The sequence below is a fragment of the Telopea speciosissima genome, chromosome 10, assembly GCF_018873765.1.
Source record: "Telopea speciosissima isolate NSW1024214 ecotype Mountain lineage chromosome 10, Tspe_v1, whole genome shotgun sequence".
NCBI lineage: Eukaryota > Viridiplantae > Streptophyta > Magnoliopsida > Proteales > Proteaceae > Telopea > Telopea speciosissima.
In genome coordinates, this window is record NC_057925.1 from 23789985 (window position 1) to 23848467 (window position 58483).

The 58483-nt window shown below is 38.5% G+C and overlaps 2 protein-coding genes across 2 annotated transcripts; one reads left to right on the plus strand and one right to left on the minus strand.

Moving 5' to 3' along the window:
* Positions 1-7268: 7268 nt before the first annotated feature.
* On the plus strand, positions 7269-9925 carry LOC122642765 (cytokinin dehydrogenase 9-like). Its single transcript, XM_043836344.1, has 5 exons — positions 7269-8324; positions 8424-8551; positions 8653-8913; positions 9036-9298; positions 9380-9925. The coding sequence occupies exons 1-5, from the start codon at positions 7703-7705 to the stop codon at positions 9774-9776; spliced, it is 1671 nt and encodes a 556-aa protein (XP_043692279.1). The 5' UTR covers positions 7269-7702; the 3' UTR covers positions 9777-9925.
* A 157-nt stretch (positions 9926-10082) lies between these two features.
* LOC122642766 lies at positions 10083-38016 on the minus strand. The gene is made up of 3 exons (XM_043836345.1): positions 37972-38016; positions 13551-13698; positions 10083-10639 (listed from the first exon to the last, which is right to left on the minus strand). The coding sequence occupies exons 2-3, from the start codon at positions 13579-13581 to the stop codon at positions 10242-10244; spliced, it is 429 nt and encodes a 142-aa protein (XP_043692280.1). The 5' UTR covers positions 13582-13698; positions 37972-38016; the 3' UTR covers positions 10083-10241.
* Between the last annotated feature and the right edge of the window lie 20467 nt (positions 38017-58483).

Genomic DNA, 58483 nt, shown 5'->3' on the forward strand with positions numbered 1-58483 from the left:
CTATACATGTGGAAATAGGACATTTATAAAGAGAGAATATTCGAAAACAAGCATCTAGTAGAAAGACCAGTTTACCCAGGCGAGGTCGATGCCTAACATTTTCCCACTCTCGTAACCTAAGCACTTACCCTGAATCTCTGACCAGACCAAACGAAGTCCCGTAGCCCTTCATAGGGCTACACCAATGGGTCCTAGGCCCTAATCCTAAGTGGTGACTCCATTTCATTTAATTGTATGACCCATGTCCCCTGATAAATTAACATACCCCTGAGAAGACGCATTCCTTCTCTCTCCAACCGAAGAGTGTAACCCAAACCCTCTGAACCAAGCGTTGGAACACGCGATTCCAGAACGGATCCTCATACCATGATCTCTCTCTCTCTCTCTCTCTCTCTCTCTCTCTCTCTCCTACTTTGGTGTGATGTATGCATGTTCAAGATATCTATTTGGGTCGTGCCTCACCTCTGAGCGAAACCGTCATTTTTTTTATAGGTCATATAAATTTATTCAAAAGAAAAGTAAAATTGTACAAAAGGACAAAGGGTCTACTATTGAAGAGTAGGAAACAACAACAAAATCCATAGCCCTACAACATGGGCAAAAAAAAAAAAACAAGAGCATGAGCCAAAGGTAATGGGCGAAACCGTCATGTTGTATCATCTTGGGACTTATCTTAAGATCTTCGTCAGATGCCTAGATCTTCTCTTTTATTTGGGTTTCGTTTCTTTCCCTATGTTTAGGCTTTTGCTTGTATTCCCGCGTCCATTCTTTTCATTTCTCCTTTTGGGGCTGGATGTTTTTTGTGCTTGTTGAATATATGCAATTCATCCAATAAAAGAAATATTTATTTGTTTGTTATAGAAAATCTACATGTTTTAGGCACAGGTAGCTTAATTTCTTAAATGTGAGGTGCATGTTGCAAATGAATTAGAGGCATAACAATCTGTAGTTTAAAACACTACCTGATGAGTCCAAGAATGAGAGCCTGAGTCCGAACTCACAAGTCAGGAAAGGACAGACCTTACAGGGTCAGAGGACATGCTGAATCCCAAGGTCAGTTCCCATCTGTCTGACAGGTAGTTATACGTATAAGTACATATAAGGACAAGGCTCAGCAAGGCCACAACGGTCCCCAGGTTTTATGTGGTCAAATGCGACCAGACTTAGCCAGAAGGACAGTTCAGACAAAGCAGATCACATGAGAATCAATGATCAATCCTGGTACACTCCGAGAAAAATGCACAGTCCCGTGATTCGTGTGCCACAATCCTATCCATAAGGGGTAACTAACGGGAACCTATCCGCACTACCGATAAAGGCGCCACCTCTCCTAATTACACAGGAGGACTCCAATCACTCCTAAAACTCCTACGTAGGAGTCCTTACCCAACTTAGACACTCTGCTACCTATTTATAACTATAAATACAAGGTAATATCATCCAGGGCATTCATTCTAATCTTTCTGAATTATTATTTGTTGCTAAGAGAGCTCACTTAAGCATCGGAGTGTTCGAGACCGGCACGGCTCGGTCACTTTTGTGCTAATCCTCTTTCTTGCAGGCCCTAGAGGTTGGCTCACCCAATTCTTGACGCAACACTACCCACATCAAGTTGATCCTTGTTTTGCATTATGTGCCTAATGGGGTTCGATCTTGTGTATGGGCACTAGATTGTGAAAGCCTAGTATGGAATAGATTACAAGGCTTGATTTAACGTTTTTCATCAGCTCTGAAGCTTTTGACGTATCAGCCAAATACCTAACATTTGGTATCAAAGTCGGGCACCACATCACGGGTTCGAATCACAAAAAGGGCTACCTAGAGCAGAGTGAAAGCCCGTCAAGAAAAGGGCTACCTGCCTCCAGGCAAAAACCTTAGAACAAAGTGAAACCACTTGGTGGTTTGTTATGTGCCTAATGGGGTTCGATCTAGTGTATGGGCACTAGACTGGGCCAGCCTAGTATAGGTTAGGTTAAAGGGCTTGATTTAACACATTCCATCAGCTCTGGAGCTTTTGAGTATCGGTCAAGTACCTAACACAGTCACATAAAGAAATGACACATACACACATGCACACACGCAAGTGCAAGTGTTCATGTTGGTTGAGTTTCTCTAGGCCTCTGCAACAACTAGCATGAGGTTAGGCATAGTAATTCCTCAACCTTCAAGCAAGAATCTGCATTTCTGTAGTATGATATAAATCTTTAACTAACATGATAGGGAAATAAAGAGTGTCAAACTAAAATTTTCACATCTTGATTATTTTTGCCTCGCAAAATGTGATTAATTCTTAACCAGAAGCAAAGACAAGGTGCATGATTTTTGTTGTATTTATTGTGGTGATGGCAGTCATCATCATCTTCTTAATTAAGAAATATTTTGATATACCCTTAATTAAGTATTCTCTTCTTGTTTTCATTTGAAGGAGAACCTAATTAGGCTTCAGGTTTAAGCAATTTGTACTCTTCTTGTCTCATTTGTTCAAACTTGAATTTGTCCCTCATTTTTTAATCTAAATTAACAAGAAGTATTCTAATAAATAGATTATTTTTTTTTGTTCAAAAGTCACAGATTCACACTAGGTTAAGTCCACAAGGCACTATATTAAATCTTTCTAGACTAAAGATTAATTTCAACTCACTTTCATGTCTGTCCCTATCACCTTCCAACATTTTTAGCTGGAACTCGGCCTAAATAATCTAAAGGCAGCACATGGTTTCCTGAATTAATCATATGTAGTATGACAATGATTGAAGATAAGATAAAGCCTGAGATCTAACTAGTTACCATTTTGACTAGTGAGAAAGCCATTTTTGCCCATTAATGGGTCAGCCAAGGTAGACTACTTGAAGTCTACCAAACCCTCCAAACCCATAAGTCTACAAACAATCCACAAAATTGCAAGAAAAAAAAGAAGTGTACCCAATGCATGAGGCTCTCACCACTACATGGTTTGAAAACCTCGTTTCTCGATTCAAATCCACGACTACTAGATCACAATGGAATAACCTTACCGTTGTGCCGACGTCCACCTCATAAACAATCCTTTAAATGTCATTATTTATTTGAGAATTATATCTAATAGAATGAGTTGCAAAGACTCAAAATACTCTTGATAGAGACTTGTGGGTAACCAGCCTTTTTCACCACCATCTTCTTTTTTTCTTTGTTCTTTGTATGGTCCTTAGAAAATGACATTTGAAGGTAGAACCACAGGTCTAAAAGAATATAGATTTTTATTTTCATTGATAACTTGCACGTAAATAGAAAGGTAAGAAGAATATTCTAGAAACATACATGCATATATAGTTTGCGTATTATAAATGATGAAGCTTTGCATGCTTTATTTACTAAAACTCCCTAATTTTATATCCTTTAGAATCCATAGGAAAATGATTTGAAAAGAATGAAGAAAGTATGGGTGGTATTGAGCTGTTGTTCACTCGACAATGCATGCTATTGTTGGGTCCAAATCAAATAATAAAAGGATATATAGATCGAACAAAACTATATAGTCAATAAAGACTTAATTTCAACATATACAAATGTGTACGTGGAGTACTTTTAATGGAAAAATTGATTGCGGAGATCACCTTTACCAGTGATACATTTCAAAAGGAATTATAATGCTATATGTCTTTATTAGAAAGAGTTTTCCAATAGGAAACAGCAGTGAGAGCTAAATTTCCTCGTGAAAAAATTGATGTTGGGGCTCACACCTCCTTTCCATTGCTTTCCTCATTAGTAACTCTCCTCTATGTTTCTTAATAATGGAGTTTTGTTGTTCTTTGCTAAAGATGACAGACTCATGAGAGCGACTTATCCAACTGATGAAACCCAATAATGTAAAAGAGATCCAAAGCAAAGTAATTGAAAAAACTGACATTTGAGTACATTGTGGTACTAGTACTAACAGTAGTAGGTTAGAATAGGTGGTACAGCCAGTGTTGGATCTTCTATGCTATTCAGTGATTACTGATACAAGAGTAACCAGGTGAAAGAAAGGTTCAATCCATCTTTTACACTAAAGAACATGACATAAGACATGATAAATGTTAATACAAACAACAAGAAACGAAAAAAACCAAAAAGGATTCAAGCAAAGATTACACAAAGATTTAATGTGATTCACACAACAATTTGATGTTCAATATTCACGGGCAAAGCTAAAGATGATTCACTATGTGATGGAAGAAAAAATATAAAAGAGATCTCTCAAGAACACCAAAGGTCGCAGCAAGAACTCTCCCTAGAAAACCCTAACACGAAAATCCCAAGCCCTCCACTTGTTAGGTACTTGACCGATACGCCAAAAGCTCCAGAGCTGGTGGAATGTGTTGAATCAAATCCTTTAACCTATCTCATACTAAGTTGGCTCAATTTAGCGCTCATACACTAGAGTGTGCTCCATTAGGCACATAACTGTGTTACTATCACAGACCTCACAAAATTTTCCTTTTCGCTCACCACCAAAAATGTCAAAACGGGGCAGACTTCGATATGGATACAAGAATTCAAGACACGCATATCAATAAACAATTAATAACATCAGGTTTCTTTAGTTTTGGAAGATCAGTATTCAACAGTAAGCAAAGGCTACTCCATCTATCTTAGAGACCATTTCCTTTAAATCCTTGAACCATTGTTAATTAAAAGTTATGATTATTAGCATTCATCATTAAAAGAAGAATGCATAGAGGATAGGTATAATTTGAAGTGGTCCTCCATGTTGTAGAATTGATACTCATCAGGTAAAAAAACTTGAAAATCAATGGGTCCCAGAAGCATAGTTGTTACGGCGTCTAGGCAAAGTACCAAGGCATTGGATTGGATGTAAGCGACCAAAACACCCACTTAGGCAATACTCATTGTCAAGGCACATGGATGCCAAACCGATCACCTAAGCGACACCTTGACAACTACACCCACAAACTAAAAATATATCTAAGCCATGTTTTTCTTTTAAAGATTTCCCAAGAGTAACTCTTCGAAGGAATGAAATTAACACCCCCCCCTGCGTTCACATCTTCTTAACCCAAAATGGCTGAGGAGAGGAAAGGTTCCTTTTTGAGGATACCCCCGGGAACAAATCCAGTGGAGACGGGGTGGGGCCTATAACTCAGAGGATTAGAGCACGTGGCTACGAACCACGGCATCGAAGGTTCAAATCCCTCCTCGCCCACAACCGGTCTCGTTGCTGGTCATATGTACATAGAACTAACTTCGGGATTGGGCACAGTATGAAAGATCTTTTAGAAGCACATATTCCTCCGGGGGCGATTGGGACGTGGACACAGGGGTCTTTGTAACCAAGCATCGTCCATTGGTTCTATACCTGATTCATAACTAGAAAGTTTCTCTGGTCCTTCGCTAATCGGGGCCAAAATTCCGGAAATTAGAAATGCCAAAATGGGAAGGAATGAAATTAACACCCCCCCCCTTTTTCAAATCTCCCTTGGTCTGAGCCATAGAACTCAGGCTCCCAGTCCAACTTTATTTTTTTGCCAGTTGTACTAAACAAGAGGAAGACATCATGAAGTTGTGATCCACAAAATGAGCATAACCTATATCCCGAAAGTGAAATTATATGCTAAAGATTAGTTCTAATTAACCTATGTATTATCAAAAAGAGAACCAGCAAAATCATTTCCCGGCAGGGTAATTGTGTCCAGTTGTTGTAATCCTCCAAAATGGCCGGCAAATGATGTCACTCTCTACATAAGACACCATCATTTGGGTTTAGATTCGGCTTAGAGTTTAATTTGGTTTAATTAATCCTTCTTATACATTCACACCGTCTTTTTCATAACCGTCCTAGCCTGTTAATACTTGATTTTCTATACTATAGATATGACTTCCTTTCGACTTTATTATTTCAAAATGGAGCCCGTTATTCTTCTTAATTATTAAATTTAAAAGTAAGAAGACAAAGCAAATTATTCTTCCAAGTACATGCATGAAAACAAATTTTTGACTCCTTTGGGATCAAACATTTGATAACTCAGACAATAACTTTTTTTTTGGGGGGGGGGGGGGGTTAGAGAGAGATTTACTAGTTAAGTTCCTACTAAATCTTGAAGAAGGAATGAAAGAATAGTTCTAAGAGAGTAGTAATGACAAGGGATGGTAAGACAAGCAAGCATGATTGGAGTGGAATGTAAGTGGTAGGGGGAACAAGATAAGATTAATGGGTTATTAATTAATCTGATAGGTTTTGAGTATCCTAGAGCAGTTTTGTGTCCTTACCAACCCCTCGACAGCCAAAATTTGTTTAGTATCTATGGCATGATGATGAGGCGGCCGGTGATTCGTGACGTGGCAGTTGCAGCAATCATCTCCAACCTAGTGGCACCACACCCACTTACTGTAACTCCGACCTATAGCCAATTGCTCAATGCTAGATGAGCTGCTGATTTGTTTCTCATGGTATCTGTTATTATGGCTTGTCTTGATTTTGCTTTTCTTGATCTTTTCATTATTAGTTGTCCCTAAAAGACAAGTAACCAAGCTTTAGATCTTCTTTACAAGATTCACAGCAAAATCTAAGTCGAATAATTTTAATCATGACTCTCTCTCTCTCTCTTCTCTCTCTCACACACACACACACACACACACACAGAAAAGCTGTAAAATCCAAATGTGATGCTCAGTAACAAAGACAAATTGTTGTAAATGTAATAAGTTCTAAACTTGTGACAAATATAACAAACAAAAAGTTTCCTGGCTTGATCTAGTGAAGGGGGGGGGGGGGAATCAAAGAACTAAAAGCTCCAAAGCCTATGAAGCAGATGGGTAGAGTAGCTCTTAGTGTTTCCACAACTCAAGCTGTCATCTCTTACAAGTGCACGTCTTCCCTCGGCTAGGCTAAGTCCTTGAAAAAGGCCTGGCAAAGGAAAGAACTGGGAAGTGGGTCTCTGAAGGCTCCCTCCACTCAAGGTTACCCCACTTTTTCTTCCATAGTCCATGTAGCAGATGGAGAGATTAACCTTCTTTGTGTTCCTTCCATTCAAAACTGTCATTTTTTACTGCCACTTCTCTCTCAGGCCCTGAAACAAACACCGACCCCTACTGAGAATCACATGCCACACTGACCCACCCTCTTCCTAAAAACACTAAACTCTCTTCCCATGTAACACAGAAGGGGGCCACCCTAACGATTACCCTCTTACTAGAAATTTGCTGCACTAATTACTCATTAGTGGAAGCATCTAATTAATGGACATACTTGTCATTCTTCAGGAAAACAGAATATCTTTTCTGAAAATGGCCAAAATATCCTTACATATACATGACTATTAAAGAAAAGATTCTGGAACATGTTGGTTATTGATGGAAAAGGTGAGAATTTGGTTGCAAATATGGGGAAAGTGTCAAGGATATGTAAAATCTTCCACTCTTAAAAGTTCTCTCAACTGGGCATGTATGTATTACTGTATATTTCCATAAATAAAAGTGCCCACAAAGAAGAACTAAAAGAAAATTCCTAAAACTCTCCCACCTAAGTAAGCAGTCTACATACGGAGTCTAACCACTGAAAGGGTTGACTAGCCGCCCAAACTCTCCTTTAAATTCTATCCTCTGCCTTCCAATTTCCCTGGCTCTTTACACCTCTCTTTTTGCCTTGCTTCAACAAGAAACAAAAAGAGAGAGGAACATTGAAGCTTTGAGCTTTATTCCTTGTAGTTTCCTTCCTTCAACCAACATGATATTCCTCAGATGTATTGGGTTGTTGTTCTTGAGCTGTCTAGCAGCCAGAATAAACACATTCTCCAACTTCCCTTCCATCATCCCTACTACATCAAATTTGGAGGAGTCCATCATCTGTTCTTCACTGAAGACACTGAATCTTGACGGACATTTTTCTTTTGATAATCTTCACGATGCAGCCAGGGACTTCGGGTACCTGTCCCATTCCCTCCCATTTGCAATCCTTCGTCCGGAGACAGTTTCAGATATTGCAATAACCATAAAGCATATCTTTCATATGGGTACCAGTTCAATGCTCACGGTTGCAGCTAGAGGCCACGGCCACTCACTTCAAGGCCAATCACAAGCCCATGGAGGAGTTGTCATCAACATGGAATCACTCCGGAAACCAGAACTGAAGGTTCATGCCGGGGAGCTCCCTTTCATAGATGTTTCTGGTGGTGAGTTGTTGATAAATATCCTGCATGAAAGCCTGAAATATGGACTTGCACCGAAATCTTGGACGGACTATCTCCATCTAACTATTGGTGGAACTCTGTCCAATGCTGGGATCAGTGGGCAAGCATTCCGGCACGGGCCACAGATCAGTAATGTCTACCAACTGGAGGTTGTCACAGGTCTGTTTGAACAATATAGAGCATGCAAATATATAGTTTTACTACCTAGAAAGAATCAATATTGACACCACAACGTGTGGACTAAACTGTGTGATGCAGGAAAAGGAGAAGTGATGAACTGTTCAGAGAAGCAAAATGCTGACCTCTTTTACAGTGTCCTTGGAGGACTGGGCCAATTTGGGATCATAACCCGTGCTAGAATCACTCTTGAACCAGCACCCAAGATGGTAAATGACCAATATTCTCCCTCTTGATCTGAAAGGATTTAATTGTAGTTCTCTTTTGTTTTTATTAATCATTAACACGGTTAACCCATCACTTCCAATAGGTGAAATGGATAAGAGTTCTATACTCAAATTTCTCCATATTTTCCAAGGACCAGGAGTATCTAATATCTGCTGAGAATACCTTTGACTACATTGAAGGACTTGTGATCATAAACAAGACAGGTTTACTCAATAACTGGAGATCTTCCTTCAATCCTCAAGACCCAGTTCAAGCCAGCCGGTTCAACTCAGACGGTAAGACTCTCTATTGCCTAGAAATGGCCAAAAACTTCAACCCAGACGAAAATGACATCAGAAACAAGGTAAGACATCGTCATGACCCAGTTATCTCTCTCACGTCATGTCTCCAGAAACATGTGCACAATGTTCACTTATTATTATCCTTATATCCCCTTTTTTTTTTTTTTTTTTTTTTTATTTGCAGGAAGTGGATAGCCTTTTGTCTCAACTAAGCTATATTCCATCAACGCTTTTCCAAACAGAAGTCGCATACCTGGACTTCCTGGACAGAGTGCACGAATCTGAGAAAAAGCTGCGGTCGAAAGGCCTGTGGGAAGTTCCACACCCATGGCTCAATCTTCTAATTCCAAGAACCAAAATCCATGAATTTGCTGAAGAGGTCTTTGGAAACATTCTCAGAGATACTAGCAATGGTCCAATCCTCATTTACCCACTCAACAAATCCAAGTAATAGTTGAAAAACTCAGTCAGTAGTTACGCATACCTTCAAATATTTGACATCTAATGCTTTTTTCTCCATTTTTGAAGGTGGGACAGCAGGACTTCTGTAGTAACTCCAGAGGAAGATATTTTCTACCTAGTGGCATTCCTGTCCTCAGCAGTACCTGCTTCCAAAGGAACCGATGGTTTGGAACACATTTTAACCCAGAACAAAAGAATTCTAAACTTCTGTGAAACAGCCCACCTTGGGATGAAGCAGTATCTACCTCATTACATCAACCAGGAAGAGTGGCAAACCCACTTCGGACCTCATTGGGAAATGTTTGTGCAGCGAAAATCTGTGTATGACCCTTTGGCTATCCTTGCTCCTGGCCAGAAGATTTTTCAAAGGCAATACCGTTCTCATAAAAGTGGCCTTTCATATAACCAATACTTACAAAAAGGGTCATTACAGCAGATAACCCAGAATGCCAGGGTATTGTAAGATCCTCACAACTAAATTAAACAATTTCTCGAGCCTCCACTAGAACTGTCACGGAAAAGGGGAGGCTGCGGGATGCTTCAATTTTGTTGATTAAGTTGGTCAATTCATCAATTATGTAATTAGTAAATTGAATTTTAGAAAAGATCCAATGACATCAATCCTGTAAAGGTTGCTCATAAGCAAGTAGGTAAGTGGACAAGAATTAGTCATCCCTCGTGATTCCTAGGACAAGATGTCGACATAATCCGTTGCATTGATAAATCCAATATTTTATATACCTTCTCTAGCTGAATTACCAAAAGGTTATATGCTACATCCGCTATAAGCATATCTCAAGGTTAAAAAAGCAATAAGTACAAAAGACCACAGACCACTTCAAAGTAATTAAAGAAATGTGAAAGCGATCTGGTTGTTTAGTATATGACAGTAGTAACTGGGGGAAACCTGAATGAAGATAAAGCAGCATCATTCATCTGACACTTTAGCATCAGTCCATCCAAGACCTGGCCTGGAGATTTCCCCCTGTGGTTCTTCATAGTCTCGGGCATCACGAAGAGAAGCTTCAAAGTCAGTAGAATCAATTGCAACAGGAAGCAAACTACTTATATCATCTCTAGCACCAAATCCACCAGCTTTTATAATATCGTCAGCTGTTACGAAAGCCTCCATGTTGACCTCTCCAGGCGTCTCCATATCAGCTGAAGCAGCTACTTGTTCTACATCATCCCCAAGATTGCTTCCTGCTCTGTTAATCTCTATAGTATCTTCTGTAGTATCTGAGTCCTTCACTGGAACATCTTTCACATTCATCTCTCGATTATCAGATTTTGCTACCCCATTTGTCATGCTGTCTTCATTCCCATCTGATGCAATCAATGCCCCAAAAACCTTAAAATTGGTGCAGCTTACAAATAAGATCATACAGAGGTTCAAATGCTGAACTACTTTTGAAAAAAAATGCAATAAAACAACCCACAGTATATTCTGCTGCTATGGAATGAACAAGCACAGGTTACCATAAAACAAGAGTTCATCCTACTCAAAATCAATCAGAGAAAATTTCATTAACAACTTCAACTTGGATAATATTAGAAACAAATATATCTTGAATATTTAAGTGACAAGAGGACCTAAGATGGGGATGTAGTATTACAATAATCTAGAATCTTTTTAAGTCGTGAATTTTACCATTTCCCTTTTCGTCATTTTAAGGAGTGTAGTCCATCTGAACTCTAACTTAGTGTATAGTTGGGAAGATGGGGCCTACCTATTAAAATTTGGGCCCCACTTGACATGCCATGTAGCATATTTTTCCAAAACTGTTTCTACTGAAAGAAAATTTGCCAGTGTTGCAACCACTACCCCATATCTAAGAAGTGAAAAAGAAATAATTATCCTTGGAATTTATTTCCACCTGAAACAAAAATTGATGGTATTTAACATGGTTTTTGAGAATATTTACTTGAAAGCAACGAAGCAGTTTGAATTTCGACTACTATAGTACAGTGACTTAGCTAAAGCAATCAAGTGCTAAAAAGGCCACAACTACATCAACCAGTATAGTATAAAAGCCGCAACTATACCAACCTAAGTACTAAAGATGCCATAATTATATTGCAATGGATCAGATTCTCCAATTCTTTTTCTTTTCCTATTAATATATGTGCTTTCTGGCCCTTATCTATCTTATCACGTCAATTTTTCTTCCTTTTTCAGTTATAAAACATAAAACAGAGAACAGAGCTTTCCTCAGTATAAAACCAAGCAATTTGCTGTTAGAGCTGTTTAGTCTATAACATCCAACACTTCACACCTTATTTTCTCAATAAAAACAAAATTAACACAGATTGTGCTGTATACCTTTTTCAGCATACTAAAGATAGGATGTTGCTTGTAATAATGGAAGCAGGAAAGTGATTTCCAAATATGATGGTTCCAGTGACAATTAATTATCTATTTTCTTCTGCCCACCATCTTCCTTGCAGCACTTTGGGAAAGTAAGGCCATGTTTGGTATAACTTCTAATTACCTGTGAGTTATTCTTTGACAAGCACTTCTGTGATCCATAGAGTGATTCTTACAAAAATTAACACTCACTGAAGCCTACATAACTGATTAATTGAGAGAGAAGAGTTGGTAGTACGGCTGCATGGTGTCATACGCAATGCCAATAAATTGAAGGGCATAAGAGGGGTTGAATGTATTAAGCAACTATAGATATAGCTATCTGCATATTTCCTCTTTATCGCAGTTCTACTCAGAACAAAACAGGTTGCCATGTGAATAGGATTAGAAAAGATCAAACAATATGGGCACTTGAAAGTAATGGAAGGTTCTTGGTTAAGTCTAAATAGCACTCTCTAGGATATGCTATTGCAGTCTTGCTGACATTCCCAGGAAGGCTATGTGGGTTTAACACATCAATACAACGATTCAGTGGACTGTTTACCTACAACATCAGATTGTATACTATTCTCACAGTTGATCATCCAATTGTGGAAGGTCTGTTCCTGACGTATGCATCTAGTGTCTAAGTTGAGGACGCATACCATTTCCTAGAAATGTGATGAATCTAATTGTATTTTGGGCATCTAAATTTTTCGTCTAAGGAATATAACACAAAGCCCCTCTTGCATATAATAATCATTTTGGCTCTGTACACTTCTGGGCTTAGTGGCATCTTCAAGTCCCCTTGATAAATTTTACTTGAATTACCAAAAGAATGTAACAAAAAGATTGAAATTTTTATGTAGGTATGCTTACATTGCTTTTAATGCCCATGGTTCCTTTATTCTCACAATATGTGCATGATGTTGCTTCTTAGTAACACAAACACAGAAGACAACTTGTTCCATGTTTCCTAACCTTATGATTGACATAGTTTTATGTCCAACACACACTGAATCATATGAAAATTCTCCAAACACAAATGATGTTTCCTGCTCCAATGTTGGTGGATCTGACACCATTGCAAAAACTCAATTTATTTTAGAACACCTATAATCAAGTCCTTCCATCAGCATTAAGCATACAAGTTCATAATATTATTTGTTGCAACTAAACTATTACAAGTTGGAGGCTCTCTTTCAAAGCAAAAGCACAAAATTGAATAAGCAAGTATGGCCCATGAATCATGTATGACTAGAATTGCCCACTAGATTAAAAACTGGCAAGTGTGTCGGGTATGTCATCTTGAGTTGTCCACAGGGTTTCAAAACAGGAATTGGTATCCGGATCAGTCCCAGTTGATTCTGATCCTGTAACGGAACAGAATCGGCCTGAATCAGTCCAGATCAGACTCGGAATCAGTATATTCCAAGTATAAAAGGAATTCCCGTACAGGATCAGCACGATCCAGATCAACCGGAATTGGCCGATCCAATCCGATTCTTAAAACCCTGGTTGTCCACCAGCCTGTCTTTTGTCCAACTTTGAATAAATGGATTCAATATTCACACCACCTAAGACAAAATAAAGGGCATACCCAGTGCACAAGGCTCCTGCCACTGCGGGGTCTGGGGAGGGTCATATGTACGCAGCCTTACCCCTGCTTTCGCAAAGATCTGAACCGTAATTGTAATTTTTTTGTAAACCAGCACATTCTTTGAAGTTGTTAGTTTTATCATCCCATTAGGAAAAATGAACTTTATACACATAGACAAAGAGATAGAGAAAGAGAGCATGTGATTCCTACACATTGCAAATTAAACAAGGCATAATTGATGTGAGTTGTCTTTGAACACATCATTACATCTGTGACATTTAAGATAGTACCTTGCATATGTTCAACTGCATCATATTCCATGGATGCACCAAAATTTGGATAAAATAGTCCTATTCTTATCTACTTTTTTTCTGCTCCCAAGCACCTCCTGAAATCTTCTAGATGAATCTCCAAAACCAATACTTACATCACGATTCTCTGAAAATAACCAAAAAGACATTAAGTTACACCAGGGTGATAATCAAACTCTTTAGGAAAATGTAACTTCAACATACAGAATATGGAGGTGAACTCCAGACATTAAGACCAACATGAACAGAACAGCAACAGAATTTTGAGCTGAAATAATATTTGGTTAAAATTAACAAATCATCAGTACATTAGTTACAAGTAAGTATCCTCTTTTCTGCATGTGATAAAACAAAAAAAAGGGTGTATCCAGTGCATGTGATAATAAGTAATATTGACATGGTACAATGTTTGGATCCAAAGTGAGGTATTCATAACTACTCTCTCTTGAAACCATTCTATACATACCACAAGACATCTAAGCATTCAGATAACCCAAAGAACAGATAAAGGGGCTCCCTAACATCTAATCTCTCTAGACAACCAGAGGTATTTAAGTCTACATAATTACTGTTAGAGTTACTAGAAGTTATGTTCTAAGGGTAGTTTGGGAACTAGCCTGTTGACTAGTTGCCCTAATATATAATTTCTATCTTTTTACCTTTTTACTCTTTACCTCCTTAGGGAGGTGTATGTAATTCTATTATTTCTATTAGTGAAGCAATATAGGTGTGGAGAGATCTCTCTCACACACAACACTTTACAACCGAATCATTCTCCTTCTCTTCCTCTTGTCTCCAAACTTCTCCTTCTCTCTTCTTCTTCCTTCTCCATCTTCTTCCTCTTCTATTACTTGTTTACCTAATCTAAAACTCAACTTGGTATCAGAGCAGGTTTGAGAGTCGTGTTTTAGCCCCTTTCTCCTATTCTTTTTCTTCTCTTTGAAATCCTAGGATACAAAGGGGTTCAAGGAGAAGATCCCTATGTAAAAGGATTGCTGAAAGAGCATGGAATAGGTTCGATTTGACCTATTTGTGAGGTTGAAGCTGCTGTTTGAACTCTGTTGCAGCTCCCTTATGGTTTTGTAGCTCTTACAGCCACAACAGAAATTTCCGCCAGCCAGAAGTTGCAGTCCTTGTTTCTCTCTCATTTCAGATGGGTTTCAGCCTTGGAATGGCTCTTTGGAATCGCCCTAGAGTGCTTATCAGGCCCCTTAAGTCCCTTCTTGCAGCTTGAAGGATCTATTGGAACTTTTTCAGTTTTTTATGGAATCTCTGTTCTGCCCAGGTAAACCGAGACTGCACTTCTTCTATGCTTTTAGTATTTGAGCTGCCCTATGCTGCTTTCTTGGTTGAAGAATGATAATGGCCATCTTGTTTGAGATCTTGGAGCTTTTTTATGTTTGTATTACCTCTTGGAAAGTGTTAAGGACCAGCCTATATCTGTGTTCTTCCTTGCTAGAATTTCTGTTTGGTATTGGACTCTTCTATTTGGGTTGAGTGTGTACTCCCCAACTGCTGTTTGTTATCTGTTTTATGGTCAAGTGCTCTTTCCCATATAATATGGTTGATACAGCCACATCTGAGCTTGGTTCGGCTGCTTCACAGCCCCTTCCCACAGCTCCTCCAATTGTTTATGAGAGCATACCTACACAAATCTCCTTTGTGAAGCTTGATGGTACCAATTACTTGGACTGGTCACACTCTGTGAGGCTGTCACTCAAGAGTAAAACAAAACTGGGATACATTACAGGCACCATTATAGCTCCAGACCCTGGTTCACCTACCTATGATCAATGGGAGGCCGACAATTCTACAGTCATGACATTATTAATCTTCTCCATGACTCCTGAGATTGGACGAAGGTTTATCAGAAAGGAAACTGCCAAGGCAATCTAGGACAGTGTCTCCCAGACTTTTGATAGAGTGGATGACTCTGCCAAGGTCTATCAGCTTCACCAAAAGATTAACTCCATGAGGAAGGGTGAGAGGACCATTTCTGAGTACTACAATGCCTTTCTTACCCTGTTGGAAGAATATGACCACTACAGGGATCTCCACTTGAAGGATCCAAAGAGGATGAAGCTACGGTATACTAGACTCTTGAAAAGGAGCATGTCTTCACTCTGCTTGGTGGTCTGAACCCTGACTATGAGCCCATCAGGCTTCAGATCTTAGGCCAGTCTCCGTTTCCATCTCTTACTGAGGTGTGTTGGGAGTAACCCAAAATGCCCTGCCCAGATCTCGGCTCAGGCGAGGGAGCGATGCGCGCTGGCTAGTGTGCAATAAAGAATTAAAGTTGCACCTTCCCTCACAAGGCGTCTTTTGGGGGATTGGCAAGCGCTTGGTTCTACAATTGGTATCAAAGCAGGTGGTCGTGAGTTCGAGTCTCCCCAGTGCCATAGGTGCTCTGTTATTGGGCGTGCATTAGTACCATGAGTGCTCTATTATTGGGCGTGCATTAGTGCCATGGGTGCTCTGTTATTGGGCGTGCATTTGGGGGGGGGATTGTTGGAAGTAACCCAAAATGCCCTACCCAGATCCCGGCTCGGGCGAGGGAGCGATGCGCGCTGGCTTGTGTGCAATAAGGAATTAAAGTTGCACCTTCCCTCACAAGGCATCTTCTGGGGGATTGGCAAGCGCTTGGTTCTACAACGATGACCAAATAAAGAGGTAGTAGGGGAAGGTCCCCAAACATCAGTATGCACAATATGGAAAGGAGCAGCAGTTCTATTACCATGATATGGATAAGAAGAACGGCAATGTTTGGCAAACATACACGGTTCACATTGAAAAACATGAGAAGCAGCAACAGAAGAAAATAAGTGAGGTAATTGTTTCCTCATTACAACAAAAGATGGATGGCCAAGCTGTGAGTCTGTGACATGACCCTGCGGACCACTGTATCCATATAGGTGGAGTCATCCTATGTAGTATCTGCCTCAGTCATCACTGAACGAGCCCGAGCTCCACCTCTACGACCATTACGACCACTACGACCACGTGTGCCAGGAGGACGGTCATGAAGAGACCAACACCTATCCTTGGTATATCCAGTTCTCCCATGATGATCACATTTAAACCTATCCCTACCAACTCAACTGGCACCAATTGTCTCCACTGTGTTGGCTACCTCACGGTTAGGCCCTGGGCCTCTACCACCTCCACGTGTATCTTTGGAAGAACTAGAGTTGAGAGCTGACCTCTCAAGAGAGGATGTTGGGGATGGTTCCAAAGCAACACGCCGAGTCTCCTCACTCTGTAAGTAACTACACACCTTGTTGGGGTAATTCTACACATCACCCATTATGGTTTTGATGATAACAAATAAGTTAGTTGTACTAACTCTTTTCTAAAAGATGCATACAGAAGAGCAAAGCATCAAGTGAGGGGGAGCACTCAATTCAAGAGATTAATGCTCAAAGCAAATTGAACTTGTCCAATCTTTCAAGACATCAAAGAATCAAGAAGAATGGAGAACAACTTTTAAAGTCAAAGATCAAGACAAGTTAGAGGAACTCACTTTGAAGATACTCATGTAAAGAAGTGAAATTCAAGACTTGAAAAAGTTTGAAGACTTAGAATTGTACTAAGTTGTAAATTCATTTGTTAAAGTCCATATGTAATGCACACACTCACGCATGCATACATGTAGTGTGACCCTAGGAGGTTGTTTTAGACACTTCTCACTTGCACTAAGACCAAAGAAATTGGCCCGGACTTGTCCAATGAAATCGACCCAAGTAAGTCCAATAAAGGACTTAATAATGTCAGCAGAAATTTTATGATCCAGCATACCGGATCATGAAACGGTATACCGGATCAGCTGTTGATCTCAGGAAAATGCTCATAGTAGCCTTCCGGAGTACGCCGGATTGTAATCCTGCATACCGGATCCTGAACCGGCATACCGGATCAATGTATTACTATTATGATATAACCGTTACTCCTGTGTTTTAAATGGAAGTTAGGTGATCCGGCATACCGGATTCCCATCCAGCATACTGGATTATTTATAGACTGTGGAATCCGAATGTTAATTGGATTCTTAATTGATCCTAGGCCTCTAGCCTATAAATACCCTCTTGATTAGTGTTCTAAACACAACAATTATCTACAATCAAGAGCTCTAAAAGATCAATTGCTCCCTAGTGAGATTATACACTCAAGCTCAAAGAGGATCAAAGAAGTTCAATCTCACTCTTGCTCCCTTCATACACATTTGCATTCAAGCTGCATAGATTGAAAGGTAGCACCTATTCTACTAAAGTTTGAGGTAATCCTAAACTAATTAGTAATTCATTTCACTTTGTTTAAAGTTGTTGTTGAGTCCTCTTGCTCGAAATCAAGAGAAGGAGTCCTCTTGCTCGGAATCAAGATTGGTTGAGTCCTCTTGCTCGGAATCAAGAGTAGTTGAGTTCTCTTGCTCTTAATCAAGATTTGTACGAGTCCTCTTGCTCTTACTCAAGATTCGATTTAGTGGAATTCTCTCTAAGGTGAGAAGAGTGGACGTAGGTAAGTATTGGCCGAACCGCTATAAATTCTCTTGTGTTATCCTTGTTGTTTGTTTATTTTCATCGATAACTTGTTTATTTCCGCATTAAGTTTTTATTTCCACAACCTTCACCTATTCACCCCCCCTCTAGGTGAATTCACATTTGGTATCAGAGCGGGAGCTCAAGACCGTGATTGTTTTTCAATCCAATTAAGAGTTAAAAATCATGGGATCCTCTAGCAATCGAAGGATTGAGGGATACACCTTTACTAGACCTCCCTTCTTTGAAGGTGAAGGATTCTCCTATTGGAAGAATCGCTTCAAGAACTTCGTGTGTGCCAATAACATTAACGCATGGGAAGTTATAGAGAATGGACCTAATACCATAGATAAGCCCAAAGAAGAATGGACCCCAGCTGAAAAGGCTAAAATGCAACTCAACTATGTTGCTATAAGCTATCTCCAATGTGCCTTAGGAGAAAAGGAGTATAATAGGACATGCATGTGTGACTTCGCCAAAGAGATGTTTGATAAACTTTTAGTAACCTATGAAGGTACCTCTGAAGTTAAGCAATCTAAGATTGAAATGTTAGTGAATGAATATGAATTGTTTAAAATGAAAAATGATGAAGATATATATGCCATGTTTACTCAATTTACTAACATCGTGAACAAGTTGAAAGGATTAGGTAAGGTTTACTCCAATGGTGAGAACGTTCGAAAGATTCTAAGATCTCTCTCAAAGGAATGGAGACCCAAGACTACAGCAATCAAATAATCCAAGGACATCGACAAGCTAAGCTTGGATGAACTGTTGGGATCACTCCAAACTCATGAGATGGAGCTCAAACAAGACACCAAGGAGATTGAACCAAAAGAACCAAAGAAGAAGGTTGTAGCGTTCAAATCATACCATGAAGTAAGTGATGATGAAGAAGAACTATCTGATGACGAGATTGAATATCTCTCCAAGAAGTTCTCAAAGTTTCTGAAGAACAAAGGCAAAGCCACACTCAACAAGAGAAGACTCTCAGGAGACCAAAAAGGTAAAAATCCTCTTAAAGAAAATAATGATTCTTCTTCAAAAGACATTGTTTGCTATGAGTGTAGGAAACCAGGACATTTTAGGGGAGATTGTCCGAAGATAAAGAAATACAATAAAGTATTCAAAGCCGAACACTCCGTCAATTCAAGCGATGAAGAAGAGGAAGACGAAGAATCTCAAGAAGAAGAGCAAATCAACCTTGTTTTTGTGGCTATTGAAGATGAAGAAAATGAAAATGAGGTAACCCTCACTTCTTCATCTCATAAGAATAAAGACTTTCTATAATTAAAAGAAGCCTTTGAAAATCTTTATCAAAGTAGCATGGAATTAGCTACTACTAAGAAAAATCTCTTAAAAGAGATAAACATCCTCAAAGACCAAAACACAACTCTAACTTCTCAAGTAAATATCTTGGAAGAAGAAAAAGAGAAATTGTGTAAAGCCTTGGAGTCCTTTACAAATGGCAAAAAGACCCTTGATATCTTACTTGGAAATGCCTCCAAAGCATCCTTCAACAAGGAAGGAGTAGGCTATGATATGAACAAAGAGGCAAGTTCAAGTAAAATAACAAATAAGAAAGGAAAGAAGAAATTTTGCAACTATTGTAGTAAGAAAGGACACTCAATTGAGGAATGTTATGCTAGAAAGAAAACTCCTCAATTTAGCAAACCAAATCCCAAAGGGAAGACTCCGTATAACCCTCAAATTGTTGTATGCAACAATTGCAACAAGAAGGGACACACTGTTTGGGAATGTCATTATATGAATCAACCCTTTCACCATCCTAGAAGACCTTACAATGGTCAAAACAGGAGGAGTCATCCCAAAGTGAAAAGAGCACATAAGATACCCCAAAACCAAAGACCTTGGAACCCCCAACCATACCCAAATTGGTATGCTAATCAAATGGTTTGGAAACCAAGAGAAAGGTATGATACCAACATTGACGGACCCAACACACAATGGGAACCCACATTCTATTAAGTTTTATTTTTCTTTATCCCCTCTTTTTGATAATGCCAAAGGGGGAGAGAAATGAGGAGAAAAAGTTGTTATGTAGTTTATCTTTTAAACATAAATTGTCTTCATATTGTCTCTTTATATCACTTGATATTATTTATTTGTCATCATAAAAAAGGGGGAGATTGTTGGGGTAAATTCCACACATCACCCATTATGGTTTTGATGATACCAAATAAGTTAGTTGTACTAACTCTTTTCTAAAAGATGCATAGAGAAGAGCAGAGCATCAAGTGAGGAGGAGCACTCAATTCAAAAGATTGATGCTCAAAGCAAATTAAACTTGTCTAATCTTTCAAGACATCAAAGAATCATGAAGAATGGAGAACAACTTTTGAAGTCAAAGATCAAGACAAGTTAGAGGAACTCACTTTGAAGATACTCATGTAAAGAAGTGAAGTTCAAGACTTGAAGAAGTTTGAAGACTTAGAATTGTACTAAATTGTAAATTCATTTGTTAAAGTCCATATGTAATGCACACACTCACACATGCATACATGTAGTGTGACCCTAGGAGGTTGTTTTAGACACTTCTCACTTGTACTAAGACCAAAGAAATTGGCCCGGACTTGTCCAATGGAAGCGACCCAAGTAAGTCCAATAAAGGACTTAATAATGTCAACAGAAATTTTATGATCCAGCATACCGGATCATGAAACGGTATACCGGATCAGCTGTTGATCTCAAGAAAATGCTCACAGTAGCCTTCCGGAGTACGCCGGATTGTAATCCAGCATACCGGATCCTGAACCGGCATACCGGATCAGTGTATTACTGTTATGATATAACCGTTACTCCTGTGTTTTAAATGGAAGTTAGGTGATCCGGCATACCGGATTCTCATCCAGCATACTGGATTATTTATAAACTGTGGAATCCGAATGTTAATTGGATTCTTAGTTGGTCCTAGGCCTCTAGCCTATAAATACCCTCTTGATCAGTGTTCTAAACACAACAATTATCTACAATCAAGAGCTCTAAAAGATCAATTACTCCCTAGTGAGATTATACACTCAAGATCAAAGAGGATCAAAGAAGTTCAATCTCACTCTTGCTCCCTTCATACACATTTGCATTCAAGCTGCAAAGATTGAAAGGTAACACCTATTCTACTAAAGTTTGAGGTAATCCTAAACTAATTAGTAGTTCATTTCACTTTGTTTAAAGTTGTTGTTGAGTCCTCTTGCTCGAAATCAAGAGAAGGAGTCATCTTGCTCGGAATCAAGAGTAGTGAGTCCTCTTGCTCGGAATCAAGAGTAGTTGAGTTCTTTTGCTCTTAATCAAGATTTGTACGAGTCCTCTTGCTCTTACTCAAGATTCGATTTAGTGGAATTCTCTCTAAGGTGAGAGGAGTGGACGTAGGCAAGTATTGGCCGAACCACTATAAATTCTCTTGTGTTATCCTTGTTGTTTGTTTATTTTCATCGATAACTTGTTTATTTCCGCATTAAGTTTTTATTTCCACAACCTTCACCTATTCACCCCCCCCTCTAGGTGAATTCACAATCGATACTTTGTGTCATTCGTTGATGATTTTTCTCGCGCTACTTGGACTATTCTTATGAAGCATAAAAGTGCTGTTTGTGATGCATTTAAGACCTTTTATCAGATGATTCTTACTCAGTTTGACACCCAGATCAAAATTGTTCGGTATGATAAAGGGGGAGAATACATGTTTGGTAGCCTCCAAATCTTCTTTGCTAATAATGCCATTATCCATCAACACGCACTAAACTTGATCCCAAAGCCCTCAAATGTCTATTCCTTGGGTATTCTTCTACTACCAAGGGTTACAAGTGCTATCACCCTTCTTCCCGTCGGTGTCTTATTTCTAAGGATGTCACCTTCCTTGAATCTGTTCCTTTCTTTGCCCCTTCTCAGCATCCTCTTCAGGGGGAGAAGTGTGGAAGCGAACAGGCTGCTGAGTTCCTTCATTCTCCTCTCCCTATCTCTCCTTTTCTGTTTGACATTGGAACACAGACTGTGGATGTGGTAAATACTGGTGATCAATTAGGTGTGAATACAGAATTGGTGGTTGGAAGTGGTTCTAGTAAGGAGAAAGATTACCACATTACATACAAAAAAGGTGAAGGCTTGCATGACCAAGGAAAGCAGACCTACCAAGAGTCCTCTTTGGATCCAGATCCACATCTTGAGATTCATTCTTCTCAATCAGGTGACATCCCTTCAAGGTTCGAGAACTCGCGAGATCTCGCCGAGTTTCTCGGTTTTGGGCAATACCGAGTCGAGTTACTAGTCGGTTCCTAAAAGTGCAATTTCTCGGCCGAGATCTCGATGATATCTCGAAGGTTAAAATCAAGATATTTTCAATACAAAAAAAACAATATCTCGCCGAGATCTCGGCGAGATATCGAGATCTCAGCGATATCTCGGTTGGGCCCAAAGGTGCTATTTACTTGTATTCAGCCCAATTTTCACCCAAAAACCCATTTCCAACATAAGAGAGAGCAGGAACAGAACTCGATAGGCTCTAAACCAAGGGGAAAAACACCTCTCCTTCAAATTTCTCTCTCTTTCTTTCGATTGTTGGATGGAATGCACTGTTTGAAGTTAGATTGAAGTGCCAAAGTGAAGATTCAAGTGCCAATTTGGAGCATCATCACCTATTTGCAAGATTTCAAAGGTGTTTTCTATTTCTTCCCCAAATCTATTTTTTCCAAAAAAAAATTTTGTAATCCTTATTAGATTCATGTGGTTTTAATATATGTTGAACATCTTTGCCCGATCTATCACTTCATGGAGTCGGATTTTTTTTTCAGTTAATAAATTATTTATTATAATTTCTGAAAAAATAAATGATTTATTTGAAAAAAGAAAATGAAAAAAATAGGATGAATAGTGATTGTTTGAAAATGATTTTGATATATGTTAAACTACTTGGGATGCTCTACAGCCCCATGGATTAATTTTTTATTTTCACCCATTAAAAAAATTATTTTATTTTTCAGATTTAATAAATATATTATAAAAATTAAATATATATATATATAATATTAAGGAAAAATATTTATTGTCTATGGAAAATTATGTACAACATATGTACATAATATTCAACTTCAAAAGGTGTCAAATTCATCATTACATTATATTTTTCTTATACTTTAAGGTATAAATAGTTTTAAAAAAAATTCAAAATATTATTTTTAATTAACAAATAAATACTAGGGTTAGGGGATAAATAAGAGATAGTTATTTCATAGTTCTAGTAGCTTGACATTACGTTTAAGAGTTATGAATAGCATACTTTAAGTCTTGAATACCTTACTTTAAGTGATCCATGGTTATTAATACATGCTTTTTATGTAATAGTGTAAAACATAAGACATTTTGTATACAATGTCTGATATAGCATGGCAACATGGAGTTCCCATGTCCGCAGACAAAAAGAAGTCCAAATGCAATTATTGTGGGAAGTTGCTATCTGGAGGAGCCACCAGGTTAAAGCAACACTTGTCTGGTACAGGCAAGGATGTTTCATCATGCCCAAATGTTCCTATCCAAGTGAAAGTGGCAATGACACAACATTTGAAAGGAGGAAGATTAAAAAAATCTGAGAAGGAAAGAATGCAACAAGAGTTTAATGAGGCAATACTAGAGAGGGTTGGTGCAGAGGTCCGTGGCGGAGATGATACTGACATTGGGCCTCCACCTGGTGAGTTTCAATCAAAGGCTGAATGGAGAATTTACCAGCAGACTTTGGCTGAGAGTAGACAAAGTTTTCATTTTGATAATATAAGAGCATATGAGCAAGCAAGAGGAGCTGGTGGATCTGGCTCAGCTGCACTAGTACAAGAAGATGAGAGGAGGAGAAGCACTGGGATAAGAAATATACCACAACCCCAAACCCGACCACGAGTACAAGGTCCAGAACCCATTTTTGATCAGGATCCCACCACTTTTAGGTAACAAGATGCCTACCAGCCAACCATCCCACAAGTATTTGGTGGTAAACAAGAGAAAGCACAAAAAGCCTTCAGCAAGTTCATGCTTTACCATGGCATTCCAGCCAATGTAGCACAAGGAACATACTATAATGAATTCATTGATGCTGCAGGGAGGGCTGGTGTAGAATGGAAGGGACTTTCACCATTTGAATTATACAATGTATATTTGCCTCAGGAGGTAGAGGAGCTAAAAGAATACATTGATGGTTTGAAGCCAATGTGGGAGACATATGGGGTTACTCTTATGGCTGATGGTTGGACTGGACCTACTAGGCTGTCCATCATAAATTTCATGGTGAGTTGCAATGGAAAGACTATATTCTTGAAATCTATCGATGCATCAAAGCATATAAAGGATGCATCATACTTGTATAAGGAGTTGAAGCAAGTGGTGTAGGAGGTAGGACCAAGGAACGTTATCCAAATTGTGACGGATAACGGTTCCAACTATAAAAAGGCTGGAGAGAAGTTGATGAATAAGAGAGTAAGAGGATCTGGCTCTTTTGGACCCCATGTGCAGCCCATTCTATTGATTTAATGCTGAAGGACATGGGGAAAAAGACTTTGGTGGCGGGTGTGGTAAATAGGGCAAGACAAGTGACAACTTTTGTATACAACCATTCTTATGCTTTAGCCTTGATGAGGGAGAAATGCAATGGAGATTTAGTGAGGCCTGGTGTCACTCGATTTGCCACCAATTACATTGCATTGAAGAGCTTTCAGAGTAAGGAGATAGGTCTAAGGTATATGTTTGCAAGTCATGAATGGTTTGGTTGGCAAGGTTCTAAGTCAGAAGAAGCAAAGGTAGCACAACAGACCATTGCAAATGATGGATTTTGGAAGGACTTGGGGAAAGTGGTTAGCATATTAGAGCCAGTGGTGGCAATACTAAGGATGGTTGATACAGAGAAGAAGCCTACTTTGGGCCACATTTATGCTGCCATCCAAAAAATGAAGGAAATGGTTAGAGCTGCTATACCTCGAAGTGCAAAGTCCTACACTAACATCATTGATGAGCGGTGGGAGAAGCACTTGAGTCATCCATTGCATAAGGCTGGTGAGTTCAACATACTTTATACTTTAAATGTTATAACTTTTTAAAATTTACATATTCAAAACCCTAAAGGCATTAAAGCGATTAAGTCACTAACAAATCATATTTGTGGTGTTTACTTTACCAGCATACTATTTGAATCCAAAGTATCACTACTCCCATGATCTTGGGCTAGACATAGAATTGTTAGAGGCAGTTCAAGCTGTTACTCAGAAGTTGGAGCCACATCCAAAGACACAAGCTACTTGCAATGATGAGGTGAGAGTATGGGACTTTGGCACTTTGGTAGTTAGTTTATGAATGTAATTACTAAATAGGAAATACTAATGCCTCAAATTGAAAATAGATCAAATACTTCAGAGAGGCCTCAGCAAGTTTCGGTCGACTAGCTGCAATGGAGGGTAGACAAAAGTCAGACCCTGGTAGGTGGCATGATATTACATTTATGAATTATAATTTTATCTCTTTAGAATGTACATATTCTTACTATTCTTTATTTGTAATGCAGCCGACTGGTGGGTGCTTTATGGTACAAGTTCACCCAACCTGAGGAAGGTAGTAGTGAGAGTGCTCTCACAAACTTGTTCATCCTCCGGATGTGAGCGCAACTGGAGTACATTCTCATTGATACATTCAAAGAGGCGGAACAGGTTGGGTAGCGAATGACTGGAGCAGCTTGTGTATGTGCACTATAATATGAGATTAAGGATGAGGCACATACGTGAAGGAATTGAGGCCAATGATAAAGAACCCATTGAACTGTCCAACATTTTTCAAGAGGACTCTGATGACGATGAGGATCCCCTATTCCAGTGAGTGAGGGATCGTGGTACACCTGATATGGATCAATCTGGGGGTAGGCCCGACCCCACCATTGCGTCTGTAACCGGCACTAATGTTGATGAATATATGTCGACGCAAGAGGGGCGTGCACATGCAGAGTCATCGAAACCTTTTGAGCCTGCTGTAGGAAGTCCTGCTGATGATGATGATGGTGGTGGTGATGACACTGGTGATGCTAGTGATGGTGATGGTGATGCTGGTGGTGGTGGTGGTGAAGCTGCTGCTGCTAGTGGCATGCGGAGTGGCGATTAGTATGATGATCGTCATGAGGGGATGCGCGAGCAGTACGAGCAAGAAGTTGGAACGCAGGACCCTGTGCGTTTCACCGGTGAGTCTCAGTTTACGCATGCCACTCAAGATCAAGACCATGGTGGCCACCCTAAAACATACAACAGAAAGAAGGGTCACAAACACTCACATCAATCATATGCTCAGGAGGAGGACAACAGCAGTATGAACACCATGCTTACAAGTTTCGGAAGCATGAGTATAGATACTACTAGTGAGCATCAGTCATGGCAATCATCTCAGCATCATCATGGCTATGACTATGGCCAGCAGAGCACCGGTTCTAATTATAGTGCCTATGGTCGGTATGGGCCGTCGGCTGAGTATGACGATCAGCTCTGCGTCGGTGTTGGGTACACATTCTTAGTCCCAAACCAGCCATACATGCCTCAAACTCAATATGACGATGGCAGTGGATCTTACACCTCATACCAAGACCTCCCATATACCCTAAGATAGGGAAATTGGTATATGTTGATCAGAAGACTTATATGGAAACTGTGTCATGCTATTTACAACACTATAGCAATTCCATGACATGGGAATTCTATGTGGATCGATATGGGGATGAATTTCTTGTTCAATCTCATTTTCTGTAACAAATTAAGTGAACATTGATGTAATGTACATTTTATTTCAATGTTTTGATTGATGTGTACTAATTAGAATGTTTTGATTGCTAATTTGCTATGTTTTACTAAATTATATGTAGATTAGGTTGTTTTAATACGACTCGTCGCCTACCAACTTATGGTCCAAAGTAAAACTCATATTTGGACTTGTTTTTTGGCAAATCTGGGCATGCCATTGTGTTTAAATGGCCTGAAATATGCTGGATACCAAGTTTCAGACCCAAAATATGTGTACAACCCACCGAGTTGGGGGTCCGAGTCTAAAAAAAAAAAATTGCAGCAACTCGGCGAGATCTCGGCTCAACTCGGTTTCTGACCTGGCCGAGATGCCACCGAGACCCGAGTTCTCGAACCTTGCATCCCTTCTCCTCCATCTGATTTAGATCTTCCTATTGCTGTTAGAAAGGGGAAAAGAGCTTGTTCTAATCCCATAGCCCAGTTTGTCTCCTATGATGAGACAAGCTATGTCTGAGGAGATGATGGCCCTTGAGAAGAATGGTACTTGGCAATTGGTGGACGTTCCCAAGGGACGTGTCCCAGTTGGATGCAGATGGGTCTATACAATCAAGTATAAATCTGATGGCAGTGTTGAAAGATACAAAGCAAGGTTGGTTACCAAGGAGTACAGTCAAGTATATAGGATTGACTATCAGGAGACATTTGCTCTTGTGGCCAAACACAATTCTATAAGAGTCCTCTTATCTTTGGCTGCCAATAATGATTGGCCATTATATCATAGTTGTCATGGCGTCGCCATGGCGTCCTGGCGCTGGGGGAAGTCACATATCGAGCTACGCCATGGTGAATGTAAAAATATCGTCCGATATGGCTTCCATGGCGTCGCCATGGACGCCATACCATGATATATTGGCGTATCGATCGATATTTGTACATTTGAATGTAACTTGAATTTATTTTTTTTTAAACCATTTAATAGCTTAGATGCTTTTTTGTTAATGTCTATTGGAGGTGTAACTTGAAAATATACAACTGCAATACACATTATCAATTTATCATAAAAATTAAAAACATCAAACATATTACCCTAATTGGGGGGAAATAGAAATCGCAAAAGGCAAAAAAAGTTCGAGAGGAGAGAGGAGAGAGGAGAGAGTCGAGACAGAGGATCGAGATTCTGACAAGCGGCGACTTTGGCTTTAGTTCCTGGCTTCCTGCAACTCTCGGCAGAGAGAGTTCTTCACTCCTTCGAAGTTCGAAGTTGCGAACACCTCCGGCAACCTCAAGGACTCCAGGCAAGTAAGTTTTTATTATTTTGTTTAATTTGGTTCTTCTTCCTCCTCCCAGTCCTCCTGCAACTCGATCTTTCAATTCAGTTCTTCGTTCTTTTCCTCCCAGGCAGTCCTCTTCTTCTTCTTAACTTCTTCTTCTTGATTCTTCTCCTCCCGCCTCCGGTAATGATTAGTGATTACAGTACTAGTAGTATCGGTTTTTTTTTTTTTTTCTTCTTGTCTTGCACAGCCACACATACGGAGCTTGCACACACAGAGACAGGGAGAGAGTCGAGAGACAAAAGGGGGGATTTATTTGAGTTAGTAGTCCTCTCGGTTTTTTTTTTTTTTTTCTCTTTTCTTCTTCGCACGCTGTATGATCACAGAGAGGGAGATAGTCGAGAGAGAGGGGGCCTCTCGGTTTTTTTTTTTCTTCTTCGCAGCGCGTGTACGATCACAGAGACAGGGAGATAGTCGAGAGACAGAGGAGAGCCTCTCGGCTTCTTTTTTCTTCTTCGAATCGCTTGTACGATCGCAGAGACAGGGAGATAGTCGAGAGACAAAGGGGGAGGGATTTATTCCGATTACAGCCATAGTACTCTGTCTTTTTTCTTTTTCTTCTTCTTGCCTTGCGATTGCGAGGCTTGCTTACGATCGCAGAGACCTCTCGTTTTTTTTTTTTCCTTTTTCTTCTTGTTGCCTTCACTTGCAGCCTTGCAGGCTTGCACACAACCTCTCGGTTTTTGTTTCTGCTTCTTGCCTTGCAGTTGCAGGCTTCCACATAGACAGAGAAGGTGTTTTATTTTTTTCTTCTTCTTGCCCTGCACACAGCCACACACAGCAGCAACACATATTCAACTCCATTAGTCCATAATTTCAGTTTTTTTTTTTTTTCCCTTCAACTTAATGTTATAGCAGAAAAACCAGTACTTTGATAGTTTGATTTTGTGTTTTCCATCCTAGTTGGCTAGTTCAGCTTAATGTTAATCTGCTAAAAACCAGTTTGATTGTTAATTTGTTATTTTTGTTTTGTGACTTTTGTAGTCTCTTTCACTCAACTAATGGATGGTTCTACACAAATTAGTAGTGGGGGTGAAAATATTGCAAGTACTGGAGCTACTCCATGATATGATCCAAGCAAAGACCCAGCAAGGAAGGCCAAATCAAATGACCCTGGGTGGAAGTATGGGTATTGGCCAGATCTAACAAACAAGAATGTTGTTAAATGCACCCTTTGTGGCAAAGAAATGAGCTGTGCGATTAAAAGATTGAAGCAACATTTGGTGGATGGATATGGAGACGTTACTAAGTGTACCACGACAAATGATGCTATTTACAAATGATGAGGGAAGCTCTAAATAAAAAAAAGAAGAAACAGATTACAGAAGTGTTGGATGATGATGCTGTAGCAGTTGGAGGGCAAGTACAATCAAATGATACACTAGAAGGACAATCCCAGACTCCTTCAGCTGCTAGGGTGGCTCCTAGCTCTGGGACAATTGCTAAGAAAAGAAAGGTTACTCAGCCTCAAGTAAGGGGTCCCATGGATGCTCATGTCAGACAAACTCCTGAGCAAGTAGTCAATGAGAGGCATAATAGTAGTTCTACTCAGACTACTATAGAGAACCGTTTTAGGACACTAGAACAAAAAGCCAGAGTTGATTATCACATTGCTAAGTGGATGTATCAACAAGGTATCCCATTCAATGCTATTAAGGCAAGGACCTTTGAGGTCATGTGTGAGTCTATTGCACAATATGGTTCTGGATATATTCCAACTTCATATCATCAAGTGAGAGTGCCATTGTTAAGAAATGCTGTGAATGAAACTGCAGAGATGAAGAAAAAATATGAAGAGTATTGGAAGCAGTATGGGTGCACTCTTATGTCTGATGGATGGACGGATAAATGGGGAAGGCACTTAATTAATTTTCTCGTTAACTGTGCAGAGGGGACTTATTTCATGGGATCTGTTGATGCATCTAATGTGGTTCAAAGTGCACAAATGCTATTTGAATTGCTTGATCACAAAATTGATGAGATTGGTGAGGACTATGTCATTCAAGTTGTAACTGACAATGCTTCAAATTATAAGTTGGCTGGTAAAATGCTAATGGAAAAGAGAAGAAGGCTATACTGGACTCCTTGTGCAGCCCATTGCCTAGACCTAATGTTGGAGGATATAGGTAGTTTGAAAGACTTTAAGAATGTGATAGGTAAGGCAAAAAAAATAACCACCTTCATCTACAGGTACAGACGTCTTCTTGATGCAATGAGGAAAAGAATTGGACAAAAGGATCTTGTTAGAGCTGCAGTTACTAGATTTGCAACTGCTTGTTTGACATGTCAGAGCTTAGTTAAGCATAAGGATGCATTAAAGCATTTGTTTATTTCTGATGAGTGGAAGGGTTCTAGTTTGTCAAAGACAGAGGCTGGAAAAAAAGTGGAAGAAACGGTGTTTGCTGTACCATTTTGGAACACTGTGGAGGATTTTATTAGAGCATCGAAGCCACTTATTGTTGTTTTGAGGATTGTTGATGGTGATGAGCATAGTTGTCACGGCGTTACGGCAATCCAAGTCGGTGGAGGGGTGTCACGTCGATATATCGACATGTCGCCCGCCATGGCGTTGCCATGGCGAGCATGTCGACCATGTTTTATTTTTTATTTTCTCTATTTTTAATGTCATTTAGTATGATATAATATATATCCTATAACATCAAAATCAACATGAAAGTGTACTACTAATATACTATGGTTTAATTCATGAAAGTGCAATATCCATTAGTATATATGAAAGTATGAAAACATAGATTAGTGACTGTGCAAGCCTGCTGCAAGGCAAGAAGAACGGGAAAAAAAAAAAAAAACCAGAGAGAACTACTTGCTGTAAATCTATAATAAATCCATGCCCCCACCTTCTGTCTCTCGATTCTTTCCCTGTCTCTGTGTGTGTAATTGTATATGTGTGGCTGTGTGCAGGGCAAGAAGAAGGGGAAAAAAACACCTTCTCTGTCTATGTGCAAGCCTGCAACTGCAAGGCAAGAAGGAGAAACAAAAAACCGAGAGGTCCATGATTGTGTGCAAGCCTGCAACTGCAAGGCAAGAAGAAGAAAAAATGAAAAAATGAAAAAAAAAAAAAAAAAAAACAGCGACTGTAAGCAAGCCTGCAACTGCAAGGCAAGAAGAAGAAGTTAAGAAGACGAAGAAGTGAGAAGAAGAAGAAGAACTGACGGAGAGAGTTGCCGGAACTGAAGAAGACGAAGAAGTGAGAAGAAGATGAACTGAAGACGAAGAAGAAGAAGAAGAAGAAGACGAGTCGCCGGAGGACGAAGGAGATTGGAGAAGAAGAAGAAGAACCAAATAAATAAAAAATAAAAAATTACTTACCTGGAGGTTGCCTGAGGGGTTCGAACTTGCCGAAAGTTGTAGCTTCAGTTCTTCTTCTTCTTCTTCTCACTTCTTCGTCTTCTTGACTCCGTCAGTCTCAGTCTCAGTCTCTGTGTCTCTGTCTCACGAAGTCTCTCCTCTGTCTCGACAAATCACTTTGTGATTTCTAAAATCTCCCAAATTCCAATTCCAATTCCAATTAGGGATTTAGGGTATAGTAGTAAAGTGTACTGTTTAATGTTTAATGGTTTTAATTTTGTATGTTAATGTGACCAATACAAATCAAGGAAAAACCATTTAAGCTTTTAAATGGTTTTAAAAAAAATAATATTAAAACCTAAGTTTTTTACACAAATATCGACTGATATGCCCATATATCGTGGTATGGCGTCCATGGCGGCGCCATGACGACGCCATATCGGGCGATATTTATACATAAGCCATGTCAAAGCTCGATATGCCATCTTCTCCAGCACCAGGACGCCATGACAACTATGGTGATGAGAGGCCTGCTATGCCTGAAGTTTATGTTGCTATGGAAGAGGCAAAAAAGAAAATACGTGAACATTTAGCACATAAAGAACGGTTGTGGAAGAAAATTATAAATATTATTGGCAAGCGTTGGGAGTGTCAAATGGAGCGTCCATTGTATGGAGCCGCACTATTTCTTAATCCCGGAAAATTTTCCATGTTCAAGGAAAGTAAAGATGGCGAACTGATTGCCAATCTACACATCTCATTGATTGATGTCATGACCAGATTGGTGGCTGACCCTGCTATACAAGACAAGATAACTTTGCAAATTGATGATTATAGATATTCAAAAGGTTCTTTCGGGAGGGATATGGCGATTAGACAACGGACAACCATAAATCCTAGTAAGTAACTTAGTATTTTTAGTTTGTACCTACTTTGTATGCTACTATGTCTATGATGTATTACTATTAATTCAGTTTTTTTATTATATTTTTATAGTTACTTGGTGGAGTACAAATGGAGGTCGTGCTTTTGAGCTTTCAAAGCTTGCACAACGTATACTAGGCCTTTGTTGCTCTTCTTCTAGTTGCGAGCACAATTGGAGCACATTTGAGTTTGTAAGTATTAACTTACATGATTACATTTACATTTAATTTATTTTTTAGACCTTTTTTTTTCACTTTTGTTATGTCTTTTATTGAAAAATGACTTTTGTTTTCTCTTGTTTATGAATTCAGATTCATACCAAAAAGAGGAATAGACTGGAACATTCTCGTTTAAATGATCTAGTCTATGTTCAATACAATAGCCACCTCCATGAAAGGTTTCAACAAAGACATGAGCTGGAAGGCAAAAACAAAACATATGATCCACTAATTCTTGATGAGCTGGATTGGTCTAGTGAGTGGATGGTTACCCAGTCAGGGGAAGATTTAGTCCATCCCAATGATGATCTCACGTGGGACGATGTTGGTAGAGCAATGGGGGCATTGATTGAAGCCCCCATCCGACTAAGGAGAACTCAAGCATCAACCTCTAGAGCCGATGTGACATATTCACGCCGTGGACGTGGTAAAGGGAGAGGTAGGTCAAAGATGACTCTGAACCAGATGAAGACGAGGAAGAAGAGGAAGATGATGTGAATGACGACGAGAATGTCGTAGATGACTATCTTGGTGTCGAAGAGCCACGATAAGAAAATCTGCCAAATGCAGATCTTTTAGATGAATATGATAATTAATTAGTTTTGGTCCTTTTGGATATTATGGATTGTTTAAACTTTGAAGTTTGAACTTTAAACTTTGATTTTTGAAGATTAGTTAAGGACTTAAGGTTATCTATATTTGGTTGATTACTTGACTTTAATATTTTGATCTTTGATTACTATATTCAGTTATCTATCTTCAATTATTTTTTTGCTTTTGAATACATAATTTCCTCTCCTCTTTCATCAAATTCATATATATTAATATATACCTATTACTTTATTCAGGTTGCTTTGCTCCAAATCACACACACTGAAGAAAGACTATTGCTATCAAGCTTCAGTAAACAGGTTAGCCAATCATTTGATTTTTACTATTGCTTTCAATTATTTGATAGGCTAATCTATATTTTCATGCTTTCATATACACTAATGGATATTACATTTTCATGAATTAAACCATAGTATATTAGTAGTACACTTTCATGTTGATTTTTTATGTTATAGGACATATATTATAGCATACTAAATGACATTAAAAATAGAAAAAATAAAAAATAAAACATGGTCGACATGCTCGCCATGGCGGCGACATGTCAATATATCGACGTGACACCCCTCCACCGACTTGGATCGCCATGACAACTATGCATTATATCAGTTAGATGTGAAGAATGCTTTTCTTCATGGTGACTTGGAAGAAGAAGTGTACATGCAAACCTCTCCAGGCTTCAAAATGCCTTCAGCTGAAGGGAAAGTGTGCCTCCTCAAGAAGGCACTATATGGGCTCAAATAGTCACCAAAGGCCTGGTTTCAGCGCTTCCAATAGGCTATTCTGAAGAAGGGGTATTCCCATAGTCAAGATAATCACACTCTCTTTACCAAGCGGGGCAATGGTACCATCACAGCCCTCATTGTCTATGTTTGATGATATTATGGTCACAGGGGATGATATAACTGAGATAGGTAAACGGAAAAGCTACCTAGCACAGCAGTTTGAGATCAAAGATCTGGGCCCCTTGAGGTACTTCTTAGGAATTGAAGTATCAAGGACCAAGAAAGGAATCAACATATGTCAACGGAAGTTTGTTCTTGATTTGTTGACAGAGACGAGGATGTTAGGCTGCAAACCAGTAAATTCTCCCATTGAGCAGAATCATAAATTGGGAGAAGATTTTGGTTCTCCTCTGGTTGATGCGGGAAAGTACCAAAGGCTAGTGGGAAAGCTTATCTATCTTACTATGACACACCCAGATATCTCCTACGCAGTGGGAGTGGTGAGCCAATTCATGCATGCTCCCAAAAGTGGCCACTTGGATGTTGTGTATCGCGTTCTTAGGTATTTGAAGTCTTCTTCAAGGAAAGGACTGTTGTATGCCAGACACAATCACTTGAGAGTGGAAGGCTTCACTGATGCTGATTGGGCTGGCTCCATAACAGACAGGAGATCTACCTCCAGCTATTGTACCTTTATGGGAGTTAATTTGGTTACATGGAGAAGCAAAAAACAACATGATGTAGCCAGATCCAATGCAGAGGCAGAATTTCGAGCTATGGCTCATGGTGTTTGTGAACTCATATGGTTGAAAAGACTTGTTCAGGAACTAGGATTTGATACTGAAGGCCCTATGAGACTCTACTGTGACAACAAAGCTGCCATCAATATTGCCCACAATCCAGTCTAACATGACCGAACTAAGCACATTGAGGTTGATAAGCACTTCATCAAGGAGAAGATAGACTCTGGCTACATTTGTACTCCTTTTGTGCAGACTGGTGATCAGCTGGCAGACATCTTCACCAAGGCTCTTGCTTTTCCTCAGTTTAGTACTCTCTTAAGCAAGCTGGGAATGCATAATATATATTCTCCAGCTTGAAGGGGAGTGTTAGAGTTACTAGAAGTTATGTTCTAAGGGTAGTTTGGGAACTAGCCTGTTAACTAGTTGCCCTAATATGTAATTTCTATTTTTTTACCTTTTTACTCTTTACCTCCTTAGGGAGGTGTATGTAATTCTATTATTTCTATTAGTGAAGCAATATAGGTGCGGAGAGATCTCTCTCACACACAACACATTACAACCGAATCATTCTCCTTGTCTTCCTCTTGTCTCCAAACTTCTCCTTCTCTCTTCTTCTTCCTTCTCCATCTTCTTCCTCTTCTATTACTTGTTTACCTAATCTAAAACTCAACTATTACTCCTGTCCGGAAGTTATCGCAAAGAGAATAAAATAAGATGCCTCCCTTGCAAACCAAGAGAGATACTCTCTCTCTCTCTGTACTGCACGTGCATGCCTCTACCATGATTTAATAGAACTGGAGCATTTTCCAAATACTTTTGAGTTCTTATCAGCACAAACTCATTATCAACATATTACAAATGAAAAGGCAGTATTCTTTTCAGATCCTTGTGAACCAAATAGAGTATAGGACAAGGATAATGAAAACAACAATGTCAAGGTGGAGATTTAGAGTGAAATTTTGACAGATAAAATGGTTCAGCATGAAAAATAAAAAAGGGTATTTTGCGCTAATATATCCTTGAACTGTGAGTCTATATTTCTCCAAGTAACAGACATTAATAGGCAGTAAGTAAATTAATTTACATTCTAATACCATGAGATCGGGCCACGATGCAGCTGTCAAGGTCATGCCGACCCTGGCCCACAATCCCTAAGGATGTCCAATCCCAATACCACCAAGGCCCATCATGGCCCAAGACAGGAGAAGGAAACCTTCCTCGATACAGGTAATTCAGCTGGCTTATCAGGGTATGTTCAGGCTTGGGCTTTCTGTTAGGGGTCCCATAGGGTAGACCGGCCCATGTGTACCCTAAAATAGCAACCACCATTAAGTAACTCAATTCCATGGAAGCAGTTCACATATTCTCAAATCTTCAAAAAAAATTGGTAAAGGGTTCCGATAGTTCACTTATGAATCCCCTCAACCATCAAATTCTATTTATACCATGTAAGTCTTGTGGTAAACAACTCAAGGCATTAATGTTTCTGTAACCTAAACCCAACTCATGTTAACACCCCATCCTTAGTCTTACTGTATCTGCTAAGTCGCAACAGGTTTGGGTGGTAAACCCTTGTCATTCCTACTCCAATGCAAGATACCAAAGAATGCCTCTGTTGATAAGGTGCAAGTTGAAGGATCCAAATGGGGAAGGCAAGGCCATAAAAAAAGGACATAGGTTGAGCTGAAAAGTAATGGTCTTGGAGATTCATGATAAATGGATGATTCAGGCATAGAAAGAGTAGAAAGAATGAAATCGACAAATAGGATTTGTCCCCAAGCAGTTGGGACTTGGCTTCATTAAGTTCAGTTATCAAAGAATAGGAATCTTGCAGGCAACCCAAGTAGTTGGGACATGGCTTCATTGAGTTAAGTTGTGCTAGCAAAAGAATCTAAACAGATAGATGAAAAGAAGGAACTGTTAATGTCTTCAGTAGCTCCAATATAAGTTTTGTTTCTAACAGCATCTCAAATGTCAATTTCATATGTGATGTAGTCACAATTTGTACATACAATGAAATAATCAGAAAATGATGACTACATTTGATTTTATATCTTCCTGTCAGTATTTCTAGTTTCTCAAGAGCAAATTTTTGAAACTTCATTCCTTAGAGTCCAAGTCCCAAGACTAAATTGCAAAAAGGTTATCCATTTCCAGTGCTACAACCACGCAATCCATCTCTGGTCCCCCAACCCACTTTTTCTAACAACGATGCATCAAATGATACACTTTTGTGAGCATCTTTTCACAAGATTGGGCATCAGTGACCAAAGTTCTGGATATTATGCCTGTTGACACTACCTTTTGTATGTACTTGCAAAATATGTGTATGGAGTTACAAATACCTAAATAGTTTTGCTTATAGATGATAATAAAAACTTCCAAGGTTGCCGAGAGAGAGCACTGTCAACTATCTCATGAACTGCATCCATCTTATTTTAATTATCTATGAAACATTATCCTCTATGTCACCTTCTTTATTTATGGTTGAGCTAAGATACCTCAAAGAATCACTTTGCAGAATCTCCCTCTATGATTGAGCCAAGATACCAAAAAGGAAAGGGAGGAAAGGAAATGGATTGACAATCAATTTCAGTAACAGAAGTTGAGAAACTAAATGAGTCCTATCATCAGTTAATTGTGCCGCTTGTTTGTTGTGATCCTTTCCAATAGAGGTGGGAACATGATTCTTGAAGTGAATCCTATCACTTTTGATTTGAGGTAAGGTTTTCCATATATGGCACTTTTTTTTTGGTGAATCAAATATGGGACTTTTAACACATGGGGAAAGGAGTTTTCTAAAGGGATTGACTGATAATCTACAACTGCTATTTGGGGGGGGGGGGGACTTGGTGCGATTGAGACCGAAATGGGAAATTTACCCTAAAAAAATAGAGACAGAAATTACTTGGTAAGGAGAAAAGTCAGTAAAGGAAAGCATACACTCGTAAAACCCAAACTTCCTGATGTCCAATTGATACAGGAAACTAAAAGAATATTAACAAATCAATCACTAAATAGTTACTACCACAGTAGTAACAATTACCCAGCTCCTTAAATTGAAGAAAAATTAAACTCTTAAACAGAATATATTCAAGCCAATCTAAATGATTCTATAACCAAAAAACCATAGAACTCATAAACAATTGCAGCTCTTTTGTAGTAATTACATATAAATGAAATAAAAATAGAAGAACCCATTACGGGTTATCATCGTTGGAGTTAACAAGAGTACTGGTACCTTAGTAACAGTCTTGAACTGAGTCTCTGGCCGAAGATGGTAAGCGGTAGTCTTTTAATATTCCGTTCTCTCTTTTCTCTCCTTTATTCTTTTTTATTTTAAAAGCTTCCTGTATCAGTTATCGAGTGTTGTATATTTATAGTGCGTGATTGCGTGTACGTGGAAGAGCAGGGAGTCGACGCGTGAATAAGCTGTAACTTGTGTGTATGCAACGCCGGCGAGTATTGGATCAGGATGAAAAAAAGAGTGAAAAATCACGGAAACACAATCGGAATGAAAATACGAAAAGGGTAAGTGTTTGAAAAAAAAAAAATTCCTCTGAAGTGCCCTAATCTGGTTGTGCACTGCAATGCAGGTCTGAGAACTTAATATGTGAAAGATGAGACATCCAACGGTGCCGAGCTTGAGAAGAAAGAAAAGAAAAAAAAAATTTATCTGGCATCGTGCTCGCACCGTTGGATGAAACTTCTTCTACGTGTCAAGCTCTCAAGGTCGCACTATAGTGCACCGCCAGATGCACTCACTGTAGAGGATTTTAATTTGAAGTGTTTTAGTGGGGAGCGTGGCTCGTGCATGGGCATCCACAAGGGTATCATTTTCGTACTTCATGGGGGTGGGGTGATCATTTCATCCCATGTGTCCACGTGCAGACACAGGCACCACGCTCCCCTTCAGATGTCATCAACTCTAATAATTGGACTGAGTTTCACTTCAACCATGGTGATGGGGAAGGGAGTGTAATGATGATTGATCTAAGATTCTAATTAGAGGGTCACTTCATCAAGTGAAGGAAAACTTTCAGCTTAATAATTTGAAAAGTATTATTAAGGCAACCGCTTCTAAAGGCGCAATCCAACATTACTGGAGTTGTCAAAAGGTATTAAGGTTGGTTCAATTATGTTCAGTATTTATAGAAGCTAAAGACTAACTAACATGATTTAAAATCTTGGAATAAATTTGAATTTGGTTATGTTGAAGATCATATTAGGATTTAGGAAGTTAAAATCTAAGCTCGCGCTCCTTCAAGGCAATCCACTAGATCCTTCTTCTCAAAAAAGAGCAAGATTGAATGAATTAGACTTGAACCTTTTTGTTTACCTAAAAAAACCAAAAGATTTTAACCTTTAAAGGATGGAAAGTAAATTGAATTAACGTGTTAAAGTGAACTAGCTTAAATTTGGTGATAAAAAACACTAAATTCTTCCATGCTTCTGCTATTCAAAGAAGAGACAAAAATTACATTGGTAAGTTGAAAACTAGGGATAGATGGGTATCTAAGTCCCAAAATATTCATGACCATATTGTCAGCTATTATTCTGATTTTTACTCCCCCTCAAACCCTATAAATTTTGATAATTTAATTGGGCTTTTCCAAATCGCCTCATTGACCATTCCTAGTCCTTCTTAGATAAACCCTTCCTTAGGGGATGATGTGAAACGTGCTATTTTTCAAATGGAAAACTCAAAGACTCCTGGTGGTCCAGACGGAGTCCCCTCAATTTTCTTCAAAAAATATATTGGAATTTAGTTGGTGAAGAAATCGTTGACATTAAATTCTTCCATGCTTCTGCTATTCAAAGAAGAGACAAAAATCACATTGCTGAGTTGAAAACTAGGGATAAATGGGTATGGGTAGCTAAGCCCCCAAAGACTCATGACCATATTTGTCACGCCCCCATCCCAATAAGGAATATACTCATGATAATGGGGTGACTAGGACCACACGTGTGGACATAGCCAACCTTTGGGTAGAATGAGACTCTGAAGCGGTGGTTTCTACAATACTTTCTCGCAAGATCCCCTGGAGATTTAGAAGAGAATGGATGAAGATTGCCAATTATCTAGACTCTATTGAATGGCGCATCACGCATTGCTATAGAGAGGGAAACTTGGTGGCGGTGGTTTCTACAATACTTTCTCGCAAGATCCCCTGGAGATTTAGAAGAGAATGGATGAAGATTGCCAATTATCTAGACTCTATTGAATGGCGCATCATGCATTGCTATAGAGAGGGAAACTCGGTGGTGGATGCACTAGCAAACTATGCAGCGAAAAGGAAGGCAACCGTAGTTGGACTACCCCCCCGGACTTTATTTCTCATAAAGTGTTCTGGGAAGCGCATGAAAAGCCTTCCTATAGATTTACGTAGCTAAATTGTATTATTTACATTTCTTTTATTAATACACATTTTGCTGACCTTTAGCCAACAAAAAAGGACGACACGTGTCATCCCAATAAGCTACCAGGATCACGAATACAGTTGTCCCAATACATAGTCTTAGACTAATAGGAAAACACATTAATGTCAGAGTACAAAAAGTAAGGAATATTACATTTTCAATGATCAGAAAATAAGCAGAAGCGTTTACAGTAATTACCTCATGTTCATACGGCTAAGTGATACATAAATAGTTCTGACAGGTATCCCGAATGACCATAGTATAACTACTTAAAATACATGTATAACAATGACTGTTTATGTTAAACCTGCCCCCAATCTGACTAAGACTTTACTTAAAGAATAGGAATCTGCAATCACCCACTTCAATGATCTGTGGTGTGTCAGCCCAATGGGTACAATCAGTAGGGAGCCCCCGCAAATGACATCCACCATACCTATAAGAAGGTGGATTGCAACACCCTGCAGCTGCTCAGCCCATCACCTGTTGTACAACATAGAGTACAGGTATTTTCTCTCTCTTGGGCACCAAGGGGCCATGCCCTTAAAAATGTTCTTTTTGTATTAGTAGTAGGGTGTAGGGAAGGGACCTTGTGGAAGAACCAACCCCTGTGGAAGCCACAACAAAAAATGAGCAGTGTTGCATTCTCTAAACGATGCACTAAACGATTGGTCCAAAGATCCAGTGCAAGCTCCAGAGAAGCTGAAACCTGTATTTTTCCATTCCAAACTTATGGGAACTATGTACATTGCTTGTAAACACTCCCTATATGTACCTTGAAATTTTAGGAACCATCCCCTATCTTTGGAATCCATGTGGGCCCCACCTATATAGCTAAACTGGGCAAGAATCAAGTTAAAAATGCATTTTGGGTTATGAGACTGCCAAGCCAAACAGGCCCTAGTTCCATGAAAATTATAAATAGGGGGCCCAGCTTCAGAATTAGAACCCCTACTGTTCCTAATGTTGGAAAGTAAGAGAGGAAGAAAGAAAGAGAAGGAGAAGGAGGAGAAAAGCTGGATTTGGATGGTAAGCCATGATCAGACCTAACCAAAGCCTAAAGGTAATCATCTAGTTAGAAGCCTAGGCAACCTTTCTCACTTTAGTTGTATGATGTTCTTGGTGTTTGAGTTCAAATCCATAAGCCATTTAGCCTTGTGTTTATGTGCATGTTGTAAAACCATCAACTAGAAGCCTAGGATAGCTTTAGATCATCCATGCATGTTTGTTTGGACATGATCTACTTGGTCTAATACTGTTTATAACCTGTCAAAGCCTATAAATTTAGCTTACAGCCATGTTGTGTGGATAATCAACACTAGGACCATGTGCATGCTACTGTAATCATGTTCCAGAGCTATGTATCTTAACATGCATGAGTTGTTTCATGTGAATCAACCTAGGTACACTACTGTAATAGGCTAGGATGCTCCAACGTCATACTGATGCCATGCATACTTGCTATTTTGAGACTGACTATAGCCATTAGATGCTTAACCATGGTTGATTTGAATCCAAACCAACACCCCCATGGATAACCATGTTTAGAACCCCCTAATCTCATCCCATTTATCTCAATTTTTGAATTACAACCCTTTAGGAATCATCCCTGGTCGAATTGAGGCCAACCCAGAAGCCAAAATCAGATTTGGAATCCAAAATCCCGTGTCCAATAAGGACTGGACGATTGACCCAAACGTCTAGTGAAACGCCCAGTGAGGCTATTTGAGGTTTGATTTGATTCCAGCTCTTGGGATCATCACCCACAGGTCTAGGGCAGTTTGAGGAACCTTGTCATTGTCTCCAAAGTTTGTGGAGACCATACATGTGTAAGCCATTTGATGGAATTCATGAGATATAATGTTTTATATCTTTGGGTGATGCACTGGGCGTTTGACCCAAAGACCCAGTGCAAGTCCCAAAGAATTGCAACTCAATGTTGGATACTCAGATCTGTTTCCAACCTATCCTAGGCCCACTCTTTAGGACTCCAACCATTTTTAAACAATAATTGACATGTTCTAATGGTCCCGTTAACATAGGTTATAGCTCTAGGTATGATGTGTTGTGTCAATTTCCAACTGGGACCGAGCTAACTAAAGAGCAAGCAAGATTTGCACAAGGTGAGTGGAATTACACCATAAGTGTAGGTGTAATATAACTAATGAGTTATGATAATAATAACAATTTATTTTTCTGTCTTTATATTTATATTCTCATGTTCTTATTGGAATTATGTTGAGAACTATTGATAGAATGCTTGCATATAGATTGTTAGCCTAAATAGAAATGAGGCCGATGGTAGCCCATAGAATGGGATGCGATTGACACCACCAGACTCGTACTGTCACACCCCAAACTACCCCCTAGGAGGATTAGGTAGGTGACCCGAATTGCACGGTAGCAATCCGTTAAACCCCAAGGATCCAGAAGCTGTTAATATCATTCACAAATCCACACACCCATAACAATGGATAAAATAGAAACATAGAGTGTTGCAGAAACTAATAATTACAAACACTGTTTTTGTTCTTGTTCTTGTTCTCTCACATCTCACACTTGGCAGTCCCAATACTTCCAACCAGTAGCTTTACAAAAGAAGAAAAAAGGGGTATGACGACATACGCCCCAAATAAAGCTACACAAAAAGAGAAAAAGTTAGTAGATTCCTATCTACATCAAAAGAATCCCTAGGTTAGAAGAAATCAGCTGTCCACCCTTCAAGGGCCATCTTCAACAGTCACCGAGATCACCTGTACCTAAGGGATAGCCTCCGTCTGGGTCCACACCCACACTATCATAATCAAAAGCACCTTCCTGCTCATGATGAGCCTCCCAGCCAACATCATGTCCACCTGTAAGATCATCTAAAGAGGAAAAAAAAAAAGAAAAAGGGATATACAAGAGTGTGAGCTCCACCGAGCCCGTGAAAGAAATATAACCATGCAAGTATAATCAAATGAGTCCTACATGAGATGAGGTTCTTTTTATTATTAAGCCACTTAGCATCACAACTAAGGCAGGTAAAAGTGGTACTACAATCTCCAATACATGTATCCCTGGTGCGGGCTTCTAACCCCTTCCCGCGATACACCCATTGAGTTGTCGGAGAGGACCAGTCGGCTCCAGCATGCTCTCCATGGTCAGCCCGACCAGCCCTCTGGGATTAGACTGTGAAATCATCTTTCACCATTTCGGTATAACATTTTTCTTTCTCTGGCATTCAGCCAAGTAATTACCTTTTTGGTGTAACATAATTCTTTTCCTTTTTCTTTTAATATAGGTTCTTCCATAGACATCCAATACAATGTGGTAGAAGAACATATAAATGCATATGACTTTGTTTATTTAATATGGGAGAGAGATCCATACAATAGTGTTGTATATTATTATCATATATGTTAGGGAAGGAAACAGCATTTTCAATGTTGTCGAAATGTACAATAAGAGTGCACATGCACTAATGATGAGAAAGGAGATAGAATGTGTGAGAAGGCGTATATATGAGATGTCGCATATATTTTTTTTTTTTATTTAATTTTTACCTAAATATTATTTGGGACCTGGGGAAGCCCCTAAGATTTATTAAGATAATAAAGCTAATAATTACAAGGGGGGGGGGACATAGCCCGCCTTACCCCAACCCAAGGAAAAAAAGTAACTCTCAACTCTAAACAAAAAAAAAAAAAAAACCCCACCCTTTTCCGTCATGAAAATAAACACAAGGAATACATACGAAAAAACTGGAAGACCAGTTTTGTCCTCCTGAATGATACGACAAAGATCCTAAGGAATGCCCTTATCTGCAAAAAAGGTAGACGAGATCAAAGAGACACAAGCAGAGTTAGCCAATAAACCAGCTGCCTAGTTTCTTTCTCGAAACAAAAAGAAAAGGTTTGCGCCAAAGTAGTCAATCAAGTAGAGATCCTTTGGAACCAGTAACAACACCTCCATAAAGGGCAAAACCTTTGAATGACAAAACACACAATGGTCTAGGAGTAAGAGATGATATGACAAATTGTATAAACCAATTTGACACACATACGAAGGCCATTTAGAAGCGCCCTCATTTTCACTTCAGAGTTGGTACAACAACAACAAACTCAACCATATCCCAACTTAATGGGGTCGGCTACATGGATCTAACAAAACAGAGTTCTAACAAAAACGGAAAACAAAGATAGGAATAGAGGGATGGGGAAAGAGATGGGAAATGAAAAAAATATATATGGGTTGACAAAAGTCTTGACAAAGTACCTATCCTAATTCTGAATGCCTCCTCCTCCATAATTCCAGGATTACCTTTATTCATCCCATCGACATTAAGATTTATCGCATTAAATGGGGGGCACCAATAAATTGGGCGGGTGAGCGATGCTTGATAAAAGGCTATACATTAAGGATCTTCAAAATCAACTCATCCTTTAAGGAAGGATTTTTTCTAAAATCAGATGGGTATGGGATTTCACTAATCCATGATTTAGTTTTTTCAATAATTGTTGCAGTCTTGCACATACCATTACTATGCTTGCGATTATTTCTTTCCTTCCAAATCTCCCACACCATCAATGAAGGGACAATACCTTTAATGTATTCACAAATACCATGAGAAGCCGCCTGAGAATGCCAAAATAGAATTCTATTGTTCAGTTCTTAAGATGGAAAAAATGCCACATCAGAAAGCCTACTAAAAAATTATCACATTTTTGATACATTCCCTCCCATTGCCAAAATGTGGGATGTAGTCTCCCACCAAGGATTTCTACAACAGACGCATTTTGAGGCCAAATGAACCCTTACCTTTATTATCAGATCATCTGTAGCAATATTTCCATTAAGGAGCTGCCAAGTTAAAAAAAAAAAAAATCGATTTTAATAGGTACCGATGAATTCCAAAGCATTCTGCATTGGGAACCAATGGGGACCATGTACAAACTACATTGTAGGCTGATTTTATAGATAATAAGTCATTACTAGCTGGAATCCAAACAAAACGGTATACCATATCCGTGTTTTCACAAAACTATTGAAAATTCTTTCCTGAACAGCATCATTATCATAGTTTCCAACATAGTATGATCCCATGATCCATCTGGGTTGATAACATCTTTAACTCAAGTATCTAGCTATACATGATGCGCACCATCAACATGATCAATCAGGGGACCTTCTCCACTCCAATCGCCTAGACAAAACCGAACATTAACCTTTCCAATCAACCATTTCGAATTAGAGAGAACAATATTTTTTAGCCCTAGTAATCGCCTTTAGGTTTTAGAACCAAGACTATTTGGCCTTGCAAAAATGAGATGATCCTCCTTAAGGAATTTAACCTTGAAAAAGGAGGTCCAAAGAAAGCACTCAAAAAAATTTATCCATAGACCTTTGATTCTCATAGATAAATTAATGTCCTCCAACGTTTTAATATCTAAACTACCCTCCATAAGTGGCCTACAAAGTTTCTGCCAACTAACCAATGACGCTGCTTACCAACATCCGAGTCTCACCATAAGAAATTAGAGCAAATGGAATAAAAATATGTCATAACCACTCAAGGAATATCAAGGCAAGCTAAAATATGGATAGGCTTGGAAGACAAAACATACTTAAGATGGATTAATCTTCCCCTGAGGATAGAAGTTTTCCTTTCCATCCCGCTACTCTTTTCCCCACTTTTACCAAAATATCATCAAAATAAGAAACTTTTAGTCTACCAGAATAAAGGGGAGCACCCAGGTAGGTTATAGGTAGATTTTTCCAAGAAAACCCTGTTATATCACCAACCATTCTACAATGATGGTTTGAGGCTTTTTGACTCATTACAAAACAATTTTTTTGCCTATTAATAAGCTGACCAGAGTTGCTTTCATAATATGAAATAAAACCCATAATTTGTTTCATAGATGATTTAAGACCTTTGGTAAAAAGTATGGTATCATCAGCACATAGGCTATGAGAAATGCCTGGACATCCATGTGGGAGACGAAAAATCTAGTTCAACCCTCTACAAAAAGATTTGCCAAGCCCTTACTCAGAACCTCTTTAGCCAGAATAAATAAACTAGATGATAACGGGTCCCCTTGACACAACCCCCTTGTATATTTAAAAAAGCCTGTTAGGCCAAAATTCATTACTATTGAAAACCTACAATTTTGAAGAGTTTTCTCAATCAGACCAATCTAGGTCTGGCAAAATCAATCTGAATTTCTTTAATACCTCAACCAAAAAATTCCACTCTAGGCATTCATAAGTTTTGGCCATGTCAAACTTTAACATGACATTTCCACCTCTAGTCTTCCTATTAAGATCCTGGATAAGCTCCTACACTAGAGCAATATTGTCATGGATACATCGGCCTTTGACAAACACATCCTGTTCTTCTGAAATCAATCTAGGGAGAAAGACTATCAGTTTATTGAAAATGATTTTAGCAATAATTTTGTATGAGAAATTACATAGATTGATTTGTCTGAAATTTAACATAAATTCAGGAGACTCCTTTTTTGGAATAAGGACAAGGAGAAAAGTGAAACTCCAAAGCAAAGCTCCTCTTGCAAAAAAAAAATTTCACCACCACCCAATGTCGTCGCTAATAATATCTCATCATGATGTAACAAAATAACTAGAGATACCATCAAGCCCTGGGACACTATCCTTAGGTAATGAAAAAACCGCCTCCCTAACCTCCTCTAACGTTGGGGTTGAAATGAGATAAGCATTGTCTTCTGCATTAATAACTGTGGGAATGCCTCAAGTAAGGACAGGTCAGAAGAGGTAGGCCCAAAAGAGAAAATTTTGTAAAGTACTTCACCGCTTCAAAATTAACACCATCCACCCCTAAAATCCAATCACCTTGGGCGTTCTTAATTTTGTCTATACCATTCTTCAGCTTGACATTAACCACAACATGGAAAAATTTATTATTTCTCTCCCCTTCTTGAAGCCATTTGATTATGGATTTTTCCTTCCAAAAATTTCCTCTTGAACAAGAGTATGCTGCAAATGGTCACGAGCAAATCAAAGGTGATTAAAAGAGCTCTCAAAGGATCCAAGTCATACTCCACTTCAGCATAGGTAACCTTATCTTCAGCATCTTTGACATTTTGGTGGATGTTCCGAAAGATCTCTTTATTCCAAAACTTGAGCCTCACCGAAGATGTTTTAATTTTAAAAAGAGAATCTGGAGAGAGGTTCCCACAAAGGACATAGACCAAGCTTTTGAAACAAAATCTTTGAAATCAGGGTGGGAGAGCCACATCTATTGAAATTTGAATGACAATGGTTTTTTTGGGAATGGAATTGGCGGATTTTAACCAGATAGAGTGATCTGAACAAGATCTATTTAAGTGGTGAGCCTTGGTCATTTGAAATGTGGACAACCAAAAGTAACTTAAGAAAAACCTATCTAGTCTAGCCCTTACCATTACTCTCCCATTGTCCATTAGACCAGGTGACTAGACTCCAACGAGAGCAGCCCTATTAACAAAATTACTAAACTCCTTCGTTGATGTCGCACATAGAGATCTTCCACCAGTCTTTTTCTAAAGGATAAGATAGCATTGAAGTCTCCACAAATGGCCCAGGGAGAAACCATAGTGGTAGAGAAAAAGCAAGCCTTTTCGATCAAATACGCCTCTTTGAAACCGTACAAAAAACGTCAACAAATGTGACAATAAAGTCATTACATGAATCCACCATCCTATAAGAAAGAGTAATGAACTACGAATGGTTCTCCAGCACCTCCACTTGTAAGTGATCTTTCCAAAATACCTAGATCCTGTTACCACTATTGTTACCATTGAAAGAGGACTCATGCATTCCAATTTTTCTCATAATAAGAGGATCTTTGCTAAATGGGATTTTCGCTTCAGCTATCGCCACCAAATCCATATTAGAGGATTTAACAATAGAATTTAAACTCCTACTAGTAGGCTTGTTTCTCACACCTCTGAAATTCTAAAAATGAAAATTCATGATAAACTTAATAGGGTGGAATTGTTACCTAGGTCCATTGACCTTGTGATATACCTTTGCATCATTCCTGACTCGGAAGGTTACCTCCCATCTTCATCACCATGTTCACTAGAAGGATGTCTATCCTCACAAAGACATTTAATCACTCTCTCAACCCTACCCTACAATTTGGAGCCAAACGCCTTAAGGGCCTCGATTGTGACTCCCTAGTCCCGATCCTGTAATCTATAACATTCTAGGAATAAATCATCTTTGGTATAACTTAACAAATTTGATGCCACTCCATATGACCCCCTGGAGGTTTACTCAAATCATCCATAGCAAAATGCTTCGAAGCTAACAGCCAACTCAACTCCTCCTTCCCATCCTCTGGATCCTCTTCGGCCTCTTCCTCATGTTGTATAACACTGTTATTGATGGGGTAACCAAATTTTTGACTTTCCATTATTCTACTACCCATAGGATGCCAATGGATGAGTGGCTTAGAAGATAAAGCTGGGTGCCCTGGAGGATCAACATTTAAAATATTCACTGATAAGTAAAACAAAGACGAAGTTTTTTATGTGTAATTTTACCCATACTATGATGGATACCGACATGGTACGAATTGAGGAAAGAGAGATACACAAAGTGACTATTTTAGAAACCTGTGGTCAATTATAAATAAAGAAGGTGACATAGAGGATGATGTTTCATAGAAAATTAAAGTGTGATGGATGAAGTGGAGAGGTGCGTCCAGAGTGTTGTGCGACCGACGTATTAGTTGAAAGCTTAAAGGAAAGTTGTATAAGACTATTGTTCAACCGACTATGATGTACGAGATGAAATTTTGGATGGTCAAGAAGTGTCATGTTGACAAGCTTTGTACAGAAGAAATGAGGATGTTAAGATGGGTGTGCGAAAAAACTAGGAAGGATAAAGTAAGGAATGATCTTATTAGAGCTGACTTGAGAGTTTCCCCGATCAATGACAAGTTCCAAGAGAGTCGTTTTAAGGAAGTATGGTCATGTCCAACAGAGGCCGAGGGACACCCCAGTAAGGAGGAGTATATGATCCCAATTAAAGGAGCTAAAAGAGCTAGGGGAAGGCGTAAAATTATTATAGGAGAAGTTGTGAAGAAAGGCATGCATAATCTAGGTCTTGTTCCAAATATGACCTCAGATAGAACCTACTGGAGGGCAAGGATCCATGTAGCAGATCGCATTTAGCTGAGATTCTCTTGACTTGCTGGGCTGTGCCTTTTTCCTCTTACTTTTATCTATCATATTGCATTTTTCTTTTATTTTCATCTTTCTTTTGTCATATTTTTTTTCATTTCTTACCTACTTTCCCATCTCTTCCATCTTTTTTATTTGGACTCATGTTTTCCCTATCTTGTATTTTTTGGATCCATGTAGCTGACCCCATTAAGTTGGGATAAGGCTAAGTTTTTTGTTGTTGTTGTTGCTGTTGTTGTTGCTGTTAACTCCCACCCGTAGCTATGTGAATAGTAGCATATAGGCTATTATTGTTCTCTGATGAGCACATTTATGTGTGAAATCTTAGGGCATAAAGCATACATTTTACCACATTGGACAGAGTTACTCGGTGCTTTTTTGTGCTTTTCAGGTTTTAGGTGAATTCTTATGAAAATGGAGGAAATGATGTTAAGAAAATATTTCTGTTTAAAGGTGTTAATGGCTTGGATGCGTAGCCCATCGAGTCAGCTTCGCAACGGTTCAAACGGCACTTGATTCCGAGTTGAAACGAAGAAGTTACGGCCGTTTCCGTAACGAAGCACGAAAATGGTCTATAGGGGTTTATTTGTAATTATTGACACTCGGCTGGGGACAAAGTGAAGCGAAAGTTCAATTCTAGGGGTCTTAACGCAATTATTAGAAGTTATATTTCCTGTACCCGAAAGATTCCATTTGGAGGGCTCTGGACAGTCCAACTTCAACTTGAGATATCTTAGGCTCCCGAACTCCAAATTGGACGAAATTTGGGTTTATTTTGGGTGATTTTTCGCAAGAAACACAATGGTGAGGCATATATAAGCACCTCATGCTCCACGTTTTCTGAAGGATAGAATGGGTATTTTATTTATTCTTGAAGGAATCCTAGTCATCAGCCTTACTCTCTCTCTCCTCCAACTTCTTAAGGGCACTTCTGGAATTCTACTTGGGATAGATTTATTTTGAAAGATATTTTCTCATCTATGAAAGGTTGAAAAATCAAAGATGCTTTGATTTTATTGCTTGGAGAAGATATCTACAAAGAAAAGGAAGCACACGTTAGAATTAGAAATTTACTTTTCTAAAAATAACAGGTCTATGTAAACAATCTTCTCTTCTTCTTCTTTCTATTTTTTTCTTTTTTCTTAGGATTCAAGGCATTGTAAAAGAGGAAGGAGAAGAGAATATTCTCTTTTCTTAGGAAATATTTCTCCTACACTTCCCTCTTCTCTCTTCTCCTCTCTTCCCCCTATAAATACCCCTTGCCCTTTGGGTTGTAAGAAGTTAGTTTTTTAGTTCAATTTTTAGTTAGTTTCTAGTTCAATTTTAATTCAATTTTTTAGTGTAATTTTTACTTCATTCACTTAATGAAATTTTCTCTTCTTTTCCTATTTTTGGCTTAAGTTCTTAGTTTTGATTTCAAGTTCTTAGTTTTGATTTCATAAGTCTAGTTTAATGGTTATAATAGTTTTAGTTTAAAGCTTCCTAGTCTAAGTTCCTATGTTGATGACAAGACATGGAGATTTAGAAGAGGAAGCCATGGTGAGTTTATTCAAATATTCAAGCACATCAAGGTATCTCATTCTCTAAACCCTTAATCTCATTCTCCCTCTCCTCTATCTCTCTCTATCTTCTTCTTCTTCTTCCTCTATTTCTTTTATTTTTTTTTTATATAGTTGTGGTTTGTGGATGCACTTTTATTCCCTTATTCATTTTTATGTGGTTATTATGTATGGCTGCATTTTTATTCCTTTCAATTTGCGTTAGTCTGATAGGTTAGATGCTCATGTGTTAGGACGCCAATTTAATCCCTTAATTTTGTTAGATGCTTATGGGTTAGGATGCATTAATGTTCATTAATTTAATTAGTTTAATTTAACACTTTAATTTGGTTCACTTTGCATTACTTTTAAGTTAGTTAAATAGAGTGGCGTATATCTCCTCGTGTTTGACCCATAGCTACGATTGACCCGTATGCTTGCGGTATTATTTTAACTCAAACATTCTCCCCTGGGATGGAAACTAATAGCTGGTTTTCTGTCGTCTTTTTCATATTTTTCAAGTTAGACCTTAATCTTGCAAAAACATGAGTTTTCGTAATCAATGTACTTGGCTCCTTTCGAGTAACACCAAAGGCCTCATATCACTCTGTAACACCAGCAACAATACCGTGACTATTTCCTATAATATCACCAACTGTTTTCTGGGTGGCATTCAGGCGATCAACATCCATGCGCGACCATTTTCTGCAGTTTTCACTGGCATGTCCTACCTTCGAACAACCAAGTTTAAATTAAATTTTTTTTTTTTTTGGGTGGGGGGGGGGGAGGGGGAACTCAACTCAACTTAACCGATTAACATATGAATAGGCAAGACATAAAATAACTGTTAGGGTTTAGGGTTTAAGCACAAGGTTGCTTAAAGCATTATACCCTGAGTATCTAGTTTGGAATACCCAGACTGTTGCCTCCAGCTAGTATTTATAGAAAATTAAGGTTTAGGTCAGATGGGTTAATTACTAGATTGCCCCTCACAGCCTAGGCATTAATACAATTAGGATTATATTAGAACATATGAAGGGATATTACATAAATACCCTTACAATCTCCTCCTATGTTCTACATATATCCACCACACATGTATAGAAACCATTGTTCAATCAGTAATTGAATCAATATAAATTGAATATCAATAATCCAAAAAATCAAGTAAGCAATAAGTAAACTTCAAAAAATAAAACTAGGGTTTTAGATCAAAACTAAACCCAACAATAAATTCGAAGTTCCACATGCAAGTGGCTAAACCAAAAGAAGTAATCAAAAGGAAAAGTCCTTGCAATCCATGTGATTTTACTCATCAAGTAAGTCATCCTCATCGAGATCCAAGTTTAACCGTTCTCCTCCATCTTCGCCATTCTCTGTAATTTATCAAATATGAATTTCATAAGATAATATGAATTCAATCATTTACACAATAGTATCTAGTTCAACAATAAGAACTTAGTACATTCCATATATGGCTGAAGGTAAATCAAAAACAATAAGCATCATCATCAAGTTTCTATTACAAGAACTCGATCCTATATAGTCTCAATCACAAGAACCATACCAGGTTTTCATTTGGAATACTGTGTTCATCATATCAGTCATAGATTTATGTTGTATCATCAAATTTGGAATGGTATACCATACTGTGAAAGACATGTCATCAAATTTGTAATGACATAAAGACTAGCACAATATCATTGAAATATATCAGACATTTTTCATATTCCTTTATGGAATAACAAAGTAAGGAAATTTCACATGAAAATTTATTACACCATCAAGTTTGAAATGGTTTCACAAACCCCCATACTTAGTAACCTAACTAAGTTATCTGAAACATGTAAACTGTCCCGAATGCTTTTTCAAGGTTAGATGAGATTCGAATAATTCATAATAATACTGGGTTAGGTTAAGACCTAACTAAATGGTCTTTAACCCCATCTCTCCCGTAGTTTTGAATGTTCGATCTTTGTTCAATCCCTTTGTAAGGGCATCTGCCGTATTATCCTTTGATCTCACATCAATCAAAGTGATAATCCCTTGTTCTGTTCGATAATTCAACGTGACCTGTTTCAGCCTGATGTGTCTCTTCTTACCATTAAAGAGTGAGTTATTCACTATTGTCTTTATTGCTTGATTATCACAGAATATAGATATAGAGTTTAACTTGAAACTCCTCAATGGAATATCCATGATCAGATCCTTTATCCACTCTGCTTCATCTCCTGCAGAAGCTAGAGTATAAAGTTTTGATTCCATAGATGACAGAGCAATACTAGTCTGTCTCTTGGATTTTCATGCTATAACTGCTCCTCCTAATGTAATTACATAACCACTGGTGGATCTGCTATCTCCTAAATCTGAGCACCAAGATGCATCAGAATATCCTTCCAAAGTTGGAAGATGTCCAGTATAACATAGAGCATAATCTAGAGTACCCTTAAGGTATCTCATCAGCCTCGTCAGGACATCTCAATGCTCTTTTCTAGGATTACTAGTGAAACGACTCAGCATGCCTATCATAAAGGCTATGTCTGGCCTAATGCAACTCATTGCATACATGAGACTACCAATCAGTTTAGAATATTCTAACTGATTCACGGTGCCGCCTGTGTTAGGTTTTAACCGTTTGTTTTAGTCATAGGGTGTCTCAATCGGTTTACAGTCACTATATCCCTAACTAGAAAGTAGTCTCTCAATGTAATGAGACTGACTAAAGGTGATCCCTTGCTCACTGAAGCTTACTCTCATCCCAAGAATTGTGTCTACCACACCAAGATCTTTCATGCCAAATTCTTTGGACAAGGTTTCTTTAATGTCACTCACTACAGAGAGATCAAAACCTAGAATCAACATGTCGTCTACATACAAGCAGATAATCGTGACATTGTTTGACTCAAACCAAAAATAAATACACTTATCCGAGTTGCTGGTCCGAAAACCAAGGCTCTTTACTGTCTTGTCAAATTTCTCATGCCACAATTTAGGTGCTTGTTTAAGACCATAGAGAGATTTATTTAATTTACAAACTCTTTTTTCAGAACCTTCCATGATAAACCCTTCAGGTTGGTTCATGTAGATTTCTTTTGTTAGGTCTCCATTTAGGAAAGCTGTTTTTACATCCATTTGATGCACAACATAGTGCTCAATAAATGCTATGGCAAGAAGAATCCTTATCGTTGCCAAATGGCAGACCAGGGAGTAGATGTCAAAATAATCTATTCCTCTCACATGGGTACAGCCCTTAGCTACTAATCGTGCTTTATACCTGGCTATAGACCCATCCGGATTAAGTTTCTTCTTCAATACCCATTTACACCCTATTGTCTTGACCCCTCTAGGCAGATCAACAAGGAGCCAGGTCTCATTCTGCATTAAAGAGCTCATTTCCTCATCAATGGCTTCTTTCCATAGCAGTGAGTCCCTAGATCTCATCGCTTCCTTATAGGTGGATGGATCAGCCTCTAAATGGTAGGTCACAAAATCCTCACCAAAATCTTTGGGTACTCTATCTCTACTAGATACTCTTCTAGGTTCTGATACATGGAGCATTGTGGGAGTAGTGTCAGAAACAATTGATTCAGATTCCAAAGGTGATTCTGTAACTATTTCAGTTAAATCAGGTAAGGTCAGGCCTTTATCTCTGAGGAATTTATCTTTAAAGAATATGGCATCCCTAGATTCTATCACCACATTGGTTGATAGATCCAAAAATTGGTCTACAGCACTGTCTTCTGCACAACCTAGATACACACAAGTGTTTGTTCTAGTTTCCACGTTAGGTATCTTAGGGTCTTGTATCCTATCATAAGCTATACAACCCCAAATCTTAAGAGTGTCATAACTACATAGATGGTTATGCCATAGTTCATAAGGTGTAGAAGTCAGTTTTGAATGTGGTAGTCTATTTAGAATGTGATTTGCAGTCAACACTGATTCTCCCCAATAGTAAGAGGGCATGTCAGTTGTCAATAACATGGAGTTTAACATCTTTGTTAACATCCTGTTCTTTCTTTCAGCAATGCCATTTGATTGAGGTGAGTAAGGAGTAGTAGTTTCAAGGATTATGTCTGCAGAGGCACATAATTTCTTGAACTTTGTCAATTTGTATTCTCCTCCCCTATCACTTCTAAATCTTTTAATTTTCAAGTTCAACTGATTTTCTACCCTACTCTTGAAAATTTTAAAATTTTAAAATGCTTCATCTTTAGATTTTTTTTTGGATGAATAAAAAAAAATAAAAAAACAGGTATAAATGACAATATCTAAAAAAATCGTCTATAAATGTTATCAAATACTTTCGACCTCCTCTAGTTGTGTAGCTTTTAAAGTCACAAATGTCAGAATGTATAAGTTCAAGAAGTTGAGTGCTCCTAGAAATCGGTCTGAAAGATTTTCCTGTTATTTTGGTTTGAGCACACACTTCACATCTGTTAAATCTAATTGAAGTGTCTAATGGTAAATTATGAGTTTTAGCTAGTTTGAGCATTTTTCTATAGTTCATAAATCCTAACCTACAGTGTAGTATTTTGGGATCAAGTAAAGTATGGTTAACCTGGTTTATTGTCTCATTAGCTAAACTCAACCTAAACATACCATTCAAATTATAAGCATATCCAAAATAAAAGGAGTTAACAGATAGTGTTACTCGACTGCTACTAAAAGTAATAGACATGCCAGCATCAAGCAAAATTTCAATTGAAATTAAATTCTTTTCAAAATCAGGAAAGATTTTAACATTTTTTGAAGTAAGTATTTTACCTGATGAAAGAACCAGGTTCGCTGTCCCTTGTTGAATCACTTCCACGATGTCTCCATTTGCAACAGTGACAGTCTCTACTACTTGAACAACATCAGTGAGCAGGTTTTTGCTATTGCAAACATGACAAGTCGTTCCAGAGTCTAACCACCACTCTGAAGATGTACTGGCCAACCCTTTACCCTTGCCAACCATGACAACAAAGTTAGTAGGCTCAGTCTTGTCCACCAACATGTGAACTTCCTTCTATGGTGTGTCAGTGTTCCCTTTCTTAGGACCCCTACACTCAGATGCATAGTGACCCCACTTTCCACAGTTGCGGCACTTGCCCTTCTTTTTAAAGTTAGTCTTTTTGGCCTCCAACTGTTGGGGTTCTTTCTTAGGTGGCTTGGACTACCTAGGATTTTTCTTGGGTTGTGAAACTAGATTAGCAGATGTCTGTTGTTGTTTCACCATCTCCAAGTTATTCCTGGCTCTGTTCTCATCTTCGATTCTAATGAACCGTTTGAGATCATCCAACCCCACTTGTGTTTTTTTCCTATGCATCTCAGTTTTAAAGGAATGCCAGGTAGAGGGTAACTTAAAAATAATTGCACCCACTAAGAGTGCATCAACAACAGAGATATTTTATTGGTTCAATTTTGTTCTCAAGTTTTCAAAGTCTGTTACTTGATGAAGTATTTCCTTGTTTTCTTGAAACTTGAAATCCATAAACTTGTCAACCAAGTGAGTCTTTGATAAGTACTCATCCTTTTTGAATTGAGCTTCTAGGTTATCCCAAATCTCTTTTGCAGTTTCATATTTACTATAGGTCTCTGCCAGCCTATCTGACAGGCAGTTCACTAGGTAGTCTTTGCAAAAGTCCTCATCACTTATCCATTGGACTTCAGTTAGGCCCGTACAATCAAAAAAAGTATTTACTACAGTGTAGAAAATATCGAGGTACTTCAGTCCAAACTGAGTCATTCTTTTCCAAGAACTGAACTCAGAACCACTAAAGCTTTTCAATTTGATCATCTCAATTGGAACAGCATGTTTCGCCATTGTTAAGTGATTTGTTTATATGCCCAAGTAAAAATTCAAATAAAAATAAATACTTCAAGGAACAATCACACCTGAGATGGAGAACCTTGAATTTAGACGACGGAGGAAGAATTGCAAAATTGTAGTGGTGTCGGTTCTTATGTGGTGTTGGTTGCTCGCAAGTAGTAGCCGAACCCAAGAAAATAAAACTTTCTGTCAAAATTGTTTTTTTTTTTCTTGAAATAATCAAAAGGTTGGTACGGACAGAGGAGCTGCTGCCAGAAAGATAATCTCCCAAAAAGTGCTTTTGAATTGGTTTTTTTTTTTTTCTTCAATAACAATCAAATCAGAATAGATTAATTGCTTTTCAAACAAAAGAACACTCAGAATAATCAATGCTTTTAAGATATTTTTTTTTTTTAAAATTTAATCAAAGCAACAATTATATCAATGCTTTGGCAAAAGACAAAAGTCTAACAAAACCTGCAGATCCGTTTCTCCAAGTAAGACTTAGAGAGCAAGAATATTGATTCCACGATAAACTAAACGTGAATCTGAAATCCAAATCGATCGCACATTTTTCAAAATTTCCTTTTAAATTGGAACCGTAACCCACGATCGCACAAAAAATCAAAAGCCGTGAGTCCGATCTTCAAACCAGAATTCTCTAAGTGGGTAATGACCCACGTTTTAGGAGAAAAATTTTGCAGCGGCCACACACGGTCAACAAATTAGAATTGCGAATCAAAAAATCCAAAGTCGATCTTGATCGCAAAAAAAAAATAAAAATCCAATGCTTTAAGATTGTTAGGATTTAAGGTTTAAGCATAAGGTTGTTTAAAATATTACACCCTGAGTATCTAGTTTGGAATACCCAGACTGCTACCTCCAGCTAGTATTTATAGAAAATTAGGATTTAGGTTAGATGGATTAATTACTAAATTACCCCTCATAACCTGGATATTAATACAATTAGGATTATATTAGAATATATGAAAGGATATGAATATTACATAAATACCCTTACAATAACTAGGTGAGATGGGAGATTGTCTTGTTCAAATATGAGAATGTATTATGTGGAGAAACTCAATAAAAGAAGTAAAGAGACTGAATGAAATTTGTAATATACAACCACATAATTAAGACTGTTGATGAAGTTAATGCTTTTGTCTAACGTTAACAAGCCACATGTATGCTGGACAAACCTAAAATTGATAATGACCAAATAGAGCAGCACATACTAGGTGAAGTGAGGATAGGCTCCTCTATTTTCCTTTTTCTTTTTTGGCCTTGAATAGGCTTCTCATTTGACTTGCTCTCAAAATGATGCTACTGCAATGTTCAAAATGATATTGTTTGTCTATAAAATTTGATCAAAGATATGTTTTGACTGAGATCTTGGTTTTTTATGGGAGTTGCATCTACACACTATGCATTTATACTGACATCATCCATGCCAAACCAATAATAGGAAACAAAATGGTATTTAATTAGGAGAGGCAAAGGGGTACACATTTAATATAAAAAGAGTAGGGGGATAGAGTTAGGTTCACGTTCTTTTGCATGTGAACGTACGAGAACGGCTTACAACCGTTCAGATGGAATCCCCACATGGAGTGGATTCCATCCAAAAGATTGTGAACTGTTCTCGTACGTTCACGTACTTGAATGAGAGCCCAACTCGGAGAATACACCAATAGCATGTACTTCCTTTTTCTCATTTTTTATTGTTTAATAAAAAGAAGCTTTGTTTGTAAACAACTTATGGATTTTCTTAATTGCATTTTTTTTGTTGAGCATTTAAAAATTATG

Bases quoted from the DNA above. Each gene is read 5' to 3' on its own strand.
- LOC122642765 (XM_043836344.1), top strand. From the start codon at position 7,703: ATGATATTCCTCAGATGTATTGGGTTGTTGTTCTTGAGCTGTCTAGCA. The intron at 8,325-8,423 runs GTCTGTTTGAAC...TGTGTGATGCAG, and splicing joins CCAACTGGAGGTTGTCACAG to GAAAAGGAGAAGTGATGAAC. The intron at 9,299-9,379 runs GTAATAGTTGAA...CCATTTTTGAAG, and splicing joins TACCCACTCAACAAATCCAA to GTGGGACAGCAGGACTTCTG.
- LOC122642766 (XM_043836345.1), bottom strand. From the start codon at position 13,581: ATGGAATATGATGCAGTTGAACATATGCAAG. The intron at 10,640-13,550 runs GTACTATCTTAA...TGATTGCATCAG, and splicing joins TGCAGTTGAACATATGCAAG to ATGGGAATGAAGACAGCATG.